Below are 72,089 nucleotides of genomic sequence, written 5' to 3'. Positions count from 1 at the left end.
AAGATTATCACTATATAAAGAGTTTCATGAAGATTTTTCTAGATGATTCCATGTTTTGCCTCTTCATCCTAATTGTTGAATACACAACATAGGGATCTATGACCCAAAATGTGAAATTTTTTTGTAACAACCTCTAAAAGTATTAAATATTTTGTAACAAACCTCTTCAAAAATTAAATATGCCTTCCAAGTCCTCTTGACAATTATTTTGCCTAAAACTTTGTTGCATTCCTGACTTTCACGTAAACTCTATGTAGCTCAACCTTTATTGTTTCTTGATTCTCAATTTTTTTGTTGCTTAGCCTTCATTGTGCTTAGTACATTCTAAGTAACTTAGAACATGTATTCTCAAAAAAAAAATTCGGTTTTCGATTACTTGTTGGGTCATTGATGACTTGCTTGATCATTAATGACTTACTTGGTCGTTGATAAGATTTCATCGTATACAAGAATACTTTGTGACCCAAAAACTTACTCAGCTCCTATAGATCTAGGTACATACTTACTTATGTACATGACTTGGCCTATATAGAGTAGCTCAATCACAATGATGACCATCTGAATCTACCTTGTAAATGATTAAGTGATTGACACTAGTAGACAACAATGGTTAGAGCTACAAACAATCATCCCTTTTAACATTAGTGGGAAAAATACCTTTTTATATTTACATCATTACAATACAATCTGATAACAAGCTTTCCCCCTAAACAATGCAAAAATAATACAAAAATGAATAACAAAACCATTTCACCTTTATTGAAATCTGTACATTGTACATTTGTGCTACTTCTTTTACCTTTCTTTTGAATCTTGTTCACATCACATTACTCTGTCTCTCTCTAATTCTCTTTTCCCATATTCACATCTATTCCTTCTATACACATCTCTTTCCCCCTTGTTTTTGAACACCATATGTCACTTTTATTGGGCTTGAATGAGTGGAAGTAATTCATATGCTTCAATGAATTCCTTGATAACTTTGGTAATTATGGATAGTGCATGATCCCATGTGATTCTTTTTTCCTCTAAAATATTATTCTAGAACTATAATCTTTTAGCTAAATCAATAAAATTGTCAGCCATTGAAAGATTGTGATCTTCTATCATAAGATCGTGGGTTGTTTTCAGTTCTCTCTACATGACATCCAAATGAGCTATCAACATTGTCTAAGTAGAGATCAATTTGGATCTCTTGTTGTTAGCTACCTGAAGCTCAGCCAATGTACATTGAGCATTCATTAGATTATTATAATAACCAATTCTTGGTCCTACTAACTCTAAAATAATGTTGATAGATGCCTTAATCTTAACCTAAGTCTTATTTATTTGTACCTAAATAACATGTGTCAATCTTGGCACATCTGACAAAATTGTGTACAAGTGTTGTACCTTTTATATCAACTCACTCATAATTTGTGCTTTCTCCTATAATTGCACTTTCTATTTAGTAATAGTTATGGAAACTTTGTCCACAACCTTGGTTTCAAATCTTCTTGTTGACCAATTAATTAACTTCACATTTGATTCCATATCTCCAGCATACACTTGATCAATTATATTTACAAGATGGTTTATGATTGGTGTATCTTCTTCAAAATTTTGAATCTCAAAAGCATCAAAAAAATAATTTACATCATATAATACATGTTTCTATTTGTGCTCCCTCTCAAGCTTTTCTTGTCTCTTCTTTTTTTCCAAAACTTCTTGCAGAAAAATAGTTTTCTCCAAGGTGAGATTTTCTAGATCCAACCATTGTATCTAAATTATTTCATCTAGACTAACCTCAATACCTGATTAAACATATTTTATTACTTTCCTCTTTCTAATAGGTGTAGGAGTGGTGCTACTTGACACTATCATGTGAGTCAGTGAACGGGTGTCACCACTTGGTCTTGCATGTACATCTGTGCTTGAGAAAACAATAGTTGCACTATGTTTAGCTTTATTTGATTCTTTGTCTTCCTCAATATGTGGTGCTGAAATAATTTTATCATTTTCATTTGTTTCTCTATCTTCACCATCTTCCTCTTCATTTGTAAACCTTGACTTCTTGACTTGTAGAGTTTAAGGGATGTTGGCATGTATAGGGGACATGTTGCCTTGCAAACTTGGCACACCTAATATTTCTCCACTATTGTATTCATTATCAATGTTTACAGTCTCTACCTTCTTTGTAGTTAGTTCAAAAATGCTCTTCCACAATAACTCTCTTTGTTGTCATACAACTTGCTCCTTATTTATCAATATAAAAAATATTCTATATTTTAGAACAAATTTGTTCCTAAATGTTATTCCAAAAATGTGTCTTGTTGCTCCTAGGATAAGTTAGGCATAACTCTCACTAATGCATTAGTTCTTATCATTTTCTCTACCTTCTCTACATGTTCCCATCTTTCTTTCAGTTTCTCATACATATCATTGGATATCTGCCTCTCTATTTCATTAGAAGCTAACTTCAATTTTGACATCATTTCTATCACAATCTCCTCAATTCTATTCTTATCATCATTATCTTGTGCATTATATTTCACAAATTTAAAACTAGATAATCCTAGGGAACTCTTTATGTTTGAACATACCTCATCAATAGACTTTTGTTTCCTCTATGGTGGTCCTCTAACCAGTCTCTTTTTTTCTATTTTTGGGGGCACTAGGCCCAGTAGACTCTTCTACTCTCTACTTTGCAATCTTCTTGGCATTAGTAGCTTCCCTTGTCCTTGGCTTATTTACTGGTGGAGGTGTCGATGCTTTCTTCTTCTTTGTTCCTAGAGTCTTCATACTCAGTGGTATGACAACAACTATGGTTTTACCCTTGTCACCTTCTTCTACTTCATCTTCCTCATCTTCATCAAGACCTTGTGTCAATTTCAATGTTTCTTTTCCCTTGCCTAGGGTGCCCATCTTAGCTTCTAGGTCTTCAATCATGTTCTTCCTTTTCTTTTCATTGGAAGCTACCTTTATATTCACAATTATCCTTGCTTTGGCTTCCTTGTATCTTCCAAAAGGTTTAGCCTTGACATCCATATCTTCTTTGAGTAGTACATCAATGTTTGCACTTACAACATCACTTTCTATCTCATATTGAAACCCTTTTAACCAAGCCTTCCTTGGCTTAACTACTTGTACAAAAGTATTACCTGTGTCAACAAAAAAACATATGTTAGTATAATACTTTGTGACTAATTCTTCTGGAATTCTCATTCTCCTTTTCATTATTTTCTTAAATTCATAAAAATAATAATTCATTACATTTTCAAAGTTTCCTCCCAAATGAGTAATATACTCATTGATTTTCCTTGTCATTGGTTTGTCTTTCTCCCATAAAACATTTCCAATACCTGGAAAATACTTTTGGATATAAAAGAAAATAAATACAATTAGGGATCTAAACTTACACACTGAATTCTTTGCTTTTCTTATTGATGGAAGAGTCTCTATAATTTATAGCTTATGTAGCTCAGCAATATCATACTCATGATCTTTCATCATAATATTCCATGCTTGATCCATAGCCATACAAGGTACGTTTCTCAACCTACTCGATTGATAGAATTTGTGAGCAATGATTCTCGCTGAAAATTCAATTAGTGGATTATAAATGTTTGTAATGGACAGATCATGTCCTATTCCACTTTGCTCCATTGTTAGTCTCAACATCTTCATGACCCAAAAATCGCATGGTCTTATTCTTGTCTAGAGTTAGATAACCTATAACCTTGTGTATCATTTTCTTTGTGACTTCCATAGGTCCATTTTGTAACCAATACTTCATGTAATGAATTCTACTCAAAAAAAACTTATATCGATTCAATTTTGAAAATTTTTGGGAATTATAGGACACGAGTTAACCCTTTCCTTTCATTCATTACTCATAACCTTCTCTAATTTCATAATCTCCTACATCTCTAATTTTTCACATAGAAAAGCTTCTGACATCATGGATCATAATGACCTTAGGTGGTATGGAAGATAATGCACCCATAGAGTCTCCTTTCATAGAAATCTCTACAATAGCATAAAACTTAGGTGGAGCACAAATGTCACTCTTCACTAATTGAATTTTACTAACCACTTGATGCATTCCAATGGTCAATGAAGATGTGATGATAGTGGATAGGGTTTGAAGTTATTCCTTCTTTAGATAATAGGAACTTGTTTGCTCTCTTTACTCATTCAAACTATTGATTGAATTGCTCTTAAAATATTTGTTGGTTGCTTAAATATTTTAGTCATTTTGTGCTCTCAAAAACATCAATAAAAGGTATGAAATAATGTCTTTAAAATTTTTTATATACCTTCTTCTAGATCAATTAGGGTCTCCATTAATGTTGCATACATAGATGAGTTGATACCATTTGTCTAGGTTGAGATTGATGCCTTTCAACTAGGTCTACAACTTGGTCTCTTCCATGTAACCCAATCTCTATCATTCTTGAAATGCTTAGTCCATGTTACATTGCTCGATCATCATAGACAATTTCTTTACATTCAAAAACCTTTCACAAATTTATTCTTATGCAACTTATATATGTAGATATGAACTTTTAGCACATTGTTCTGTAAGGAACTAATGTATGATATATCAATTAAGTATGTAGTTCCATGCATACCTCACTTTCTTAGTTTGAGATGACACAATCACCTTCTCCATTGGATTGGGTGATTCTAGCTCCATTAGTTCTATTATTTCCATCTTTTGTTTTCTTTTTCCATTTCTGGTTCATCACATTCCTCACTTGCTCAATGTCCACTTTTCCTTTTCCTTTATTCTTTGTCTGATTTTATTAATGTACTTGAGTCTTGCAATTCTTGATTTGATGTCCAAACTTTTGACACTTAGAACATGTATTTTTGGGTTCATAAATATTCTTCCTTTGATTTGGACAATAGGGATTTTGTCTAATCTACAGTCATATGCTCTATGCCCATATTTCTGATAGTTATAGTAGTAACCTTCAAATTTGGGTGTTGTAGGTGTATTCCTTAATCTTAACCTACACTCTTATATTTGATGCCCTTGTTTCTTGTAGTAAAAATAGTAACCAATAAACTTAGTTTTAGAATTTTTCAGACCATGTTAGCTTCTATAGATATTTGCATTATGACCAAGTTTTCCACAGTGATAGCATGTTGACTTGTCCTTTGACTTTGCATTTCTCATTTCTCCATTGCTAGATGATTCTCCTTTCTTAGTGCAAGAATGTCTTGACCCATCAAAATAGCTTGATGACTTCATTAGTTCTTCAAAGTACTTCATTGCTTCCTTTGGTTTGTTGAATCTCTCCATGTATTCTTTTTCATTTCTCAATTCATTCTTTAGTATGTCATTCTATGATTTTAGATTTATAATTTCAAAATCATTGTGATTCAATTCCTAATTTGTAAGCATGAGTTGATTCATCATGTCTAGTTGATTTTTTGTGACATTTTTTTCATTAGATATCCTTTCTTTAAGTCTAATAGCTATTACCTTTTTGTCTTCTTTTTTCATAGTCATGTCTTCTTCAACTTTCTTCTTTTGTTTAGTCACTTCACATAGTTTTTCTAACTAGATTTCATGTTCTCTTTTTAGTGCTCTTATTTCTTCTTTTAGGAGTTTATTCTTGTCAAGTAGATCAACGTATGCTTTGTCATTTTGATTAATTAGCTCAAATAGTCCTTCAATTTCAACTTATTCATAAGATTATTGCTTTATTTGGATGGCAATCTCTATTCTCCTTTCTAGGCAATCCTTCATATCTTATCTTGCCTTCTCAAGTTTCTATAGTGCGAGTCGAATGTCAATCACCTGATTGTCAATAGTCTTATCCATTTTGAAAGCCTCCATCTCCAAGATCTAACCTCCAAGACTTTAAGCTTCTTTTAGAGAACCTAGCTTTGATACTAATTATTGATTGATGGAGGAATAAATAGGATGAACTAGATACTAAGAGGGGGTGTGAATCACAATCTAGAATATATTTTCTTAGATTCATCCACATCTATCAATAATTTGTGCATGTAAAACTAGTAATGTAAATCTTCTATAACATATAAGTCTAATCAATGATATGAATTAAAGTAAAACACATAACATAGTATTTTTTACCTAGAAACCCTCCAAGGTGAAGGTAAAACTAGGGTGGGGATGACACCCATAAATCTTCACTACTGCAATAGTAAATTTAACCAGTTAAGGTTACAATGTTTGACCATAAAATATGATCCAAAGGCTTAAGAGACTACTAGGTCTCACCTTGTTACATTATTTAACACTTAAAACAAAGTAAGGACTCTATTAGGAGATTTACAAAGATCGGTTAAGACCACTCTATTAAGAGATTTATCCTAATTCAAGTCTATTAAAATTGATTTAGTATCTGACTCTCAATTTTATTTTTAATCTAATTTTGAGTCTTCTCCTTGGTAACTAATACTCTCCTCTGATATGATATGCTTGTCTTTCCCTTTCACTTCACTACAATAAATAGGTCACTTAGTCTATTAGATTATAATAAAACCCTTCAGTGACTTCTAATATGATCTCAATCCTTTTATGTCAATAGTTTCATGTTCATACATAAACTCTTTTCATCTCCTTCTCTACTAGCATGCAATCTAGGTTAAGATCATCACTATATAAAGAGTTTTCTAGATGATTCCATGTTTTTCCTCTTCATCCTAAGTGTTGAACACACAACATCGAGATATATTATCCACAATGTGTAAATGCTCTATAACAACCTTTGAAAGTATTAAATATTATATAAAAACCTCTTCAAAAATTAAATATCCCTTCCAATTTGGCTTCACAATTGTTTTGCATAAAACTCTATTCCATTCCTAAATTTCATGTAAACTCTACGTAGCATGGACTTTATTATTTCTTGATGCTCGATATTGTTGTTGCTCAACCTTCATTATTCTTAGTACATGCTAAGTACCTCAGTGTATTCTCAAAAACTTGCTCGATCGCTAATGATCTTAGCTCATATACAAAAATACTTTGTGACCCAAAAACTTACTCGACTCCTATAGAGATGGGTACATACTTACTTATGTACATTACTCATCCTATATATAGTATTTTAGTCACAATGATGACCATCTAACTCTGCTTTTTAAATGACTAAGTGATTGACACTCATAGAAAACAATGGTTAGAGATACCAACACCAATTTGTTCCAATCACATTCGTATCCTTTAGTCTTGCTACCAATGTCCATTTTTTTTCTTCTCTATTTGATCCATCTTCATTATCTAAAGCATCTTTAAGTCTTCTTCTCTCAAAATCACATAGTGGACATGTATTATTCTTCAACTTGTTTCTTGTCATTTCTCCTAAATCTTTTTCTCTAATGATTTGATCTAGTGTATGGTGTCTTCACACATATTTTTATAAGATAGGTTCAATTATTCTTTCTTCTTATTATTGTTCACTTGATTCAACTGTCTTAAATTCTTCATGTATCTCTAGTTGTAACTCGACATTTTCTATCTAGTGTTTTCCCTCCTCTCTATGTGACTTGGCTCCTACAACCTCATGCTTGGTAGCATGCTAAGCCTCGGAAAAAATAAATTTGTTGATGCTTGGTTACCTCCTTCTCTATTTTAGGTAAGTTACTTGTTCCACCTTCATAGATGTAGACAAATTTTCTATAATTTTTAGGTTCCTTCTTAAATTCCTCTTCATTTTTTTTCGCAAATTCATCAAATCTAACATTTGCACTTGCCACAATTTTGTTAGTGGTAGAATTCAAACACTTGTATGCCTTTCTTTTAATGCAATTTACTAAAAGTGTACCTTCATCACTTTTTGCATCAAGTTTTCCTTTCCTTGTATATTTTAGTATGTAACACTTGCTTCCAATGACTTTTAAATAATTGATATTAGATGCATAGCCAAACCAATAAAAGGGGTTTTGTTTGTACCTTTCTTGATTTGAAATTAGTTCAATGTATAGACAATAGTACTTACAACTTCTCTTCAATACTTTTGTAAATCATTCTTTTCCATCATCAATGTTCCTGCATAGTCCATGATTAATATATTTCTTCTTTCAACTATCTCATTATGTTGTAGAGTCCTAGGTTCACTCATTTATTTCTTGATCCCTTTGTCATTGCAAAATATATTGAACTCGTCTGATATAAATTCACCTCCTCTATTTGATCTCAAGCACTTCAGAATCTTATCTCTGGGTAAGTGCACCAAGTTGTGGTGCCAAAAGGGGGGTATAAGTGGACACCATTTTCCTGAAATCAGAAAATTCTGGACTTCAACAACAATTTGAAGATAGTTACGCTCAAAATTTTAAGATATGACAAAAACAAAAGTCGTAGTCCTTTGAATCTAGTTTCTAAACTACTAATTTTTTTTCAAAATGGTTTAGTTTTAGGTCCTCAAAAAAGGGGGCCACAAAAACTGGTACTGTTTATTCCAAAAAAACATAACATAGTACAAAGTGTGGCCCTCCTAAAATTTTAACTTTTTTTTTAAAATTCTTTAATCGCTCTAGTCAAAAGTTACCTAACACTATGTAGTTTATCCCAAATTTTTCGGGTAATTTTATAATGTGTTTTTTTTTTTTAATGAATTTTTTAATTAGACCCATCCCAAAAATGTGAAATATCTGTGTGCTCCCCCTAGAAATGATTGAAAACTAATCTAAAATCAAAACTTCTTTTTTTCAAAGTGTGTAGAATGGAGTCTAGTTTCTAAAAAACTAAGTTGTTACAAAATTTGACGAATGAGCTAAAATCTACAGCCCAATTAGTACATGGTGGTTTTTGAGAAAAAAAGAACATACATTCAAAAGAAATTATAGATGAAAGACTTAAAATAGTTCAAATTAAAAATAAATTATATGGTTAGATAGCTAACACAAAGACCTATAATGTTATGTAACCTGATCTTATCAATACCCAACCACAAGGAATCTTGAAGGGGAGCACACAAGAAAAATCAATCATTTTTTATATGTTTGCTGGAAAACACATCTCAGACCTTTTTATAAACTCCAAACCTTTGGGTTGGATCTCCAAGGAAAAACAAAGCCTTAGGCTTGGTTTTAATGCAAAGCTTTGAATAGTGCGTGCACCCTATAGCGCGCACGTGCTATTAAAATGCTTTTGAATTCGAAGTAGTGCGCATGCGCTATAGTGCGCACGCACTATTGAGACCTAAATTGCAAACCAAAACCAAGAGAGAGCTAGGGGGGTGGAGTGAGGGAATGGCTATTTGTGTGTGTGAGAGAGATAGAGAGAAAGTAGGGGATGGGAGAGGGGAGAGAGGAAGTGAGAAAGAGTAAGGGTGGAAAAGAGAGTATAGGATGGGAGATAGAGGAAATGTGAGAGAGTAGGGGTGGCAAAGAGAATACAGGATGCAAGAGAGAGGAAGTGTGAGAGAGAGTACAGGATGGGGGAGAGAGATTGAAAGTAGGGGATGGGAGAGAGAGGAAGTGTGAGAGAGAGTACAAGTTGGGAGAGAGAGATTGAGAGTAGGGGATGGGGGAGAGAGAGAGTAGGTGGTGGGAGACAGAGTGGGAGAGGAAGAGTGAGAGAGAGGAGGATGGGAGTGCATGTGTGTGAAAGAGAGAGAGTAGGGAATGGGAGAGGGGGAAGATAGAGTAGCTAGAGAGAGAGTAGGGGATGGAAGAGAGAGTAGGCGATGGGAGAGGGAGTGGGAGAGGGAGAGAGAGAGGGGGGATGGAAATGTGTGTAAGAGAGAAAGAGAGAGAGTGTGAAAATGTGAGAGAGGGTAAGGGGTAGCAGAGAGAGAGTAGAGAGGGAGAGAGTGAGAGTGAGAGAGAGAGTGAGAGTGAGAGTAGGCAGTGGGAGAGGGAGAGCGAGTGAGAGAAAAAGTAGAGGATGGGAGAGGAGAGAGGGGAGAGAGAGATAGAGAGAGTAGGGGATGGGATAGAAAGAGAGTAGGCAATGGCAGAGGGAGTGGGAGAGGGAGAGAGAGGGTGGATGGAAGAGAAAGAGATTAGGCAATGGCAGAGGGAGTGGGAGAGGGAGAGAGAGGGGGGATGGAAGTGTGTGTAAGAGAGAAAGTAGGGGATGGGAGAGAGTGTGAGAGTGTGAGAGAGAGTAGGGGTGGTAGAGAGAGAGAGTGAGAGTAGGGGATGGGAGAGAGTGAGAGAGAGAGAGATAGTAGGCGATGGGAGAGGGAGTGGGAGGGAGAGAGAGAGAGAGGGGGAATGGAAGTGTGTAAGAGAGATAGAGTTGGGGATGGGAGAGAGTAGGCAATGGGAGAGGGAGTGTGAGAGAGAGAGGGGGGGGAATGGGAATGTGTATAAGAGAGATAGAGTAGGGGATGGGAGAGAGTGTGAGAGTTTGAGAGAGAGTAGGGGGTGGTAGAGAGAGCTTGTACAGGATGGGGGTGAGAGAGAGAGAGAGAGTAGGGGATGGGAGAGAGTGTGAGAGAGAGTAGGGGATGGAAGAGAGAGAGTGAGAGTAGGGGATGGGAGAGAGAAAGTAAAGAGGGAAAGAGAGTACTTGAGAGAGAGAGATAGTAGGTGGTGCAAGAGGGAGTGGGAGAGGGAGAGAGAGGGGGGATGGGAGTGTGTGTGACAAATCTACAGAGTAGGGGATGGGAGAGGAGAGAGAGAGACGGGGGATGGGAGTGTGTGTCTATGAAAGAGAGAGAGTAGGGGATGGGAGAGGGGAGAGAGAGAATAGGGGATGGGGGAGAGAAAGTAGGCAGTGGGAGAGGGAGTGGGAGAGGGAGAGGGAGAGAGGGGGAATGGGAATGTGTGTAAGAGAGACAGAGTAGGGGATGGGAGAGAGTGTGAGAGTGTGAGAGAGAGTAGGTGGTGGCGGAGAGAGCTCGTACGGGATGGGAGAGAGAGAGAGTGAGATTAGGGGATGGGAGTGTGAGAGAGAGTAGGGGATGGGAGAGAGAGAGAGTGAGAGTAAGGGATGGGATGGGAGAGAGAGAGAGAGAGAGTAGAGAGGGAGAGAGAGAACTTGAGAGAGAGAGATCTAGTAGGCAGTAGGAGAGGGAGAGGGAGAGAGATAGGGGGGATGGGAGTGTGCGTGATAGATGTAGAGAGTAGGGGATGGGAGAGAGTGTGAGAGTGTGAGAGAGAGTAGGCGGTGGCAGAGAGAGAAAGTACGGGATGGGAGAGACAGAGTGAAAGGATGGGAGAGAGTGTGAGAGAGAGTAGGGGATGGGAGAGAGTGTGAGAGAGAGTTGGGAATGGGAGAGAGAGAGTAAGAGTAGGGGATGGGAGAGAGAGAGTAGAGAGGGAGAGAGAGAACTTGAGAGAGAGATATAGTAGGTGACCTGGGAGAGGGAGTGGGAGAGGAGGAGAGAGAGGGATGAGAGTGCGTGTGAGAGATCTAGAGAGTAAGGGATGGGAGAGGGGAGAGAGAAAGGGGGGTGTGAGTGTGTATCTGCAAAAGAGAGAGTTTAGGGGATGGGAGAGGGGAGACAGAGAGAGTAGCCCAAGAGAGAGAGAGAGTAGCAGATGGGAGAGAAGGGAAGATGGGAGTGTGTGTAAGAGAGAGTAGGGGATGGGAGAGAGTGTGAGAGAGAGTAGGAGGTGGCAGAGAGAGAGAATGGGATGGGAGGGAGAGAGAGAGAGAGAGAGAGAGTAGGGGATGGGAGAGAGTGTGAGAGAGAGAGTAGGAGATGGGAGAGAGTGTGAGAGAGTAGGGAGAGGGAGATAGAGAGAGGGGGATGGGAGTGCGTGTGAAAAATATAGAGAGTAGGGAATGGGAGAGAAGAGAGAGGGGGGATGGGAGTGTGTGTGTGTGTGTGTGTGTGTGTGTCTATGAAAGAGAGAGAGTAGGGGATAGGAGAGAGTTTGAGAGTGTGAGAGAGAGTAGGGGGTGGCAAAGAGAGAGTACGAGATGGGAGAGATAGAGTGAAAGGATGGGAAAGAGTGTGAGAGAGAGTAGGAGGTGGCGGAGAGAGAGAGAGTAGGGGATGAGAGAGACAGAGTGAAAGGATGAGAGAGAGTGTCAGAGAGAGTAGGGGATGGGAGAGAGTGTGAGAGAGAGTTGGGGATTGGAGAGAGAGAGATAGAGAGAGAGTAAGAGTAGGGGATGGGAGAGAGAGAGAGAGTAGAGAGGGAGAGAGAGAACTTGAGAGAGAGATAGTAGTTGGTGGGAGAGGGAGTGGGAGAGGAGGAGAGAGAGGGATGGGAGTGCGTGTGAGCGATCTAGAGAGTAAGGGATGGGAGAGGGGAGAGAGAGGGGGATGGGAGTGTGTATCTACAAAAGAGAGAGTTTAGGGGATGGGAGAGGGGAGAGAGAGAGAGTATCCCAAGAGAGAGAGAGAGAGTAGCGGATGGGAGAGAGGGGTGGATGGGAGTGTTTGTAATGGAGAGTAGGGGATGGGAGAGAGTGTGAGAGAGAGTAGGAGGTGGCAGAGAGAGAGAATGGGATGGGGGAGAGAGAGAGAGTGAGAGTAGGGGATGGGAGAGAGTGTGAGAGAGAGAGTAGGGGATGGGAGAGAGTGTGAGAGAGTAGGGAGAGGGAGATAGAGAGAGGGGGATAGGAGTGCGTGTGAAAAATCTAGAGAGTAGGGGATGGGAGAGAAGAGAGAGGGGGGATGGGAGTGTGTGTGTGTGTGTGTGTGTGTGTGTGTGTTTGTGTGTCTATGAAAGAGAGAGAGTAGGGGATGGGTGAGAGTGTGAGAGTGTGAGAGAGAGTAGGGGGTGGCAAAGAGAGAGTACAAGATGGGAGAGACAGAGTGAAAGGATGGGAAAGAGTGTGAGAGAGAGTAGGAGGTGGCAGAGAGAGAGAGTACGAGATGAGAGAGACAGAGTGAAAGGATGAGAGAGAGTGTGAGAGAGAGTTGGGGATGGGAGAGAGTGTGAGAGAGAGTTGGGGATTGGAGAGAGAGAGAGTAAGAGTAGGGGATGGGAGAGAGAGAGTAGAGAGGGAGAGAGAGAACTTGAGAGAGAGAGAGAGATAGTAGGTGGTGGGAGATGGGAGAGAGAGAGAGAGTAGCGGATGGGAGAGAGGGGCGGATGGGAGTGTGTGTAAGAGAGAGTAGGGGATGGGAGAGAGTGTGAGAGAGAGTAGGAGGTGGCAGAGAGAGAGAATGGGATAGGAGAGAGAGAGTGAGAGTAGGGGATGGGAGAGAGTGTGTGAGAGAGTAGGGGATGGGAGAGAGAGAGAGTAGAGAGTAGGGGATGGGAGAGGAGAGAGAGAGGGGGATAGGAGTGTGTATCTGTAAAAGAGAGAGTTTAGGGGATGGGAGAGAGAGAGTAGCAGATGTGAGAGTGTGAGAGAGAGTAGGGGGATGGGGGAGAGAGAGAGAGAGAGAGAGTAAGAAGTGGGAGAGGGAGGATGGGAGTGTGTGTGAGAGATCTAAAGAGTAGGGGATGGGAGAGGAGAGAGGGTGAGAGAGATAGAGAGAGTAGGCGGTGGGAGAGGGAGAGAGAGAGAGAGTAAAGGATGGGAGAGGGGAGAGAGAGAGTGTGTAGGGGATGGGAGAGGGGAGAGAGAGTAGGAAGAGAGAGACAGTAGGGAGAGAGAGAGAGTAGGGAGGGTGGAGAGTGATGTGTTCTCACATAGTGTGTACGCACTATAGTGCGTACGCACTATAGCACGTACGCACTATGTGAAATCACCTAAAAATAGTCAAAAAGAAACTTTGGGGCCCATTTCATTCATTCTCTGCTTTTGGTCTATTCTGCACTCTGTTATCTCGATAAAAATCACGGGTTTCAACACAACAAACAGTCTTTCAAGGTGGCAAACACTATTTCAAGCTAACAAACACTATTTAAAGGTGGCAAACACTTTTGGAAGCTAGCAAACACCAAATTCAATCATTGGATACACGATTTGAAGACTTTTTGAATATTCCTTGTATAGAAAAGGTTAGTGCAATCTATTTTAAATATTGTTTGTTGATATATAGATACAAATTTGATTATAATTTGACATGTTGTTTAATATATAGTGAATTCATTGAAATTTGTATGTTTCAATAAAATGTTATTTCGAAATGGTTAGAAATTTGACAAGTCATTTTATATATATATTGTGTATTCATTCAAATAATTATAATTTTTATATGTATTTGAATAATTTGTAATTTACACATTTTAAGTAATTCAAATGTTTGAATAATTTGACATGTAGAAATCATCATCATGCCAAGGAAGAAACCAAAAAATCAAACAAATGAAGATAGGGAGAGAGATTTGGCAATTAAAAGAGATAAAATGAAATTACTACATGAGCAAAGAAAATTGCAAAGAAATAATGAAGAATTGACTTTCGAAGAGGATCAAGAACCACCGGTACCAAGAAACAAAGAGGAAGAATTGGAAAGACAAAGAGAACGAATGAGACTGTTACGCTCAAGAAGACAATTGAATTGTGAAGCTACACCATCTTCTAATGTTGGAGTCATATCGTCTGCTACACCATCTTCCAATGTTGAAGTCATATCGTCCTCTCATGTTGAAGAGAGACCGATTTGTAGATCCAACGATATACACACTCCATCATGTCATGTTGAAGGCACAACATCAACACATCAAGTAGGTGATATTCCATCTTTTGCATCTTATTGCCAAGGCACGTCATCTTCAATTCAAGGTACGCAATACACTCAACCTTATGTTGATGTTCAAAATGTTGAGAGAATTAAAGAGATTATAGCACCTTCTAGAATTCGTTTTAGAAGACCAAAATATTTGATTGATATTGATAGTAACATTTTGAAATCAATGCCTGACAAGATTAGCAAGCGTACTTGTCAAAGAAAAGTTAATCGTATGTGGAGATTATTTTTTGATGAATTAAATATTACAGGTCAATGCCAATTATTTGTTGAAATGATGAGGAATTTAAAATTTAGGCCTATCATGAAGATTCTTGGGCTAAGAATGATGGATGATTCAAATGAAAAAAACATTGCAAAGAATCTAATGAATGCTTATGAAAAAGTGGGTTCTAAATCACGCACCAAAGATAGTAATATCGCAAGACGAGTACTTACATCGACAATAGTAAGTAGCCAAATGAAGAAAGCTCGACTCATGAGAAAGACAAGAAAAACATTAAAAATTGGTAGAGGTACTCTAAGGAGAGCCATGCTAAGGCATGAGAGATTGGAAGATCCAACAAAAAATGAGTTATGGACATTTAGCGGTAGACTACCGCGAAAGGATAAAGAAATTAGTGAAGCCTTGAAATCATTGATCAAAGATTTTTGGAAAAATAACACATGTGTTTCGCCTAATCAAAGAGATGTTGTAAGAAGGAGGATTGGTAGCCAAAATCGCGAACCACATGCGAAACATTGTTTGGACACAACTCAGACACAATTTTTTGCAAAATTTATTGGTATGTATCCTCAAATTCGAATAAGTCAAAGATTTTTTGAGATGGGTAAACCTTTTTATGTGAAGATAAATCACACTCACACAACTTGTTGTTGTAGGATACATATTGAATTTTCTAACCATTTTGATGTTTTTAGGCATATATGTGTAATTTTGCATTCTCAGTTTGTTTTGCAGGATTGTGACATAAATGAGCCACCAAGATCTTCAAGGGAATTCATATGCAACATTTTATGTGAAATAGGGGACGGCCAAAAATTTTACAAGACATCATGCTTGGATGGTACGTGCTTATTTTGTGGTTCTTTGAAACTTTTATCAACTTGTCAACATATGGATAGTACACATGCAATTGGAAATGAAATAGTAGATTACGGAAAATTTAAGACAGTGACATGCTCTAAAAGATGGGAAACATGGTAAAAGATGTGATTTAGTCATTGAAAAGATTCCAGTGTATGAGTTCATGAAGATTTTTCATGAAAACATTATTTACGAGTATGCAAGGCATACCCATAGAGCTCGATGGCTGGATTTACAATTCAAGTTGTGCAAGGATATGTTTCCACTAGATACCATTGTTTCGGTTGTAGATTTCGCAAAGAACTACACACTACAACCACAAAATGAGGTGCAAGAAAAGTATTATACTTCTCAACATGTTTCCATATTTGTTCACATAACATTCATGCATTCACCTACAAGTACAGAGGATGACAGGAAGATTTTGAGGGAGTACCATTTTTACATCAGCGATGATCGATCACATTCTACGGAGTTCGTACATGGTTGTTTTCAACTATTTTATGGAGATTTGGCTAATAGGGGCATCACGTATCGTCAGCACATTATTTGGTCAGACAATTGTGCATCTCAATTCAAGAATGCACGGATGTTCTATTGGTTGAGCAGGATGCACAAGTTGTGTAGAATTCAATACATGTGGAATTTCACAGAGGCTGGTTATGGAAAGGGAGAGCACGATGGTGCAGGCGCATGCATCAAAAGAGCCTTAGCTCATGAAGAACTAAAGTACAAAGATGGAGCAATATTGACAAATACAAAATCCATCGTCCAGTGGTGTAACGCTACAATGGGTCCAGGTAAGGAAGGTGAGTCTACGGTTCGTAGATTTTTTTGGTTGATAGATAATACTAACATTGCACCATATCAGGATTGTTGCACACTAACAGGATCCAGTGAGTTGCACTCTTTTAGAAGCTCTGATGCAGGTTCATCGAGTATCCACACACAAAAAATGGCATGCTATTGTCCATCATGTGCAGAGGAAAATTGGGATGACTGTGAGTCGACTGAATGGGTGGACAAATGGGATATACGGGTTTTGGATGCAATCGACACCTATCATCCCCCACAAGCACTGGAAATGGTACAGATGGAATCGTCTATTGAATTTGACCGCTTGTCTGATCTAGTGCAACCTGGTAATATATATATTTATATATCTTTGTCATTTCAATATGTAACTTTATAACTTTTACCTAAGTATTTTCTGAATTAATGACCGCATTTTGTACATTTGTCACTACAGGCCACGTTTTTGCTGTTATTGCACCTGAAGACAATGAAGAAGGGAAATAGTATTATTTTTGTCGTTTTGTTCAAGCCAAACAAAAATCGGATCACTCGGTTATAGATGGTGAAGGTTTAGAGTACCATGTCGGTGTGGTGGTTGTAACCGGCACATGGCTTAGACGATATTCTATGAAGAACCCTAACTTGTGGTTATTCAAGGATTGGCAAACAGAGAGGAAGATTCTTCATTATTCAAATCTTGTTGTCACATCAAATGTCCACTTGATAAGATATGGTGGAAAACCACATAATAAGAATCTTTGGAAAGTTCGCGAGTCAAACCATGAGGCAATACTTGAGACATTAAAATGTCGAGCAGATCCAGTTGGCTCATTAGATTGAATACAGAGAGAGGGAGAGAGAGAAAGAGTGATCAATTGGATCCAAATATATTGTTGCAACCTCTTCCCCAAGACTGTCCACATGACTAAGGTGGATCGTATTGTTATGATGCGTAAGTGATGAGATTTAGTTTAAATCATAGATTTTATGTTTTGATTTGTTTAGAATCTAGATTTTATGTTTTGATGTCTCCAATTTTTTTAAAGCTAGAAAAATATTTTTCATATTTTCTTATTGTGACGATATTTTTCTTTCATTGCATGTTCTCTTGGATGACAGGAGGGAGAGAAGAAAAATAAGTAGATTTCCAAACAGCCAGCCACCCTTCTTCATGTAATTTATTCATTTAAGGTAAAAGTCCCATTTCCTTTGTTTGGCTTTGGTATTTGGTTATTTAAAGTCATTATTCTAGTTGGACCTTCGTATGTTTGAATTTGGGATTGTTTAGTGTCTATTTGTTATGATTTTACTGAATTATTATTTCTATGATGTTTCTATTATTTAATTATTTAAAATAAATTAAAACTTTTTGTATAAAATTATTATTTTTTATTTCTATCTATTTGTTATGATTATTTCTATTATTTAAAATAAATTAATTCTATAATATTTATATTTCTAAACTTTACATATTTTAAATTAGATATCTCTCGACTTAATTTACCAAAAAAATTAATTAAAATTTTAGGTATGCTAGTAGTACACCATGACCAACAATCAAACTATTATAACAATACAAATACATTTAAATAGTAATGTAAGAATGGTTTAGTTCACATAAAAAATAAGTCTATCTTAGATATTCTAAATACATCACAAAACTTTATCGCTTCAAAAAAATTGGAATTTCTCCCATCTACTTGAGTTCCCATCAATTGTCCATAAAATTGGGAAAGGGAATAGGTGTTATGCTCCCAATCCCAACATCCTCCTGTCCACTACTAGGAGATGTGTGTAATGTAGGATTCAGCTCCATCAACTTAGTCATTTTTTTCACTAGTTGATTGGGACTCTCACCATTTGTTGCCAACTATGGTGACATAAAATGCAACTCTTGTTTGGAGAAAACACTAAATCCACCTTGGGAGCAATCACATACCCCTTTTTATGCACTCAAATTTTAGGGAAAACTATGCAAATACTTCTTAAATGGTTTCAACACTCGAATTTTCAGATGGAAATGGTTATTATAGACTCAAACCAACAAGAAAAATTCCAAACTTGAGGTTTCTCAACACTCAACAATCAAATTTCAAAACTGTTACCAGCACTTACTACTAGGAAAATTTCTCATTTTAACGGTCAAACTCCCAAACCATACAAAGGACCCCCTGCTATTTTTGCATTTTTAAACACTCTTTTTGGAGACCTACAATAACCTCTCTCGCTTTTTGGAGATCACACTCCGTTTTCATTATACGATGCCATCTCGGGTGATGCTGAAACTTGCAATGTCGGCTAGTACAAAGTTGCCAACTGCCAAATCTCTCTGACCTTTCATCGTGGGATCGAACTGTCTGCTCCGTTAGCTCTGGGTGGCTGGGTAAACCTTATCCCCAACCTCTTCCTATCCCCTTTAGTGCTCGAACGTTCTTAGGCACGCCAATCCAGAATGTCCCTAAGGGTCAGTAAATGCCATAGGGCTGCGATCTTTGATGGAGCATATCTCGGAGCTCGTGCGAGGTATGGATGTGATTCTAGTTCCTATAGGACCATGTTGTGGAGACCTACAATAACCTCTCTCACTTTTTGGAGATCACACTCCATTTTTTTTTACAACGCCATCTCGGGTGATGCTGAAACTTGCAGTGTCAGCTAGTACAAAGTTGCCAACTGCCAAATCTCTCTAACCTTTCGTCGTGGGATCGAACTGTCTACTCTGTTAGCTCCGGGTGGCCGGGTAAACCCTATCCCCAACCTCGTCCTATCCCCTTCAGAGCTGGAACATTCTCAGGCACGCCAATCCGGAATGTCCCTAAGGGTCAGTAAATGCCATAGGGTTGCGATCTTTGACGAGGCATATCTCGGAGCTCGTGCGAGGTATGGATGTGATTCTAGTTCCTACAGGACCATGTTGCGGAGACCTACAATAAAATCTCTCACTTTTTGGAGATCACACTCCATTTTTTTTTTACAATGCCATCTCGGGTGATGCTGAAACTTGCAGTGTCGGCCAGTACAAAGTTGCCAACTGCCAAATCTCTCTCACCTTTCATCATGGGATCAAACTATCTGCTCCGTTAACTCTGAGTGGCCAGGTAAACCCTATCCCCAACCTTTTCCTATCCCCTTCAATGCTCGAACGTTCTCAGGCATGCCAATTCGGAATGTCCCTAAGGGTCACTAAATGCCATAGGGTTGCGATCTTTGACGGGGCATATCTCAGGCACACCAATTCAGAGGGAAGTGACCATCTTACACTTATCCAAATGTTGTGGCTTATTTGTATCCATGAGAGGTTAATGGAGTTAATCTTGTGAGCATTTGTGAAGGAGACAAATATGTTCACTAACAAATTTTTGGTAGCTTTTTTGGGGATTCAAAAACAAAGATCAGTGTAGGATTAGATATCCTTAGCTATCCTTTATTCATGCGAAATTGGTGACTCTGTATTTTATCTTGTATAATATTTGAATAGAGGGTTTCATTATATACAATGGATTTGGTTGCGAGAGAACCATGGGAAGCTCATATTGGGCCCTTTGCTTTGTCTAGTATTCATCTTTACCCAAGGGTCAAGAGAAATCATCCCAACACTTGATGGAGGAAAAATACAAGATCTAGATGACCACATCAAAGAAGTTACAATTGCTTGTGGAATTCTTGGCGTGCAAGAAGAGGATGTCTTCATCAGATTATTTTCTCGTGGCTTTATTGAGAGTGTTGCTAAATGGTTTTAGAATTTGTAGGATGGTTGTGTCACTTGTTGGAATGATCTCAAGGTAAGATTTATTTAGATATTTAAGCCTACAGCTGATGTTGGCAAGTTATTAATAGATTTCTTTCAAATTCAAATGAGGAAGAGTGAAATTATGAGGGATTTTGTATATAGATTCAATAGATGTACTAGAAAAATTCCTCCATCCTATTAACCAACTGAAAATAAGCAATTGTGTATCTTTAGAAATTAAAATTAAATTCTAGTTAAAGCTCCAAGAAATGCATAATTTGGAAGATGCTAAAAAAAAAGTTGCAAAGATAGATGATACTATGCTGATTAGTAGAATGAAATATAAAAATTCAAGCTATGTGAAGGCAACACAATCTGAAAATTATCATAATCTTTATCCCAAAAAGATGCCTTTACAAAATAAGGTTGAAAAGAAAGAAGAAAAACCTTCATCCCCCTTTCTTTTTCATTATAAAAATTTAATTATTTTCAATCAAAGAGACTTTCAAACACCTCATATTGTTGAAGGGAGATTTTCTAATAGTGCAGGAGCTTATCATTTGCATGTTGAATATGACAATGAACACATCTCTTAGCCAACTGATTTGGTGACTTTCTTAGCTGTTCCTCCTATTGAGAAGGAACTTGTTGATAATAAAATTAATGAAAGTTTGTCAATGGATGCCCCTTTTCTAGAATTTGATTCTTTTATATTTGAAGCTTCTAATATCATTCCAACCATTGATGTTAATCCAAGAAACTTGATAGATCAACACAAGCAAGAAGGGATTGATGGAGAGAAGATAAAAGATATTCCTCACCCTAACAGACAGATAGAATATGAGGCTTTCTCATTTGATTATACACCACATCAAGAAGAAAGGTTGCTACTAGAAGCATTGGAAGATCATGAAGACATTCAAAAGAAATATGAAGAAGGTTTATACATTTTTATGCCATCCCATAACAGGATTAATGGAATTATTCCAAGTGGAATACGAGGATGAAGTGCTTAGTACTTATTTGGTGTTGGAGATATTTATCTTTGAAGCAGAACTTGGAAGTGTATTCATTGTAGATGAAATTTTAGTGAGCCTATATTTAGACTACAAAGATAACACTCTAAACACGTCTTTCCCCAACCATTCTCTTGTCAAAGGCGTAACTAATTTTTTTGAGATGGTAGATCTTGGTGTTGGCAATACGAACTAGCTCATTCCAAATGATGCCAAAATGTTGCAACCATAAGTTTATAATGCAAAATGGCTCTTTGGGCTTGGTATATTTTTGAAGAAACTTAAGCAATGTGTTGTTATTGAGTCTTTTCTTATGATTTCCAATAATGATATATCTTGCATATAAAGTTACAGCTCCCTCAAAGGATATTCAATGAATAACATTGATGGTATGCCTTTAATCGGAAGGCACAGAAGGCAAGCTATCATCTATCCATAGACATGAGGTAGATGAGAGAATTTACAAATAAGAAAATAAAAACTAAGAACTCAAATATTCTAAATTAAATATTCACAATCAGCAAATCAAGGGGAAAGATCAAAATGATTTATTTTAGATTGTGTGATACGTGAAACTCAAAGTTTTCCTTATATGCACAAACACAATTTACTCTATAAAGTTTATCAAAGATAACCAAACTGGTAGAAGGAACAACACATCTCAAATGAATATATTTAAATACAAAGATTTGAAATATATTGCATCTCCTCTGTGATAAAAGATAACAATTCACAAACTATCGTTCTTATTCACGCAGAAAGCCCAATCTAAAAATGAAAAAAATGTTTATAATTTTCCCTCTACCATTATTACAAAACTAAAAAAAGAATCCCTCTTCCTCTTTTTTTGTATCTACTGAAGATTTGTGGGTTTGGAAACCTTAGAAACATATTGGTTGAAGTTGTTTAAGGTGTGTAGAGGTGGAAGAAACAATTGGTGAAGGTAAATCCAAGTTTGGAGTCTTTGGTGGCACTGTGTGCATTTGGGAACACCATTTTGGAAAATATCAGAGATCCTTCACGCTGCCCCTGTTTCCAACAATGTAAGAATAATAACAACTATTTATTAAACTTTTATTTTTACCTTAATCTAGTTACTATAGAATAATAACAACACATTCCAATCAACTGGTGATTATGTTACAATCATTAATGTATGAAAACACAGAAAACTATCAGTGATTATGTTACATTTATGATATTTAAAATGACCTTTTTTGCAAATAATCCATCTTTTCTCTACTATCTCTGACATTTTTTAATTGATGATAAAGAATGGTGGTTATGTATTGAAGCTTAACAAATGGAGAGCTTCTCAAGCTACTGATTTCTTTCATGGAGTTCCTAATAAATCTCAAGGTTCTCATTTAGGTGACCAATTGCCTGGAGGTCCACGAATATTGCCTGATAAAGTTTATTGCCAGGAGGTCCTAATCGATCTTGACTGATAAAATTTATTGCTAATCAATATTGTATCAAAAATTCAAACTAATTAGGTATTGAATTGAACTTGATAAACAAATGATAGAGAAGGAAAACTTTAAGCATGAACAAGATCATAAATCATATGACGATGACATATTGCAAATGATTAACTTATGCTTAAACAGTGATAAATTTTATTGTTACTCAATATTCTATCAAATTTTCGAACATATTAGGTATTGCATTTAATGTCATACATAAACATATCTAATTTAATGTCATACATGCACATATCTAATTTAATGTCATACACGAACATATCTTATTTAATGTCATACATGAACAAACATATAATATAAAATGATAACCAATAATTTCATGTACATTAACAAACACATAATATATTATGATAACCAATAATGTCGCATATGAACAAACATATCATATATTAACCAATAATGTCATAAGTCGAATAATGTCATACATCAAATATAAAATGTCATATACATCAAATGTGTATCGAATATGTCCACTGATGCCTATATATATATATGTCTAGATCAACTATATCTTTTCCTTCCCACAAGGGGAAGGAAACAAATCTCTCGATGTCTTCTGTCGTCATGTCGAGGGAGATGGTGGAGATGATAGGGTCCTCCTAACACGCTCGCTCGTCCTCTTGTTGAGGCTCTTCTCCAACTTGAGCTGATACAAACAAAGTAGATATGAATCAGTATTTATTATACATTGAAATCAAATATATGTACACACAAAATCAATTATTTTCTTACCGCCATCAAATAGTCACTCTGTACGTCCACCTCAAAGGCTTGTGGACGATCAGGCATGACGAGACCCTACAACAATTCAATAAATATAATCACTTATAAATAACATTAGAAATTTTGAGACTAACTATTATAAACAACTAAAACGGAGAAAATTCTTTCATACCTCAGTCAATGGCTGTGAGCTAGCCATAACTGTGGCCACTCCATGGCTGTGAGGAGGTGTGTCCGACGTCATGAGCTGCATGTCATACAAAACACGTTACATGTAACATGAAACATGAAACAAATATAATCAAATGAATTAAATTAACATGAAACAACTGTACCTATACGAAGCTCGTACGATGTCTATGCTCTGAGTCCATACTAAAGGTTGAGGGTCCTGTGGAGAACTGATGCATGCATAATTTTTTTTGTCAATCCTTAATATGATAACTTAATAAATATATGTATTAATTTAAATGATTAAATCGATACATACCTCTGGACTCGTGGACGGGACAAAAAATGGGGCCGGAGCATCGCTGCTAGGCTCGGCAACACTCTGACCCTGAATTTTGAACAATGTCAATAGATGCTAATTAATTAATCATTCACTATACATATGAAATGTGATCAAATTAGTAAATTATAATTGTAATTTACCTGTGTGTCAATGCCAAATGTTTCGTTCAAGAACTGATCAGTGACGAGCCCATCATCCGCAGCATCTCCAGCATGAGTGCCAAATGTGCATAGGGATCCGCATGAAGTGCACATGTGACCACAACGCACATAAGGCTCCCCCTCAACTAATGGGCCCGTGGAATGGATGAGGGTCTGTGTCAAAGCATTAATGGTCCCTAGAGTGCTGGCCTCTACATGTTCCTTCACAATTGAAGGAATAGTCACATACTCATGTTGTGGCTTGACCACAGGTGCCCTAACTACATTAGGGTCACGATGTGCTCCCGGCCTCTCGAATGATGACCCCCCACCTCTACCCTGGGAGTCTAATAGATCAAAATAATTGGGGATCTCCCCAAGGACAAACTCACAATACAATTTCTTCAAAAAATACATTGGGACCTCGTGATTGTTGCAAGGAGGGGCATCAAAAACCATCCACCATCTATCCCAAAAATGATTTATCATAGCATCATGTATACACCAATGGATGGGGAACTGTTTAGTACCCTCTCTAACAGTATTTTGCTCACTGGGTTTTCTAAATAATGCACATATTGAACCTTTTGGTATTTCTTTTTTTTTAACATCTTCATATGACAATTTATTTGCATAAAATCTTTTTTGTTCTTCCCTCTTAACCTACCAAACATCTAACTGACCAGTAACTGAGGCTATCTGGGTCTTAATGGATTCGAGGGATGATGCCAATTGAGCCCTCATTGGATTGGTTTGTCCAGCTTGTTTCAACCAACCAATGAGTCCTTCTAATTCAATTTTGCCTATCTCAATTTCATTTAATATATTTTCTTGTGTGCCTGGTGGAGGTCTTGGAATTAGTTTGGGTTGTGGAATTTGTTGTTCTTCAGGAGGGTTTTATGGATTTTGGTTTTGAGGTTCTTCAGGTTCTTGAGGGTTTTGTGGATTTGCCAGTTGATTATGGACATTTCCTGATAAAGAATCAATTGAAATCCAAATGAATAAACAAATCTAAATAAAAATTGTAAAAACCCTATTAAACAATATGAAAAACATATAGAATAATGCAAAGTAAAGTTTAGATTACATATGGCATCGGCGTCGGCATGCTGGTGATCTTGGATTTTGTCAGCGAGGAGGCATATTGGCAAGGGATGTTGAAAATGAATTGTTTTCCAACTCGCGTGCACGCTACCCTTATAAACAGTAAAAATCACTGTTAATATGATGGGCCGCAGGTGTGCAGCCCATCATTTATAAAAAAAATTTCTTTTTAATAGCGCGTACGTGCTATTGTGTGTACGCGCTATTGTGCGTACGCACTATAGCACGTATGCACTATGGTTTGGGTAACTCGAACCATAGTGCGTACACACAATAGTGCATGCACACTATTGAAAAATGAAAAAAAAAAAAGGCTTGTCACCTTTTTGGCACCACAACTCGGTGCATATGCCCCTCTTTCCTTTCAAATCTAGCCAAATACCACTTAAAATTTTGAAAAGCATCATATATTTCTTTTAGAAACATCACAATCATCAATAAATAGAATAAATTACTTGTCACTATAATAACTTTGCACTCTAATAGGACCACATAAATCAGTATGAACCAACTCCAAAATATTATCAAAAGAATAGATCTTGCTCTTGAAACTATAATTTATCATTTTTCCAATTTGACATTGTTTGCACATCACTTTATCAGGTTTTCTCAATCTTGGTAATCCTTTTACTCTTTTCATCTTACTAATGCTTACCAAATTATCAAAGTTTCAATGACATGTCCTCTAATACAATAACCAAACATCTTTAAATTTTACAAATAGACATGTATCATTAGATGGATCTAGATAGAATAGGTTACCTCTTGTTTGCTCTCCATTTCCAATTAGTTCACCAGTACCATCATAGATCTTTGCCTTCTTATTTTGGAATTCAACTCAATAGCCTAAACTATTCAACTATACTAAACACAACCAAGTTATATTTCAATCTATCATCTTAATATACATTTTCACATCTAAAATTATCATTCAATATAATTGATCCTTTACCTTTCACATAACATGGTGCATCATTTCCAAACTTAACACTACTCCCATTATAATGTTCTAGCTTTTTAAACTTATTTGTATTACCAGTCATATAATGTGAGCAACCACTATCAATTATTCATCTATCATTCTTATTCACATGTGGTATCAAAGCAATTTTCTCATCATCATTGGATTCATCTTTCACAATGACATTATTTTCATTAGAATCACTATTAGAAATCTCTTCTTGAATGACGCAGAAAGATTTCTTACCTTTTCCTTTGTAGTATTTTTTACCTCATTTGTCTCTATTGTCTCTCCTTTGTCGATATTGATTTTCTTTACATTCCTCTTTTCCATCTCTTTCAGGAGATTTTACAGCAATATGACAAAATCTATTACATTTAAAATAGATTATAGGAAGTTTACGTAAGTATTTTCCTTTTCCTCTTTGTATCCTTCTTGCCAATAATGATTCAAGGTCATCAAGATCATCATTTGATTCATTGTCACTATCCACTTGCTTAATCTTTGAACTTTTTCTCCTTTTTTATACATCAAGGGTTACTTGAGACTTAAGAGCACATTTAACACTAGAAGGTGTATAGTTATTAAAATTTGACAATTCAAATGCAATAGGTCTATCAATTAGACTATCCATGGTTAGATCATTACTAGGTGTACATCTTAGTTCTTTAATTGCAAATACTCTAATTGCATAGATAAGAAGTAAATTCTTTGATACCTTTCTTATCATAGTCTCATAAAATATGTCTTGTCCAACTCCTCTAATAGAATTTACAACCTCCTTGATTTAGCTACAATGTTGTTCAACAATCTGTCCTTCTTTTATTCTCATGCCATCAAGTTTGCCTCTCAAACTTTTGTCTTTATCCCTTAACACATTTTTCCATCCTCCATGAGTTTGTGCCAACTTGTCCCACATTTTCTTTGTAGTAGTAATATCCTTTACATCGTCAAACTCATCATAACTCAAGGATGATGTCATATCTATCATCATTTGATTATGCTCTAGATTCTCTTTGATTTGCTCAACTATCATGGATCTAGGAACTTCACTATATTCATTATCCAAGTAGTACACTAAAGAATATCCAGCACCACATGCATGTAATCTCATCAATCATTCTCATGTTGGGAAGTTCTCTTTATTCACTTTATGTATCTCTCTTATACATCTTGAGCTTTAGCTTAAGTCCCTTCAAACTTCTCTTACAAGCACCAAAGCTTTGATACATATTGTTAGAATATTTAGAATATTTGGGAGGGGGGTGAATCAGTTATCCTTAGGTCCAGATGTACCAATTCAACATTTAACAAATTCAAAAAACTTAAAGAATCTCATAAAACAACTTAATCAATATAGAAAATCATCAGAAACTTAGCGTATTCATTCATTACTAGCTCTATGTTTATTATATGTTGACTAACAAAAACAAAAAATAGTAAATAACATGCATCATAAAACAAAATTCACACATATATGACACCAAGATTTAACATAGAACCTATAGTGTCTCTTGTGTTTGTAGTATTTACCTCATTTATTTTGATCTGAGAGATACTTGTTACTCATGTTATGTTTTCCTTTTGAGATGACCTAAGGATCAGATGTCATACTTTGATTTTAGTATCATAAATGTTGGATTACTATGATGTTCAATTAATATTTGCATGATGATACTATTTTGATATGATGTATATTTTATGACAATATCTAGTTATCTGGTATTTGGATATATCTTGGATTATGTTATATGTGGATTTAATGTTATTATAACCTACCTCATTCTTGGTTTCTTATATTCTATGTGAATGTGAGTGATGTAAATGGATCATTTTAGTATAATTGAATAAATGGTTGAATTAGGTTATTTAATGCATTTATCACTTCGGCTATATTAGTATATGCAATTGCACTTGATCATGTGTTTTAGTGTGTAAGATTTATATCCCTGGCAATGGCACATGGAGTTAGTGATTTAGCTATTTATATTTTACCAATTTCATCCATGTATGATTGACGTATATTATTAAGTGTTTAATTTAATCCTTTGGGTGATTTGATAAATCTAGATTCATTTGCATTATGTGATTAGACCTGTGAACATGTCTGTGCATTTAGAGGTTCGCTTTGTGACAAAAATTATTAAGGATAGTTCTACAATTTTGAATTTTTGAGTTTTATTATAATTGATTTTAATTTTTGGTAGCTTTTCCATAGAAGAATTTCAATTACTTGGAATAGCCTATTTTCATTTGGGAAGATTCAAGTTTTAACTAGGCTTTCTGATTATTTACCGTAATTGATTATTCACTCAAAAAGTCAATAAGTATCCAAAAAGGAAATTAATTCCTCACTTCTCACTTTTGGAAATTACAAATTTGAGAGCTTTTTCCAAAATCCTCTTTTGGAGGATTGTGTTTCTATTCATTGTAAGAGCCACAAGAATGGGACCTTCGCAAGATCAGTCTTGTTGGATCTAGCTCGAGGAGACCTTGATTTGTCATGACCTTTTAGCAGCATCTGTGAGATATTTATTTTATCCAACTATTTTCTATTTCTACCCCTTTTTTTTAGGTAGAGCTCTCTCATTTTTGTGTTTCAGCTCCATTTATGCTTTTTTTTTCTAGTAGCTATTTTCTAGGAGGCTGAGAACTAGTGTTCCCCATTATTTTATTTATTAGTTCTACCTAGTTGGTTGAGTATGAACATTTTCCCAGATTTCAAGATGAGGGTTTGGGGTTTCACATTCTTATGCTGGTTGTTTTTGCATACAGTGTTTGAACTCAAATTTTATTGGATTTTTGTGGCTTTTGTGCCCCAAGACCAAATGGGTTTTAATTTTGAAGTATTCAAGTTTTGAGTTTCTTACCTCGATTTCTGTGTCACCCAATTTTTTCAAGTTTTCTTGGCATGAGGTGTTAGAGTGATTAGTCGTTTTCATTTATTAATTAAATCACTTTGATTTAATTAATTAAGTTGCCTATTACTCTAGTTTTCTTAAGCTATCTTGTAGGTACATATAATTAATATTTTATTAATTATAATGTGCAACCCTTTTCGAGTTTCGATCTCCTTTATAAAGATTGATCTCTTTGTATTTTTCATTATCAAGAACCCGTTGAATAATATTTTTCTTTTTCATCTGAATTTTTTAGATCAAACCCTTGCCTCTTCTTGTCTTTTTCTTCTCTGTTACAAGTTTTTTGCATGCAGGTTTTTTTGAGCTTCATGGATTTGTTATGCGCTTTTGCTCAAATCCTACACAGTATCAGAGCCAGATCTGCTATAGCTTGTTCAATGTTTCAAGAAAAAGGGAGAACAAGGGTTTGGCAGATTAGATCTTGTGTTTTTTTGAGCTTTTTCTGAGAAAATAAGGGGGCATTGATTTTTGGAGTAGTTTGAGGCCAAACAAAAATCATGGATGGATTCAGAAGCCGTGAAAACCCCCATTTCCATATAAAATTTATCTGATTTGGATAGCGTTGATTTGGGAGGCAAAAAAAAAATTGTCCGACAGGTCCATATTGCCCTTGGCATGCAGATCGAGGCAAAAAATTACAAAAATTACAAAAAAAAAGGATTTCTACATAGTTTTTAGCTGCGGTGGTTAGTTAACCACGGTGGAACTGCTAGCGGTTAACCGCTAGCAGTTACCACTGGCGATCCGCCAGTGGCCCGCCAAGGCTCCGTCAGGAACTCCCACCGCAGCCCCACCATAGCTCTGCCCCATAGAAGACCTCTACCCTCCTGCCACCCCGACCACCACTCCACTGGTGGTGCAAGGGTGGCGCCTTTTTTTTTAATTTTATTTTTCATTAAAAATAATATTTTTCATACATTCTGGAGATCCTGGAGGTTTTTTTCTATAACTCGAGCATACGGACGTATTTTTTTGATTCAAAAAATGTGCTAAAAAGCTGGTTCTGAGACAGAGATGTTGGTATAGGTGTTTTTGGGTTTTGATGTAGTTTGGTTGCCTATTTTGGTAGTCAAAGATAGATGTTCTATTTTGCATTCTGGGAGGAGTATCTTGAGCATCCGATCTCCATTTTTGGACTTCTTTATATTGTTGGAAAGATATTTTTGCACTCTTTTTAGTGATGCTAGTTGTTGTTCCATATTCTATTCTAAGAACATCCTATTTAGTTTTTTTCATTTTAGTATTCTGGTGGATATCCTATTTTTTTTAGGTCTAGGGATTGATTTTGTTGCTTCAGATACTTTGTTTTGGGCTCTTCCTTCTATTGTATCAGCCTTATGCTTTTTCTGATCATTGTTGATATTCATTGTAAGAATCTTTATGCAACACACTGAGATAAAGTGCCAGTCTTGTGTTTTGAGATCATTTTTATCATTGTGATTCATTGTACTCGCACTATTTTATAAAGTGCCATGGGGGGATAGTTGTTTGTCACTTATAGCCCTCTTTCTCTTTTGCCTCTTGCAGTGTCAATGACACGTACCTTTATAGGTTTCTATACCTCACTCCCGATGTGTCTGGTTCCTATGTTGTAGGAGATTTTTTGGCCCACCTTTTTAGTTGCTTGTCACCTCACCTACCTTAAGGGGGAGTTATATTGTTGTTCTATGCTTCTTTGGTTGATGGTTTGTTAGTGTTAGCTATGTATTTAGTACCTAATCCTACATACTAGGTGATTGCAGTGGCTAGCTACCCATGCATTGCGATGAGATGGATCATCTACCATATAGACATGCTCAGTTCGTGCCTTCTATTTTCACGGAGGTTCTACAGATTAGCATTTTGATAGAGTTTTGTGGTTCTTCATGCTTCAGTGATTCTCTTCTAATCTCTTTGTTCCTTCTTTTGGAACATTCTTTGCTATCTCTTTTTGGAGTAGGATTTTTTCCATGTGGTTTTCTCTATTTCTCCTCTTTATAGAGATTTTTTTGATTGGGTACCTAATCAGGCCTTGTTACCGAGATCCATCTCTTTGCTTTCATAGTTGTGCTAGGTTAGCTTACCTCCTGAGCTTTGCTTAAGGGGGGGTGTTAGAGTAATTAGTTGTTTTCACTTATTAATTAAATCACTTTGATTTAATTAATTAAGTTTCCTATTACTCTAGTTTTCTTAAGTTTTCTTTTAGGTACATATAATTAATATTTTATTAATTATAATGTGCAACCCTAGCTTTTTTAGGCTTTAGGTTACCCTTTTCGAGTTTCAATCTCCTTTATAAGGATTGATCTCTTTGTATTTTTCATTATCAAAAATCCGTTGAATAATATTTTTCTTCTTCATCTGAATTTTTTAGATCAAACCCTTGCCTCTTCATGTCTTTTTCTTCTCCATGACAGGTTTTCTGCATGTAGGTTTTCTTGGGCTTCGTGGATTTGTTATGCGCTTTTGCTCAAATCCTACATAAGGTTGGTCATGGACTTGGAGTAATCATAGGATATTAGTCAAACCATTATTTACACTTTAATGTTACATTGGGATGTGTGCTACATCCATCCTCCTAAATTTATTTTTAGTTGAGTGTTAATTGCTTGTGTTCTCATCCAGTCTTTGTGTTGTGATCTTTGTGATGGTGGTGTGATACACACAAGCATGTGCGTGTGCATTTGTCTAGTGACTTATGAGGCTCAATCTCCCATTTATATTTCAATTGAGTTATGATCACTTGAGATTGGGTTGGTAATATACATGCCTATGGGTACTCATCATTGGATGAGCATGTGTAGCGTAGGGTAGCACCATGGAGGGGGCTTCAATCTCACAACCTAGTGATCATCATGCCTTGAGGGTTGGTAGAGGAAATTTTAAATAACTGATAACTAAATAAAATATTGGGTAATAAAACTAAGATAATAAAAGATGTTGGATTTTGCTAGTTCTATTGAGAAGTGTGAGCTACCAATACTAGCTTGGGCTATCTGATGCCAAGTAACTCTCCATATTATGAGCCCCTATATAGTTATCCATTGAGTGTCTGACTAGGACATGTAGTACTTGCATTGTCTCATGTTCTTGGTTTCAGTCATCTTTATTATCTAGCATGAGTGTTAGCCATGGACATTTTCTTTTTGTGTGTTGTGGTTGGATCATTATCTCTATCATCACAATGGGATTGGACCTATGGGTTTCACATGCTTGGGAGGTGTAGCTATCTATACCATTGCTAGGGATCGATGTACAGAGATGGCCTATTATCCTAGTGTGACCGGTGCTTGATGTTCACTCAGTATTTTAATTTATCTAGAGTATGTTTTGTAGTGCCTCTCCCATTTGATTTATGTAAGTCATCTTGATGGATGCAACCTTGTTGATCTCTCCTTGAGATGGGATCATGATTGGGAGCATGAGTGGTGTACACCCTTGAGGTGATTGGATTTTTGTTATTGTATCAGTTGCTTTGATTATGCTTATGGTTGATTTTTGAGATTGTGATGTATTAGATGGTTTCATTGAGGTTTATACCAGTGGTTACTAGGATCCATGCGGTATCATGATGTTGTTCTGGGATTACCCAAAGATGTGTGCAGAGATTGCACTGTGTACTATAATTGTGCTACACTAGACTAGGTTCTTGTAGCAATGGTTAGTCATGTTTATGAATGTGTTTTCTTATACATTTTAAGTGCTTTTTTATGTTGTTTTTACAACCATTATTAAATGCTTAAATAATTAGAAATGGATTTTCCATGTTGGATTCCTTGGTTATGTGCTACGGATATTTACCTTGTTATATTTTGATCCAAGAAATATTTGTTACTCATTTTATGTTTTACATTTGAGATGACTTGAGGGTCAGATGTTATACTTTGATTTCAGTATCATAGATGTTAGACTACTATTTTGTTTAGTTGATCATATTGCATGATGATACCATTTTGATATGACATAATATTTTATGATGATATCTAGTTATCTAGTATTTGGACATATCTCTAATTATGTTATGTGATGGATTTAATGCTATGGTTATTTACTTCATTCCTGCATTGTTATGGTTTATGCGAGTGTGAGTGATGTAAAAAGATTATTTTAGTATAATTAAATAAATAGTTAAATTAGGTGATTTAATGTATTTATTTCTTCGGCTATGTTGTTATATGTAATTGCACTTGACCATGTTGTTTAGTGTGTAGGATTTATATCCCTCGTAGTGGCACATGGAGTTAGTGATTTAGTTATGCATATTTCACCAATGTAGTCTCTGTATGGTTGTCGTATGCTTATTTTAATTGTTTAATGAAACCTCTCAGTGATTTTAAATCTAAACTCATTTGCATCATGTGAATAGATTAGTGAGTGTGTTTGTGCATTTAGAGGTTCACATTGTCGCGAAGGTTATTAAGGAAATTATGTGATTTTGGGGTTTTCAGGCTTTTAGTTTTATTGAATTTAATTTCTCATATTTTTTCCATAGATGAATTCCTATTTCTAAGAATAGCCTATTTTTGTTTGGATTGATTTAGGGTTTAACTAAGTTGGATGTTTATTTGCCCTAATCGATTATTCACTCAAAAAGTGAATAAGTATCCAAAAAGGAATTTAATTCCTCACTTCTCACTTTTGAATAAGAATGTTTGAGAGTAAACCTCAAAATCCTCTTCATGAGGATTTTTTTTTTTTTTTTTTTGTGGGAGCTATGGGCATGGGATCATCAAGAGGTTGGTCTCATTGGATGTAGCTCGGGGAAACCTTGGATTGCCATAGCTTTTGGCTACTTCTGTGCGGTTTTATTTTATGGTTTAGATTCTCATTTTACCCCTTCTGGCTATGAGGCAGGGCTCTCCCATTTTATTGTTTCTACTTCATGTTAGCATTTTTTTTTGTAGTCATTTGTTAGGAGGTTGAGAGCTAGTGTTCCCCTCTATTTTTGTTTACTAGTTCTGCTCAATTGGTTGGGTATGAACATTTTTCTCTATTTTTGGGATGGGGGTTCAGGGTTTCACACCGTTATGTTGGCCATTTTTTCACATAGTGTTTGAACCCAAATTTTATTAGATTTTTGAGTTTTTTGTGCTTAAAGACCAAATGGATTTTAATTTTGAAGTTTTTCAATTTTGGAGTTTTTACCTTGTTTTTCATGCCACCCTATTTTCTTGAGTTTTCTTGGCATGAGTTTGGTTGTAGACCTAGATCATCTATTTGGATGTTAGTCAAACCATTGTTGCACTTTTATGTTTGCATTGAGATGCATGTTGCATTTGTACTCCTAACTTTGTGTTCAGTTGAGTGATGTTATACCTTGTGTTATGGTTTCTCTTGGACACTTATTATTATTTCATAGACACTGGGATTCGTGTAGAATCCATACTCCCAAATTGAGGCCATTTGAGTAAGTCCATGTTGTATGGTTTTATTGTCTTTGGGATTCATGTAGAATCCATCCTCCCAAGTCTATTTTAGTTGAGTGATTTTTTTCATTGTGTTCTCATCTAGTCCTTGTGTTATGATCTTTTTGATGGTGGTGCACCACACACAAGTATGTATGCTTGCATTTGTTAGGTGACTTGTGAGGCCTAATCTTCAATGGTATTTCTAGAAGTTATGATTATTGGGGTTGGGTTAAGAATATACTCTCCTACAGGTACTCATCATGTGACGAGCATGGGTTGTAGGGTGAGGTCAGTGGAGCGGCTTCTCTCACAACCATAGTGTTCTAGCCTAGGTTAGCAGTAAGGAGTTTATAATAAGTGAAAACTTAATAAATTCATAGAAAATTAAATAAGATAAGAAATTTTGGTTAGCTTCCTAAGGACGATGCCAAGGGGTGTGGTTAGTTATTCCTTAGCACATAGCCTCCCAAGGGTGTACCAAGGGGAATGGTTGTTCTTACGTGCACAACTTGGGTGATCCTAAGTTACCAACTCTCCACTAGAGTCCCTACATAGTTGACCCATAGAGTTCTTGACCAAGACCTGTTGTTCTTACATTGTTTCATGATCTTGGTTTCAGTCATTATATTATTTGGCGTGTGTATTAGCCATGGACATTGTATTTTATATGTGTTTTTCGTTGGATCATCATCTCCATTACCATGGTAAGAGTGGGATTATGGGTTCCACGTGGTTGGGAGGTGTAGCTACCTATATTAGTGTCAGGGACCAGTGTACAAAGATGGTCTCTTGTCTTAGTGCGACCATTACTGGATGTTTCCACTTGGTACTTCAAGTTTTGAAGTATGCTTTCATTGGAATGCTTGTATATCATATTTAGATGATGTTAGTTGTTGACGTACTTCCTTATTATGATGATTAGCATATGATGGATGATGTTATCTATTTTACAGGATTATCATATGCTTTACTTCTAGCATGTTAGATTTCTTTATGCTTATGTTGTAGCACATTTTAGTAGTGATGTCTTTTTTAAGATAGTATTGATGATCTAATTAGAAGCTTGGGATGTTATGCATGGAGGATGGCTAGGGCCCATGATGGTCTTATGATGTTATTATCGTTGGGAGGAACCGCGTATTTAGTTTGGTTGTATTGTTCATTGCAATCTTATTTCTATTTATTGCAATGTTGTTTTAGTACATTACATGTTCCTTCTACACTTTCCCTTCACTGCTTGATTAGATGGTTACATGCAGCTTCCATCTTTCAGTATTGTGTTTGAGTGTTTATGCCTTGAATTGTGGATCCAGTAATCCTCTGTTTGGAGGTTCTAAACTCTATTTATCTCTTTAGTTTTTCCTTAAGATTTTTTCTTGTGTTCCTGGGTGACCATGTTTTAGCATGGGGTGATACAATAAAGTGTTGTATGCCCAATATAAATCTGTCATAAATTCCCTAATTGTATCGCACTTCTCTTAGAGAAATGTCATGTGATAATCTTAAGTATCACACCCCCATTGAAGAAGTATTCTATGATACTTGTAAAGTATCACTCACCCTTGAGAGAAGTGTCACCCAAACCCTAAAAGTGTTGTACCCCTTCTTGAGAAAGGTCATACGATACTAGAAAATATCGCCTAGTGTTGATTTAAAGTATCACCTAGTATTTGTAAAAACTTGTCCAAGCCAACAGTGATCACTTTTTGGTTTCAACCAAACTTTACGGGAATTTTTTATGCTACCCTCTTAGGTGCTCTTCAATCCTTTAGCGATGCATTTTGAATTTGGAATGTTTTGATTTGAATTCAGTTGTGTGTCTTCTATAGTTTGTCATTATGTTTGGTTGTAGTGTTTGGAGATTCATTGGTTGCTCTGATTGTTGGTGATGTCTTCCATTGTGATCTTTTTGATCCCTATATGTTGTTGTCATGTGCATCCATACTTGTTCAAAACAAATATATCTTGACTTGAATTAAATCCTTGTTCCAAAGATCTCTAAGAAAGGCATTACATGTTTCCCTGTGATTTATGCTTGTTGGAATTATGATATATTTGTCATTAGTGCAAACACTTATTCTATCCTGAATGCTTATCTTGCTCATCACTTAGTCTCAAGTTTATATCAAGCATTCAGTGGTTACCTTATAAGTTCAATAGGCAAACAGTTCTCACCGAGCATTTCAGAGATACCGAGTGAAAAAGGTAAAGGAAGTTCAGCAGTGTTTACCGAGTGAAAAAGGTAATCAAAGATCAGCAGAGTTTATCGAGTAAAAAAGGTAATCAAATATTAGCAGAGTTTATCGAGTAAAAAAAAGGTAATCAAAGATTAGCAAAATTTATCAAGTGAAAAAGGTAAACAAAGGATTCAGTATTTACCGAGCTAAGCAAGGTAAATGAAGAAGATAGTTTCTACCGAGTAACACTACATCTACCGAGTCACCAATGGCTACCGTGTTCCAAGCAATGTTCTGTGACTAGTATGAACCAAGTCTCTACTTCTACCAAGTGCATGATGATGTCGAGTAACATAGTGGATGCTGAGTATCAGAAGGTCACCAAGTCAGTTTAGTGAACCCGAGTTTGCTAATGGGCTGACTTAGTAATGTTTTGTTCACTTGTGTTTTGGCCGACCTTGTAACTGTAAAATATTGAAATGGTATATATGTAATGTATGATATCATTTTTAATATATAGAGATGGGATATGAATATAATGGCATGAAATAAGAAAGTATTGTTCGCATGAAAAGAAGGTATTGCTATCAGCAGCAGAGCAAAAGGAATACAACAGAGTCAACATAAGAAGCAGAAAAGTTATATCTATCACATTAGGTGATCAATGCAAAAGGATCTTATCAACAAACAAGTTGTAAGTAGATCCATTTTTTCATCCTAATAAGTGAATTAGTTTTTAAATCCTATAACAAGGTAGACTTAACAGTCTTTTGTAAATCTCCTAATAGAGTGCATACTTCATTGTATGTTTGTAAATCCTCTAACAATGTGGATCTAGTAGTCCTACTTCCTCCTAATAGGGTAGATCACTAGAAGTGATCATTGTAAGCTTTAACTGGCCAACTTCATACTCCAGTAACAAATTTTTTTGGGCATCATCCCCACCCCAGTTTTACTTTCTAATTGGAAGGTTTTTGGGTCACCAAATCATTGTGTTCATGTGTTATGAATGATTGATCTTTTATTTATGCAATAGATTAGATGAATGAATGATAAAATGTTAAAATGCATAAGATTTTATATGTTACTGATTCACCCCTCCCCTCTCACTAACACATTTCATCCTGAATATTTCCAACAATTGGTATCAAAGCATTTGGTTCTCAAGACAAAGTTTGGCAGCTTGAGCAAAGATCAAGAGCAATGGAGATATTCAAACTTGACAAAGCTATTGAAAATGAAAAGTTAGATCTGGAAATGATCATGGCTCAACTCAAAGAAACTAAGGAGCATATTTCTCAATCCCTGAATAGAAGGAAGGAACTTGCAAGACAAATTAATGATCCTCAGTATGTTGAAGAAAGAATTAAAGACCTTTTACCTTCAAGTTCAAATGAAGCTAATGAAGCAATCAAGGAACTCCTGGCAAAGAATGGTTCCGTGCAGGAAGAAGTAAGAAAACTCAAAAGAGAACAAGAAATCCGATCAATCTGGCTATGTGAAGTCTTGGAACAAAGAAACAAGGCAAATGAAGACTTAGAGGTAATAAATAGTCAATCCCTTCAGCATCAAGATCTTATAAATCAACTTTCCAATGCAAATGAAGCAATTATGAATTTGAGATCTGAAAATGAAGACCTAAGGAATGATCTGATCACTGAAAGACAAATTAATGAAAGCTTAAAAAGTGACTTGAGATCTAAAAGACAAATCAATGAAAGTTTGGAAAATGACCTAAACACTAAAAAGAAAATCAATGAGAGAATGATGAAATCACAAGAAGACATGACTCAATTAAATCAGCTAAGTGAACAAAATCTTCATCGACAAAAAGGCAAAGCTAGTCTTGGTTACAAGGAAGTAGGTGAAACTTCCAAACAAGGTGCACAAAGAAATCAAAGACCTACTTGTAATCACTATGGTAAGATAGGTCATACATCAAAAAATTATTGGAATAATGGAAAGGAAAAATTCAATGGCAAATGCTTCAACTACAATCAGCATGGTCACAAAGCAAATGAATGCAAAGAAAAACTAAAATTTGAAGGCAAATGTCACAAATGCAAGAAACTAGGTCACAAGGAATCTCAATGCAAATCAAAGGTATTTAATCTAGCAGAAAAAATTATCAAAGCAATATTTGGTTGGGACTACAATACCTGGTGCAGATGTCACTATTGTGGAGAATATGGACACATCAGAATAAACTGTGCAAGACATCACCTAAGAAAGAAGGATACAACCATAAGATGTTACACATGTACTAAACTTGGTCATATAGCGAAGAATTGCATGAATACTGGAAGAATTGAAGATGAAAAGAAAGCAAAAGTTGATAACATTTGGAAGCAAATGAGACAATAGTGGATTCCTAAATCTACCGATCAAGACAGTTCAAATAATGATAATGTCACTCAAGAAGTGGGTGACTCCATCATTTCCAATTGAGACTTAAGAAGACTCAGGAACTGCATCTTCTAGCCACATCTTAAATAGTTCCAGATTATAAAAATGGGTGCAAATGATCAATACAGTATTTTAGATACATGGATCATAGAAATAGTATCAATCAATGAGTTGCATGTACCGAGCAAGGCTGACTAAAGACCTTACTGAGCTAGGTCAGGAATATCAAAGATTCTATTAGTACACTAAGTTGCAAGGTTCTACCGATTATTTCGATGACAGACTGGCACACACTATGTCATCTCATCTACCTTCATACTGAGCCTTAGTGACAGTATTTCATTAAAAGGGTAGAATTCGATTTCATTTTCCACCGCGACTTAAAATTCCCAGAGCCAAAAAGATTTCTAGTTGCATGCCAAGCAATTTGAAGAAAAATTCTTGCCAAGTAATTGTTTGAAAATCTTTTCATCCACCAAGCAACAATGGCATCTATAAGCATTGATAGCAGCAAGGTGAAGAAGGGTTCTAAAATTCTTGTAAAAGGAGTCGAATGGAAAGCCCCAAAATTCAAGGTAGTGCCCACAGTTGCAGAATCACTTGACATTCACAGAGCTCAATCGAAAATCCCTCCTATGGTACTTCTTGTTAATGATATTTGTGCTCATTTAAAAAGTGTTTTTCAAGAAATTGGTACATTAGATATGGATAATGCCCTAGGTCAATTATGTGTTAATGGAGCCCTTAAACCTGAGCACAAACACTTAGAAGAAAAAGGCTTGACCCATATTCCGCACCTACAAAGAAGTTTTCAGGTTAAATGGGTTAGATATGTTCTGAGTTGTGTTCATAATGGTCAGTTGTGGTTGGAACAACCCGTATTAATAACCAAATAGATGATTCATAAAATCACGGGTTTGCCTATGCTAAGCAAAGTTAAAACCACTAAAACCCTAGGTCGGGATGAGTTACAAAAGATAACCCTAGCAGAGTGGGACGGTAGAGGACTAAAGCTTAACAATATATCTGATGTAGAACTCAAATTTGGCATTTATGTGATTGTTTATAAGTTATACAGTTCCAGCAAATTGAATAGTGTGTCGTGTGAAGTTGTGGATTTAGCATTTAAGATTGTAAAGAAAAATCTTGAATTTGATTTGTCAGAATTACTGTTGAGACAACTGAATGAAAATATGGAAAGCTTAAGGACTTCCAAGAATAACACTTGTAAATTTGGTTCTTTGTTAATTTGTTTTTTTTTTTATGTACAAAAGTTTTTTCCATCAAAAGGATCTGTAGTATGGAGGAAAGACACTCCAATTTTATATCAGATTAATGAGTTCATAGCAGAAATGGGTGAAAATTTTGACAAAATCATGGATAACTATTTTGAAGATTTCAAGGAAATGATGAATAATAGGTTCATAATTCCTCCTAAGCTTGTTGAGGATTACAAAGATGATATCTGTTTCATGGTTGACTGTGACCATGTGTACATACAGGCAGTCATACACCGAGTGGCATGGGTAAAACCATTGCCTTATGAATTAAATATTGATGATGCAAGAGATATCATTGAGGCACTGGTCAATGAACCAGTTATCCCTAACATTCCTACCTTTGGAACCTATGATGAAGCAAAGGCCAGAATAGAGCTTGAAATCAAGCTACCTCAAGCAATAAGCAAAGGCAAGTGGAAGATAGCCAAAATGAAAACTACTACTAGTCCTCTTATGCTAACTGAAGGTAAAGACGAGGATGAAGAAGATGATGAAGAAGGAAGAGAAGAACAAGAACAAGAACAAGAATCTCTAGGAGAAGAACCTCTAAAGAAGAAAGGTAAGGTAACCATTACCAAACCTAAGAAGACGCCGACTGTAGTATTCTCAAGGAGGACCAGGAAAGGCAAACAGGAACCTATACTAGTCAAAAATTCACTCACATTTGAGGAAAGGCTCAAAAAATTAGAAGAAGGGGCAGGCATCACAAATTTCAAAGATTTGAAATTTGAAACAAGAACAAATGCTGAGAAAATGCAGATAGAGGAACTAGTACTCTCCAAGATGGGAAAATGGAAACACTCCTTGGACCAGCTTGCCTCTCAAATCTCCAAGGAACTTCTGGAGAGATTGCAACCAATATGGGAAACAGCCCCCAAAACGGTGAAAGATATCTATGAGAAATCTCTAAAAAACCTTCAACCAAATCTCACTGGAGCAGAAATAAAGGATGCAATGAAAAATCATGAAGGAAAAATGATGATCAGATTCCACACTTGTTTGATTTTAATCAAAGACATTGAGCATGTTGTAAATGATGCAACAAACATGTGGAAAAATATCTATCATCTACATAAGCCCAGTAGAAATCTAGGATGATGACAATAGTAACAGTGATGATACCACTGCCTCTCCATCCATCACAGTCTCACCAGAAGAGTTGCATGCATTAATGGAGGAAGACAACAAAGAAAAGGAGGAAGAAGCTGAAGAGGAAAATAAGGATGAAGATGATCTAGTAGAAATTGCAGCAGCAATCATTGCATCTCTTCCTCACTCTCCACCTAAAACTATCACATCATCAAGGTTGGAGTCAGCTGCCACAGGTTTGATAGCATCTTCATCAGATTTATCATCTGCACCTGCCACTTCACAGCTCCAGGTATCATCAATAGAAGTGTCTACCACTTCATCTACTGAGCTGCAACCCTCTTCTTCAATCATCGAGCCAGCCTCCTCTGTCCCAACATCATCAAGCGACACATCAATAAGTTCTACAATTTTGTCAGTTCCAGCAACTTTGACAACATTATCTACATCTACTTCAAGTATAACTAGTTTAGATACTGCTATAACGAGTATATCATCATTTTTGGGAAGTACTCCAATTTTTGATCTAGTAAATACTTCTATTGGCATTCATTTTTCAAGTCCTATCCCAATTTTTCCTGCTAGCCCTTCCATATCTACTATTGTGTCTATTCCTAAGATTAAACCAATGGCCACAGAAGTCAAACAAAAGCAACCATTAAGACTTATGATAACTAGAAAAGAAATAACAGAAGAAATTTATTTAGAAACAGATATAGTTATTCCAAAAATTGACTATGAAAATGCTACCATTGAAGAAATGAGGTATGCTAGTCAATTAATAGAGATGAAGGCTACGCAGAAGCAGTTAAGATCTGAAAGGGATAAGGAATACAAAATAATAGAAGACACCAAGAACATTATTACAGAGGCTATAGGTGTTGAAGTAGATTCTACTCAACACATTTTTATTCAATTAGAAGAGGCTATAAATAAATTCAATGAGGACACCTCTAGTCAAGAAAAATTGATTGAAAAGGCTGAAAGAAAATTTGATAATAAGGTGCTTGAGCACATTGCTCAGCACATTGCAATAAAATAGGTGGAATTGTCTACAATTTTGGCCAATTTTGAAAATTCTTTTAATAATGTAACTTTACTTTTTGCGAAACTTTGTGATGTTACTAAGTACACAAAGGAGATCAAAGAAAAATTGAATAAAATTGATGAGGATATGAAGGGCAGTGCCCAAATATTGCAACTTGATCCCAATTCAAGTTCATCCCATCATCTCCGAATCAGATTTTTGTCAGAAAAGTAGGCAGAATTGCTGAGAGAGGAAGCAAGGATCAGGTCTACCTTAATAGACATCCAGAACACGATCCTTCCTATCATGGACACAATGCAAAAATACATTGTCCACTCCAAAGCATTGATTCATGACAACAATTTCTCAATTGCAGATCATATGATTGAACTTTCAGCAGAAGTTCAAATAGCACTCTCCTCCTGCAAAATTTTGCAAGAAAACTGGGATAAGACTATGGCTCTTATTCTCAAGGTACATTCTGAATTCATCTCCCATTTTTGTATCTCTTTGTAAATATATATTGCTTAATTTGGCATTATTTTCAAAAAGGGGGAGAGAGTTTAGAGGGGGAGATAGAGATATTTTTAAATACTTCGAGCATATTATATGGGGGAGATATATATGGGGAGATAGAGATATTTGTAGATACTTCGAGCATATTGTATGGGGGATATATATATATAAATCAGTACATCAAATCTTGTACATAAGTGTTTTTGTCACTAATGCCAAAGGGGGAGATTGTTGGAATTATGATATATTTGTCATTAGTGCAAACACTTATTCTATCCTGAATGCTTATCTTGCTCATCACTTAGTCTCAAGTATATACCGAGCATTTAGTGGTTATTTTATAAGTTCAACAGGCAAACAGTTCTCACCAAGCATTTCAAAGATACTGAGTGAAAAAGATAAAGGAAGTTCAGCAGTGTTTACCAAGTGAAAAAGGTAATCAAAGATCAGCAGATTTTATCGAGTAAAAAAGGTAATCAAAGATCAGCAGAGTTTACCGAGTAAAAAAAAGGTAATCAAAGATCAGCAGAATTTACTGATTGAAAAAGGTAAACTATTCTTATTCTAGAGGTGGATTTCATGGCAATTGTTTCAGATGTGGTAAAGAGGTACATAGATCTTTTGAATGTAAATCCTCTAAAAGTAGGCAAGGTAACAAAAATGTTGTGATTCAAGGAGATAATGAAGGTTTACCAAGTGGATCTCAAGTTGGTGAAAATATGATAATATGAAGAACCTTATGTAATAAGGGAAGTGATGAAAAACCTATTTTAAGAAGAAGTCTTTCCAAGACCAAATGTAAGATGGCTAGAAAATGTTGTAAAGTGATCATTTATAGTGGAAGTTCTACAAATTTGGCATTAGAACTAGAGTTGGTTACAAAGTTGCAATTAAAAAGGGTGAAGCATCCTAAACCCTATCATGTTTCATGTATCAAACATGAGCATAAGATATTGGTAAGTGAACAATGTATTTTGAAGTTCAAGATTGGGCATTACTTTGATGAAGTTTTGTGTGATATTATGCCTATGGATTGTTGTCATATTTTTTTGGGTAGACCTTAGTAATATGATAGATATGCTATACATGATGGAAGATTGAATCAATATACTCTTTAGGTGAATGGGAAGAAGCAAATATTGCTACTTTTGATTAAAAGTCCAGATGAGGTTAATTGTACTACAATAAAAGCTTGCATGGTTAATGGGAAACAATTTGAGAAAGAAATGAAGAAGAACAAAGCTTGTTTTTCTATAATCCCTAGAGGACCAAGTTTGGGTAGTAATGACCAAGTTACAAATGGTAGTATTGACCAAGTACCTAAAGAAATTATACAACTACTATATGAGTATAAAGAGATTGTTGTTGACGATAATCCTAATTGTTTACTACCAGTGAGAATCATAAGTCATTGTATGGATTTGATTCTTGGAGTTAGTTTTCCAAACAAAGCACTATATAGATTGACACCTATAGAGAATTAAGAACTTAAGAGACAAGTACATGAGTTTTTGGAGAAAGGTTTGATCAAAGAAAGTTTGAGTCCATGTGTTGTACCTATTGTATTAGCACCTAAGAAGAATGGAGAATGGAGAATGTGTACTAATTCCAAAGCTATTAACAAGATCATAGTGAAATATAGGTTTACTATGCCAAGGATGGATGACATAATGGATTGTTTGAGTGGAGTAAAGTATTTTACCAAGATTAATTTGAATAGTGGTTATCATCATATTAGAATCAGAGAAGGTGATAAATGGAAAACTTCTTTTAAGACAAAAGATGGTTTGTATGAATGGTTGTTTATGCCTTTTGGTTAACCAATGCACCTAGTACTTTCATGAGGTTGATGAATGAAGTTCTAAAAAGATGTTTCCGTAAGTTTGTGATTGTTTATTTGGATGACATTATGATATTCAGTAAGACTAAGGAATAACATCTTAAGCATATTAGATAAGTATTGTAGAGATTGAAGGAGGAGAAGTTGATGATTAATTTGAAAAATGGTTCTTTTATGCAAGAAGAGATTGTGTATTTAGGAATTGCGATTTCATCTCATGGTTTGAAGATGGATGCTAAGAAGGTTAAAGCTATTTTGGAATGGCCTACTCCTAAGAATGTGGGTGAGGTAAGATCATTTCATGGTTTGTCTAGTTTTTATAGGAAGTTCATAAGGAATTTCAGTTCTATTTGTAAAGCTATGATTGAGACAATGAGAGGAGATAAAAAGGAATTAAAGTGGACACATGGAGCTGATAAGAGTTTTGAGACTTTGAAAAAAAAGGTTGTTGATTTTCCTATACTGGTTTGGCTTGATTTCAATAAAGTATTTCAAGTTGAATGTGATGCTAGTGGTAGTGCAATAGGAGTTGTGCTGAGTCAAGAAGGAAAACCTGTTGCTTTCTTTAGTGAAAAGTTGAATGATACTAAAAAGAAGTATTATGTGCATGATCAAGAGTTTTATGTTTTTGTTTGAGCCTTGAAGAAGTGGAGACGTTATTTGATTCCTAAGGAGTTTGTGTTGTATACTGATAGTTTTACAATACTTGCAAAGTCAACATAAATTGAATTGGAGACATATGAAGTGGGTTGAGTATTTGCAAAGTTTTAAATTTTTGATTAATCATAAGAGTGAAGTTACTAATAGAGTTTCACATGCATTGAGTGGAAGACATTCTTTATTGACTAAGATGAAGGTTGAAGTTCTTGGTTTTGATGAAATGAAAGAGTTGTATGATGTTGACCCTAATTTTTTTGAGGTGTGGAGAGAGCGCAAAGCACCAAATCTACAGGATCACATAAGTAAGTATGATGAATATTTCATTCAAGAAGGTATGTTGTTTAAAGGTATTCAGTTGTGTATTCCTAGAAGTTCTATGAGGTTGAATTTGATCAAGGAAAAGCATAGTGGTGGATTGGCTGGACATTTTGGAATTGATAAAACATTGAATCTGCTAAAAGAGAAGTATTATTGGCCTCAGATGTATAAGGATGCTCAAAAATTTGTGAAGAGTTGTGGAGTTTGTCAAGTTGCAAAAGGAGTAAGTCAGAATACTAGTTTATATACACCTATTGTTATTCCTGAGAAACTTTGGAGTGACATCAGTATGGATTTTGTTCTTGGATTGCCTAAAACAATGAAGGGGTATGATTCTATATTTGTTCTTGTGGATATATTTTCTAAGATGGAACATTTCATGCCATGATGCTGAGCATGTTGCTAAAATTTTCTTTAAAGTGATTGTGAGATTGCATGGACTACCAAGAAGTATTATTTCTAACAGAGACAGTAAGTTTTTTAGTTATTTTTGGAAGACTTTGTGGAAGAAGATGGGTACTAAGTTGAAGTTTAGTTCCACATTCTATCCACAGATAGATGGATAGACAAAGGTTGTGAATAGAAGCTTGGGTAATTTTTTGAGATGTTTAGTAGGAGATAAGCCAAGTAATTGGGAGATGGTATTGGCACAAGATGAATTTTCATATAACAATTTTGTGAATAGGAGTGCAGGGAAGACACCTTTTGAGATTGTTATAGGAATGCAGTCTAGAGGAGTATCAAATTTGAGGGATGTTTCCAGTGAAGAGAAGAAAAGTGTTGTAGGGGAAGAATTTGCTGATTTTATGGAGTCTTTGCATAAATAAGTGATTTTAAGGTTGGAACAAAGTAATCGGAAGTACAAGGAGAATGCTGATAAGTCTAGAAGACATCATGTTTTTGAAGTTGGTGATGAGGTGATGTTTCATTTGAAGAAAGGAATATTTCCAATTGGAACATACAGTAAGCCAAAGATGAAGAAGTTTGGACCTTGTAAGATCTTGAAGAATTTTGATAGTGGAAATTCTTATGAAGTTGAGCTACCTAATGACATGGATATATCTCCTATATTGAATGTTGCTGATTTGTATAAGTATCATCAGTTAGATGATGAAGTTGTTGTATTAGGTGATTATCCTAAGAGAAAAATTGAAGAAGTTGAATAGATCTTGGATCAGAGAGTTACTAAGAGCACATGAGGAAAATATTACTATAAATATTTGTTGAAGTGGAAGAATAGACCTATTGAAGATGGCTCATGGATTTTTCAATCTTAGTTGGATTCAACTCAGGTTGTGACATCTCAATGATTTAGGAGAATCATTTCTTCCAACCTAGTCGTCTAATGTAGGAGTATCCTAGGTTGCCTTTTAATCCAGCACTTCTGTTCATTCTTCCAGTTGCTATCAAGTTCTAGTTATTGCCAAGTGCTAATTTTCAATTGTTGTCGAGTTCTTAGTTGCTGCCAAGTGTATAGTTGTTACCAAGTTCTTAGTTGTTGTCGAGTGGTTCCTTTGGTTGTCGAGTTCTCCATTGTTGTCAAGTTCTCTATGGTTGTTGAGTTCTCCAAGATTATCGAGTTCTCTTTGGATGCAGAGCTCATATGAGTGCTAGGTGATTGTTTGGGTATTGAGTACCAGTGTTTTGTGAAGTCTTTGTTTGCTGAATAATCTATGTCTAGTTCTACTTTGGGCTGACCTTACTCACATTTAATTTTGGTATAGGTAGTTAATTTTGGATGTGAGCCGACTTGTGGCTATGCATACATTTAATGTAAGGTTTATTTTTTATGATATGCCAATCTATGGCTGCACAAGTATTTAAGAAGGGCTAGGATTGAGTTTTAGGAATGAAGAATGTTAAGAAGAAAGAATGTGCAGGAGGATCATTGTGTATTTTAATTGAGTTATTTTTTTTTGCAACCTAGAAGGCCTTATAGTTGAGTATGTATGTTGATTATCTGATGAATATATAAACATCTTGTTCTCTCTCTCCTTTGTGTTGCTATTGTTTTGTTTTTTCTACTATGTTAACTCTTGCAGGGTGGTTTGGATAGTTGGGTGTGCCTTTGGCCCTATTTATTTTGTCCCTCCTTCCGTTAATAGGTAGCTTTGATCTTTTTCCACTTAAACATCATCATATATCTCAGGGTTTGATTAGATTCATTGAATTTATCCATCATTTTGTATCTCTAATCCTTTCTTAAAACTTCTAGAAACTTATCCTTGAATCCTTACCATAGATCACTTAAAAAGATCAATTTGTGTATTAAATAAACCATCTCATTAATCCTTAGCATTCATGCATTTTGAACAATCTAAAAATTCATCTATGTAGGTCTCAAAACTTGATTCTTTCACAAATTGTTATTTTTCTCACACTCGCTCATCATTGTGCTCTTTGGCTCAATCATCACTAGGTAGCTCAATCTCTATTGTCCTATCTTTCTCAACATACATTTGCTAATATTATTTTCTTAGCTATCTCTTAAGCTTCTTAATCTTTGGCTTCATTGAACTAGTGAAACCATCACTCGATCAATCTTATTATTTTACTCGCCTTCTTGTCTACTCTTCTATACATCAACTCAACTATTTTTTCCTCTTCATATACTGATCAAACAACACATTATCTTGTCAAAGACTAACTAATCAAGTGCCCATTATATTTCCAATATACTTAATGCCTCTTTACTCAACAACTTGACTAGCTCACCTCGTCATCTCTTCTTTTGAAATCTTCTTAATCAATCAATTGATACAATACTCTACACTGTTGGTAAATTTCTTACTGGTAAGATTTGACATCAATTACAACATAACAATTTTTTAAATTATAGTTTCTAATATTGTTGTATTCAAACCTAGGTCGATATTTGAGGTGATTGAGACACTAGTACATTTTGACTCATTTTTCAATGAAAATTGGTTGAATTTTTGACTCACGTTGGTCAAATTTTCAACAAACTATTTAATCATTATTTTTTTCACTGAAACTTCAACCAATTCTTGTTAGTATCACAATTTTAATGATGCATTTGGTCAAAAATGACCTCCCTTGTTAATGAGATCATTGGTCAAAATTTTGACCAAGTTTCATCAAAAGTTTGACCAAAGCATTGACCAAGATGCCAAACCAATGACGGCATCTTGGTCAATGCTTTGGTCAAAATTTTGACCAAAATTTAGGGATCTCTTTATGTCATAGAGATATACTTTCCTCATCACTCATTTCTATGTCAAGATTAGGCCTTCTCCGTATAGCAATAGAAGAGTTCACTATATTCTATAGCGATATGGTACCCAAAATCTCTTTTGACCATACTATGATCACTATAGTGTATCCTAACTCATGAAGTGTAATCATTGTAATTATAGCAGTATATGAAACGTCGAACCAAGAAATAACATCTCTATCACTCATCGCCATGACTCATAGTGATGCAAAATCTCTATTGCTCATCGTTGTAATGATTATATTTGTTTTTCATTTCTTGGTGATCACTATATGTTATAGAAATAAACCTCCTTTATCACTCATCACTATATTGCTTTTGTTGTTTCTCTGCATACTGATAAAAGAGATCTCTATATGTCATACTAATATACTTTCCTCATCTCTCATCACTATGTCAAGATTAGGCCTTCTCTATATAGTGATAGAAGAGTTATCTATATTCTATAGCAATATAGTACCCAAAATCTCTTTTGACTATACTACATTTCTATAGTGCATCCTAACTCATGAAGCCTAATTGTTATATCTATAGCGGTATATGAAACATCAAATGAAGAAATAAAATTTATATCATTGAGGTTTTTGACATGCTTGTACAAAATAAATCTCATTAATGGCTAAATGAAATGTTGAATGACGAATTCCAATGCTTATTTGATGATTCAATTGAGGCAGGGTGTTGAAGGAATATACAGAGAAGTCAAGGCAGGGTTTAGATGAAACTATTTTGTGTATAAATGTGTCAAATTACATAATTAAATTATGGATGAAATAGTTATGTATTTTCAATAATATGACTTATTAACAATATTGAAATATGGATGAAACTATAAAATGGTTTTGATAATACTCATAATGACCAAAAACACTTATCAAGATACTAACCCTAACCTAACTTCTTGGTAGCAATATCCAATTATGGATGAAACTATAATGCATTTTCGATAAAACTGAAGTTGCTCAAAAACATTCAACACATATCATATAAATGTGTCAAATTTAATAATGAAAATATGGATGAAACTATTATGCATTTTTTATACCTCCTCCTTTTTTATCATCAAAAACACTCATCATCGTGACTTATAGTGATACAACATCTCTATCACTATAGAGAGCCATGCATGTAGTTTTATCTTTTAACTAGACATTGAATTCCCAATAGACTGAATGCATGTAGTACTCTTGAGAATAATAAGATAACTACATTTTATATTAGGTAGTTATCTCAAGAGTTCAAGTATATTTGTATTGCATCAAAAATCATTAATAAAAAGATATTTTCTTACAAACATTGGGCTCCATGGGTATCTTTATATACCCAAAAGAGATATTAGAAAAGTTTAATAGACTTCTAAGTAAAGTTTTTATAGTTATCGCATGTACATGCACTTCATAGAATAGGGCACTCAAACTTGAAGTCATAGGAGTATTATCTTTGTATTCAACATCCCTGCAAGCATGCTAGTCTAGAATAAGGAAAGGGGAAGGTTTTAGGATTTAGATCATATTGTACATTACAGGGAGTATGTTTTAACATGAGATTTAAGAGATACACCAACTATTAAGTAATCAAATAATAGTAAAGTGTAAGTGTTTACCATCTCTCTTTAAGAATTCACCTCCCTGTAATCAAATAGAAAAATTAAGATGGTTAGTTAGTTATAAAAAAAAAAATCTTAAAAGTTATATGACATTACTTCACAATTAACAAAATACTCAAAGAAAATAACTTATCATATCAAATTTATATTTTAAATTGTTGACATTTCATATATTGAAACTAGTTAAATATTTTAGCATGGATACAAATACAGAAGAGAAAATATTTATATTTTTAAATGAAAAATCATGTCAATCATATCAAGAAATTCCCACAAGAGACCTACACAAGTAACACAGAAAACAATATTACATGTCTACTATTGAGAAAGGAACTACATAAATGTTCATAAGGGGGAAATGAAAATCAATTGTAATTTTCACACACAACATACTTATTAAGTACCTCAAACTTCTCCAACTTAAATTTGAATTATAAAGATTGTCATTTTCTATTTTTTCTTATTCAAAGAATTCAATGGACCACAAACATATTCAAAAATAGTACAAAACTATAGATATATTTTTAATGGAAGAAGAGTTCCTCACTAGAAATGATCAAAGATAAATCATTCCATGATAGAAGGATATTTCTAGGAAAATTAATACAATTTAAATAAGTGAGATTGGTAGATAAGAAAAACACTTGTGACTAAATTAAGCCAAGCTAGTGTAGCATATATGAAATAGCCAAAGCACAAGATTTCATGATAATACTCCAAGGAATGCCTCTCTTTCCCTTTCTAACCAATCCTTTCACAAACAGCCAAAGATTTATGACTACCCAAACACTACACAAATACTCTACAAATAGCCTCTCTTTGATCTCACCGACACTTCCCACAAATGAAACAGTGTTCCAAGCAAGGACTCCTAAGTTTAATAATAATATTGTAGTTGGTATGATTAATAATGCAAAGGAATCAAATGTAAACTCAGCCTCATCATCATTCTCTTCTTCCTCTGATCCCTTTGGAGTCACAAAAAAAACTATATCTGACAATACCAATAACTTCACTACAACATCAAATAGTGCAACGAACCATGAAGATGTGCACACAATGAACCACATGAATTGGATATTCCACCTCTCTCTTGCTAAACATCCAAGAAGAATGTACTACACAAGTTGATATCCATAGACTGAAAGGAAGAGTGCTAGTGCAATTAGAAAAGAAACCTTTATAATCTACATTAGGAGTAAAGCTAGTGTTAAAAAATGAAAACAATGGTATAAAAATCTATTAATAAAAATGAGTTCATCTTTTTGATATAGTATAAACAACACATTCTAAGATTTGACTTGTTCAAGTGGTTCATCACCCATCTTTATGATATAGTTTCAGCAGCGCGTTCTATGATCTAACTTGTTTGGGTGGTTCATTTGAAATCACATAGACTCATTTACTAATATGATTAAAGATGCACCAACTCAATGAATCAAATGGGTGGTTTAAAAATCACGCGCTAAGGTCTAATTGTTAAATAGTCAAAATTGACTTCCTTTTTCAAAACTTATCTTGTCCTAAAGATCATCTAAATCAAAACACATAATATGTTGTTCACACCACAACCATATGATGAGACCAGTGACTAATAAGTTAATAGTGTGTTTCAATTTAGACAAAGAAGGTGTTATTAATATAAAATTAAATTTAACTAACCTTGGGCAAGAATGATTTATGATATAGCACACTCATGGTAGGAACGAAGGCATAGAAGATAACTAGTACTGACCAAACAACCCATAGGCAAAAATAAGCATAAATTATCCTCTGCCTCAAGCTAATGCCTCTTATGAGTCCAATAAAAGGATAGATTTTTCTTAAAAATATTTCAATCAATCCTCTTTTCCATCTCTTGTTTTGAATAGGGGAATCTGGACTAGTGGTGGTTGGACGTCCCATGAAAATTGGTTTGTCTAGTTGGACACTAATGGAATGCCAACCTAGAGTATGAATCTCTATTCCTATCATAACATCCTCAACTATAGATCCATACATCCATCCCACCTAAAACTATTTAAAAGTGAGTTAGTATCTATGCCATGGAATATTTTTGTGAGTTGCATCAAATATCTAACATATAAGGTGATATGTAAATTCTTTTGTTTGGATTTGATTGTGTATGTCTTTTTAGCATGAATATTTTGAATCGCACTTCATGATTCATCATCAAGATGAGAGAATGCACTAAAAAGTGAAATATATAGACCAAGCCCAACCAAAGGTAAATAAGAAGAAAAAGAGGATTGGTATGCATATTTCACTTTTCCATTCTCGCTTTCTCTTATCATGATGATGGATTATGGAGTGTGATCCAAAAAATTGATAAACATGCACAATAAAATCCAAAAACAAAAATTTACATTTCAAATGGATAGTGGACATTTGATAAGATTAATATAAGATAATGGGAAATCTTTCAATATGAATTGTTTTTAAGAAAAAAAACAAGGTTGTGCACCTTCTACCACTTTGCCCCAAGTAGTTTTGGTTTCATAGCTGCAACTAGCAACATTCAAAGTGGGAAGGAAGGGTATGGCTACTGTATGAAATGTCACTTAGTATATCCCGAGCTACTTCAACTAGGGCATGGGATTCTCCAAATTTTTTCCTCAATGTCTCAGATGAACAATATGATGCAAAGTCTAGAGTCTCTACTAGGCAACATCATACATGTTATTGATTGAATATTTAAAGGGTCTATAAAACAAATTTTATAAGGCTTTTATGAATGACTATTCCAACCACATGTCAACATGACTGTTCCTCATATTTCATTTTCTATAAATAGATTTTATTTAATAAAAGATAATAATGCATTATTAGATGAAGCTTCTTAAAAAACAATGAATTAAAATAGGATTGAGTGCAATAAATATTAGTATATAAAATAAAGTAAAAAAGAGGAGTCCTTAGCATAATTGCCTCAAACATCTACTAGACACTATATTTTTTGTATACCTAAAAATAAATTGGTGTACAATTATAACAAGATCTTCTACAAATCTTGCTTCAAGTAAGATTGAAATTATAATTTATTATTTTTTAATTAGGTCCAAAGATTTTTCCAAAGGACTCCCACAATTTTACAATGTTGTCATTACACAACAAATAGTCAATAACAAAAAAATAAAATAAGCAAAGATATCAAGATTATACCTAAATATAAAAACAATTAAACATTTACTATTAACATACAATACTATTATGAACATTAAGATATTAAAAGATATTTATTAATATATATATCATTATTTCATGTAAAATATTTTAATTTGGTAAAACAACATGCCATATATTGAACTTCAATTTCTAAACTAATTTAATGCCAAAGATTTTATATTACCTTATCTTTGCTTTTCACTTCCTTTCTTGTGGTGTTGATCAATCTCAGGTGGCAACCCATACAAGCCTTTTCTTCTATGAAAGTAGTTGGTTCCTCCATAAATATGGCCTTGGAGTGCATTTGATCCCTTCCCAATAGTCTGCATACACCCAACATCTCCATTGTTACATCTATAATCATGTAATAACTCAGCCAAAAATGCTATAGAGATCTTGAATAATCATTATTTCTTACTTCTGTGAGCATTTTCAACTAGTTTCCAAAGGGATCATCCTTGATACTTCCATGGAACACTTGATGAAATTGAATAAAGATGATTTCTTTCTCTAATTTACATTCAAGAAAAAAACATAGCATGTTGTGCAATCACTGACATGCATATCACTATATAGATTTAGTATGAAAGGAGAATTTGTCATCACCACTAAGGCTCTTTCTCGAAAACCCAACACCACATCAGATTAGTAAAAAATCATGTTAAGAAATAATATATATTTTCAATACCTATCATATTTAACAGTACAATATTAAATATTTCATGTTATTCTTCATAGTTGACATTACTATTAAAATTTCCAAACAATTATTCAAAAATAATAATCAATCACAATTTATACCAGAAACTTTGTAAATAAGTTCTAGAAAGATAAATTTAAAAAATCTACTAACCATGACATTCATGGTGTTGGCCTTATAGTGATGGCTAACCTTGGGATGTTTCTCTCTAGCAACATATATCAGGTTGGATAGAGCATCAGCTTTCTTGTCATGAACCATTTTGTTTTCATGAATAACCTATACATATAAAGAGTTAATAGTGTGAGATATTCATCCTCTAGAGAAGCTCTTACTATCTTGATTAAAATTTATACTGTAAAAGCATAATAAACAATCATTTCAACTTCATACTCTCCCTATTACAAATATTATACTTGTGTGGTTTCTAACATCCAAGCTTCTATACACAAAACCATCAACACTATGATGAGAAGTAAAATCAAGTGGAACTTGTTTTTCTTCCAATGTTCTGCTTATCCTTTTCTTGAAACATTCGTGCTCATCCTACAAAATATCATTTAACAATGTTAAGGATGCATGATGATTTAATAACGCAAGAACTATTGATTTCTATATATTAATCACATCATCAGCACCTTCATATCTTTCCATTCTCGAACAAAATCAAAATCAGATGACTCATTTTAACTCATTTTATTTTTTTTAAAGGCGTAAAGAGTTTCATACTCTTTATTTTGAACTTTCTACAAAATGGCATCCATTTTTTGGAAAAGCTCAAAGTTTCTAAAAGAGAGTAGAAAGTGATGGGAGATGCACCATCATATGAGATATAAGAAGAAATAATTTCTACTAGATAATCAAGTGCAAGAATAGAAAGAACTGTATTGATAGTTATCAATGTGGGCTTCTTGAACAGATCTGTTGTAGTAATGATAACATCCACAGTAGAAATCTTGGAAATAGATTCTCTACTATATCTACAAGATAAAAACATAACACAACACCCAATTTTTTTGTAGTGTTTCAAAGAGGAATAAATATATAAGACCTTCACTCATAGAAATAAGCATATAAGACCTCTACTTTTTATAATAATAAAACAAATGTGTAAATGAACAACATTTATTTCTACCTCTCTGCAAGCCTCTCTAGGTATGTATTATACCCATCAAACTTCCATTCCATGTTAGGATAGAGCATCCACATGAAAAAAAACCAAAGCTCATACGCAAAAGCTATCATCCAAAAATTCTAAGAAAATGTAGAAAATGTGTTGGCTCTCAAAGTCACAAGGAAAGGGAAGGAGATAATCAATTATCTCATAATTCACATACAACAATGAGGAAGATGAAAAACATTTTAAGAATGGAATTGAAGTTTAGAGACAAATCAAGATAATTCCTTGAGGGATGGTAGGATGAATCAATCCTTCCTTGTGCTCAAATTCCACCAAATGAAGAAGAGGACCCAGGAAGAAAAGGGAGATGCTTCAAGAGATCAAAAGATAAAAACATGCCTTTAGTTCACTGTAAAACAAGTTGATCTTGTTGTAAGAGGAATAAAATGATTAAATAAAATTGGTTTACTATCTTAAATAGATCAATTCATCCTTCATAGGGACACACATCATCAAGGTATTCATTTCTTATATTAAGGACACATGAATTCATTTTAACATAAAAAAGATGTTTTAACTCTATTAATTAGCAATGACTTCTCTTGTTAGTAGTGATTTCTCTTCATCTAAGGTGAAAGAAAAACAACAACAACAAGGTCTCTTCAAAAATCAAAGATGAGGGAAAGAAAATGAAAATTTGGATACGTTATATTGTAGAATGCATTGGTTTTCCAGATTTAGCAAAGCTTCATTTCAAATTTTGAAAGAGGTAAAATATGGGATCAGTAGAATAGGTTTCCTTTTGAGTTCTAGTTTTCTTTTGGGAACTACTTAGTTTGTCTTAAAGAAGGAAAGCTAGGAAGTTATAGATAGAATTCTAATCCACTTAAGTATTTGGAAAGAGAGTAGTAGACCTATGGTCAAGGAAAAGTTTTGGATGCTACAAATATAAAGTTAAATGTGGAGTTTGAGAAGGCTGAAATGGAACAACTGGTAGGGATAAGGTTGTGGTGCTCCCATCTAGATCTAGAAAGACCCAAAATGAGGCAAATGGTAAAGTTGTTGAAGCTGGAAGATTGAGTATCTAATCTTCCTCTAGAGATTCATACCTATACCATAGAGTATCATCCCATCATTCTAGACCTACAATGAATGAAATTGATTAAATAGTGAAGGTATGTTAGTTTGAGCTTCACTTGGTTTCGAGAATACTTTAATATTCTCTACTTAACAAGGCCAACTGCGTGAAGGTGGAAGCTCATTTTCCCTCACCTCCCTCCCCCTAATGTCAATCTAAATTCCCCATTAACATCTAATTATATACTTCATTCATTCATTCATCCTTTTATGAACTATAATATTCAATCAATACAATCGCATAACATTCAAATGATATAAAATTCATTAATATGCAATACTAATCAAGAATTCATTAACACATTACAATATTAATTAAAATGACATAAAAATCAATATTAATATGCAAAATTCATAGATAATTGCTTAAAATGATGTTCTTTCATTATCCAACAAAGTTTATCAAGCAACATGATCATCCAACAATTATTATCACTGAGGAGATAACCAAATGAAGCATCAATTATCAAACCAATCTGCAATAAATGGTAATGTTAACCATGAAATATCAGTTAGCAAGCATGTCAAGATTATCACCTTATTTATTGCTCAAATGATCATCATAATCACCCGTCAATTATAACCATTACAAGAGGTATTGATTAGGAAGATTGAACATCAAAGAACAAATTTAGATATTTGAATTATAACTATATCCATTGCACAAGTAATATTGAGATATTTGTGTACTTATAAGATAGATTAGGAACACCAAGATACATCATTGTTGTAAGCGATAAAAGTAAACTTAAACATATTAGTGTCATGTCAAAGTTGGCTATGAGCACATTGAGAAGACTAGTAATATATCTTATATTGATATATTAGAAAAAAAATAGCATCAATTAGAAGGAGACTTCACACAATTCATATTGTTATAATAGAAGTGCAGATCTGATATATAGTAGAGATCATCTTGGCATAAGTCTCATAAATATATTTTAGATAGTTGTGATACTCTATTTTATTGATAATTAATATATCTTATAGCATCATATTATAAGAAGTATCAATTGTAAATCATTATCTTTCATTCTTATATTAATTGGTGTCAACTACCGTTATTACAAGTCTTGTAAGATACTTTTAGAGTCTTCTTGGAAGGAAATTTATCATCAATTTTTGTGAGCTAATTTTCCCTAATTCCTAAGAATTAATATAAGGGGATATTACAATATTGATTTCCTTATTACTAGGTTGTCTCTCAATCATCAGGCAAAAGATGTAAATGTAATCCATTGGTTGGTGGTCATATATTCAATCTAAGATTGGTGTCTCTTGTTGGTTGTTGTCTACTTATCATAAGTGATTCATTATTATTGTGAGCTTGATTGTCCCATGATTTTTCCCATCTTAGGTTTTCACATAATTTTACCACTCTTGTGTACTTGTGAAAGATTTCATATTGTGTATTTGTTATAGTTTATGAATAATAGCTATATTAAATTTAAATTAAGTTTAAAATTGCATATATTGTTTCACACCCATGTCTCCTTTATACTTGGTATCGATGTAGGTCCCTTTGAAAAGGTTTAGAAACTTAAGTTAGATCCATGATACCATAGGATTTTCTTATTTGGTGATGTTGATTTCCTATTTTCCAATGTGCTCTTGCTCTAGACATGTCAAGTAGCTAAAATATTCCATGAGTTGGTAGAACCAAGAATATTAGAAGTGTATGGGATGTTAATCTCATATTTTTTTTATTATAATTTTACTCCTTGCCCATGGAAACTATTCCACTCTTCTTTCCTTGACCAATCTCAAGGACACTATATATAATATCTCTGTGTACTTTTTGTGTGTATCTATATGGTAGGGGAATTTGTCTGAATAATTTTATTTAGTATAAAATATTAATCTATCCATTACTCGATGTTAAGGGGAAGAATTTTGGTGAATCTATAGAGAGGAGATAAGTAGGCATTGCCTTGTCATCTTTAGGGAAGGGTTAATTTCCTTATACTATGAAGTGTCCATTGATTGCAAGCAAAAAGTACTTTAATTCTCATACATCTATATGCACCATTCTGGTGTGGTAGGAAAACTCTTTTCTTTTGTTATGGTTGGCTAATTCCTTTTTTGATATTTCACTCTACTTAATGTACCAAGTGCACAAGAGCTTGCAAAACAAATTGCTTAGATAAGTTTGAGATTTTCTTATTGTTGTTTTGTTTTGATACCATAGTGTTGAGCAAGTTTTTTTTCTTGAGCCAATAGATTGGCAACTTGCTCCATCCTAACTTTAGTCATATTCTTTGTAAGCCAAAATATTGTGATCAAGTCTTCCCTCTATTGTTGTTGAGGTAGAAACTCAATCTATAGCTCACTGACTCTTTTTCTATGCGCACCATTCAAATCCTTGATAATTCTATAGTTTTTATTGATATCACTAAGATCATTCTTGATCTACTCATAGTGAATTTAAAAATTGGCTACTACATGGCATACCACTATAGACAATATTTGTAGAAGATATTAATTTCCTCCATACATGTTTTGATCTAACTGATAGCCAGGGACCATATCTATAATGCAATGTTATAATTCTTATCCATTTCCTTCTCAACACACTGATAATAAATGCCATATTATAACAACTATTTCTCAATATCTAAAACCAAATCACTACACTACACTCCACAAATATGAGATAACACCACATCATTGTCAATCATATGATCAACAACCAATAACAATGGGTTAGGGGGGCATTTTATACTTCTTCTTATTTTAACCATGATTTTTTTGTAATTATTATGACACTCCACAAGGTTCCATTTTTTAGTGATATCCCAATCTAAGGACTTGAGAGGAAAACCATGACTAAAAGGATGAAAAATCATCATATTTTTCTTGATTTTATGGATAAGGGCCTGAAAAACACCATTGGCATCTTTCTCTATTTCAAAATCATATTGTTTCTCTCTTTCTAGATAGATCAACTACCAATCCAACTCAAAATAAATGAAATAAATTATTCATAATGATGTAAAAATAAACTCATGGAAAACTTTTAATAACCTACCTATGTAAAATATTGTTAAAATTTTGCAATAACTTCTAATTATAGAAATAATAAACAAACCTCCTGTAACCTGCAGAGTGAAAAAATTGTATTTTGCAATCCACATGACTCAAATTTTAATGTATGAATATGATATAAGATTCTAGGAAAGAACATTATATAAGAAAATAAAAATACCACAAGGAATGTCTTAACGTCTTTCCCTACTATAACATCTTGTAGAAAGATTAAGAACCAATTAATTTCATTTTTTATAGTAACAACAGCATCAATAAAGATATAATCCAAAATAGAAATTTGAGGAACACTTAGATAAGACATGAAAATAAATAAATATGAAGCTTGAATATTTTTCAAAGCACAAAACCCATTAAAAATAGACTACATTGTGAACCACTACATAGAAAAATCAGCCTAACCTATAATACAGTATGAAAACAAGTCTAACCTGTTAAAGGAAAATGCAGTATTTGGCTGGAGAAATAAGATCATCACACAAAATACAAGGCTGATGCAAATCAGCATCAACAAGTGGTACTCCAGCCACTCTAAAAGTAGCCATATGAATGTGGTACTAGAAAAAATGTTTAAAGAAATTCACTTTTTTTCTCCATAATAAGGCATCGGCATCTATATACAAAACCAAACATTAAGGAAAAATACCTTAATGAAAATTTTACTTTTATTGTTTGGGACAACAAATGACCCTATCCCTACCCCTATTTCAAATGAGAAATTATTTACAACTATACAATAACCCTTATTTTGCATTATTGTAAAGAAAATTTTAGTTTAAAGTTCTTAGGTATCTAAAAATTTATGATTTACGAAAAAACAATGGAATTCCAAAAATGTAGATTATCTCAAGTGCTTTGTTTCTAAATTTCAAAATAATAAAACTTCCCCTTGTAAAAATACACCATTGTTCAAAATTTTAACAATAGGGCTTCAGAAAAATATTTCTTCTTACATTTTCCTCCACCGAGTTGATGATGAATGAGTTTCTGGCATCCAAAGAGCCAATTAAATGACTTGAAAACTTATGATTTTTCACTCCTTTCGAATAATGTCTCTAAGCTTTGTTTGGGAACACTCCTCCCAAACAAATGAGTTACCATAAAAATGAGCTTTGTTTGTTAGGTTCATATAACAAAGTTCTAAAAATAGTTGGAACATTCATAGCCATGAACTCACATGCTTTCACATTGACTAAACCTTCATTAATGTCCTCCAGCTTTGAAATCTTTATTGGTTGTACCAAAATGGGACTTCTAGAGATTTAGAAAACTCTATAAGTCTTCTTTTTTTGTCTTATAGGTTATCAAAATTCACACTAGTGGTTATGATCTAGAGATGCTTAACTACAAAAGAAGATCTCACATAGAGGGATTGAATCAATGCTGCCCATTGACACCCAGATCAAATTCCTAGATCAATCACATGAATTTTCTTACCATGCTTCACAGCATCAATGATACCTTAGACAACCATAAATTGCATCACTTTGAAAAATGGAAGTACAGTAGTATAGAGACTAAGTAAAGAATGGAGCTCAACTTTTGTGTTATCAGTGCATTAGTTCTTAGTGAAACCATTCTTGTAGTAATTGGTGAAATTAGGAATTTTTTCTTTCACCTCATTATCTTTTGTGTTATCCCTCCTCCCATGCACTTTTATCTTCTTCTTCTTCTTTTTAATAATCCATGTTGGTCAAAACTTTGACCAAAGAAACTCATGTTGATCAAATTTACAACCAACTCAATATCTTAACAAACAAATAAAAATCAAATGGAAAATGGCATAAGGTCAAAAATCAACAAAAAATCTACTAGTGAGAAAGTTACCCACTCTTGTAGAATAGTAGCCTAATGTCCATGTTAACCATTTCCATCACTTTTGAAAAAAATACATATTCCCAAAGGAGACTATTGATATTTTCTTCTTCCTTATTGCATAGTGGACACCTTGAAGGTTCTTCAACCCAATTTTTTGAAATTAGATTGTTGTTAAGATACTCTCCTACATAGCTACTTAGACGAATATGCCATCTTTATGAAGGAAATTCTTATTCCATCTGAGATGAAAAGGGAGATCTAGGGGTTGAGTTATCTTTCTTTAATCTACACTTTTATGCCCATATTTAACTATGTATTCTCTAGAAAGTTGATTTGTCCCAAATTAACTTGTCTTGCTTATCTTTAGGATTTACTCTTCTAGTTGTTAAGATATTTATTAATTCTTATTTTTTCCAAGTTATTTAATGGTGTAGATAGTCACTTACCTTTGACCCCTAATGTTCCTTCAATATCTCAATACATCTTTTATTTGTGACAACTTGTTCCAAACTAGTGTATCCTCCCCATCAATCTTCCTAGAAGGTAACATCATCCCATCTCCCAATACCCCACATAATATTTTTTGAAATATACTCTCTTTTTTTAAAATTAAAATTTCATACTTTGGATCCCTTTGGTGGAGTATTGGTTCTAAAAAAAATTGTTTTGTCCTCATACTCTTGGTATTTATGAAACAAAATTCTTGCCTACTTGTTATTACTTTCCTTATATAGTTTCCAAATGTGTTTATCTACTAAAGCTATGTTCTAAATTTGTAAATTTTTAATTCCTACTCCTCCCTTATTTAGGTGTTAACAAATGTCATTCCATTTTATAAGGTTTATTTTCTTTCTATCTTCCAACCCTTTCCAAAACAAATCCCTAAATTTATTTTCTATCAAAGATTTTACTTTACTTGATAATGGGAGACATGACATCTAGTAAGAAGGAAGAGTAGAGAGGAATTATTTAATTATGGTTTTTATTCCCATCTTTGTTAGCCATTTTCCTTTCCAATAATCCATTTTTTGACCAGTTTTGTGTAGAACCTGATTCCAAGCATTAGTAACTTGTATACCTTTCTCTATTGGAATACCCAAGCATCTACAAGAAAAGGTCCCAATTTTAAATCCCAAAACTTGATTGATTATTTTTGCTATGTCTTCCTCAGTGTTTATAAAAAATATCTCTAATTAATTTTCATTCACACTCTAACCTAAGGTGTACAGATAATCCAGTAAAACATGTTAAAAGTTTATAGCTTTTGAAATACTACTCTTACTAGGAAGAATTATGTCATCCACAAACTACTAATGATTTATATTTTCAACACCCTTAATAACCTTTATTCCCAATGTTGGAAAATATGATTGAAAAGATCATTGTAAGAAGGAGATTGTTGTAAAGAGGGAGATTGTTGTTAAAGAATGTTTTCAATCATTGTTTTGTCATTGATGTCAAACCTGCTATTTTTTGGAATGACAAATGCTTATAAGATCCAAGCACTATCACTTAGTTGATTGATGAAGAGGATTTAATCAACAAGATGTAACAAAAGAACCTAAGGGAAAAGTTGAGTTATAGTTTTACAATGACGTGCAAGGATCAATTAAGACAATGGCAAAGTGATGTATTGACAATATACTTGAAGGTACAGAGGTTGGCCACACTTAGAAACACTAGAAGAATAAGTTGAAATAAGGTTGACTGCAAAGCTTAACTAAGTTCATTAGTGAGTGTTGAGCAAGCTAGTTCAAGCTGAGCATATTTTAGTTAGTGCCAAGAAAATGAAAAATCTAGTGTGTGCCAAGTGATATAGAAGGAGTCGAGCGTGTTCAGGTGCCGAGCAAAGTAATAGGTGTTGAGTATTAGAAAAACTTAGTGGATGCCAAGTGAATCCACAATACGTGTCAAGCATCAGTAAAATGTAGTTGATGTCGAGTAATATAGTATGAGCTAAGCATAAAAATTTCAATAGTGCCAAGCCATTGCATTATTTGAAAAATCAAAGATTCGTCAAATCTGAGCTGACAAGTTTGCTACCTTGAATTTTGTGAACCAGTTGGAGGATAACGATGATGAGCTAGAAGCATAGAATTTTATGTAAACTATTTTTGAGAGAATTCAAGAGGATTCTTCATGATGTTTCTAGAAGAAACAAGATGTGGGTTAGATTCAATGAATCCTACCTAATCCATTCAAACTAGAATTAAAGAAGGGAAGAATCGAGCAGGAAAAGCAATTCTAGACTTCTATTTAAGGAGTCACAGGCCAAGAAGCAAGATTTTTTGGTGTGCCAAAATTGTGAAGTGCTTGAAAGGTGTCAAGGAGAAGACATCAAGAGGAGAAGAAAGAATAGAGCACGGAGACTTTGCTTCGATTAGTGGTCATAGAGGAGATTGTACTGGTACATTGAGCATGAAGACTCAAGGAGACAAAGCTTGAGAAGGGGAACAAGCTGTCAGAGTTGCAGAGACTAAAAGCCAAGCAAGTTGTGAAGAGCTGAACTATGATCTAAAATCTACAAGTTAAGTTGTGAGTTGTATCAGGTCAAAAGCCCTTGTTGTTACTCTCTAATAATTATATCAGTTAGGGTAGAAATCCTATGGACTTACGCTGGTTTAACAACCATTTGTAAATCCTTTAACAAGGTGGCATTCCAAGTGAATTTTCTAAAGTCCACTAACCAGGCCAACTTCTAACAGGGTGGATAAATCCTTTAACTAGGTCACATTTAATAGTGTGTTGTAGCCTTTAACAGGGTAGGCCTTTCATAGGGCATCACTTCAAAAGAGTGATAATTGAATAGAATGTTACTGGTGGTTTTTCCCAAATTGGATTTCCACATAAATCACTATGTTATGTGTTGATTTTTCATGTGTTATACTTGCATGTTGATTTACAGTAACTTGCTAAGTAGGAAAGTTTAAGCTTGGATGAATGAACAGTTTTAAAAACTCACTTTACTTGATGAAAAAGTTTTAATTGGACATTTGGAACTTGAATAACTAATTCAACCCCCCTCTCAGCTATTTTAAAGTATTTCTAACACCCAAAATTTTACTTGTTTTACTTGTCTCTTTTATGCTTCTTGCAAAGTCTTTTTCCATTATCACAAATAGTAAGGGTAAGAGGGGGTCTCCTTGTCTCCATCCATGAGATGTCTCAAAGAAACCTTTAGGAGCGTCATTGATGAGAACATGAATCTTGGGGTAGAGATGCGTTTGACAATGAAATTAATCTAGCATTTGGAAAATCCAAAGGCTTTTAGGAATTTAAAAAGAAACCTCCAATTGACATTTTCATAGGATTTTTGTATGTACAATTTGATTAGCATGCTTGGCTCTTTATTTTACTGAATCAAGTGAATAAGTTCTTGGACTATGATGATTCCATCAAAGATTGATCTACCTCATACAAAACCCATTTTTTCATCGAAATTAATTTTACCTAGAAGAATTTTAAGCCTATTTTCCATGGATTTGGAGAACACTTTATAGATTGTATTGCAAAGAGCTATTGGCCTAAAGTCACTTGGATCCTCTTCTTTGTTTCTTTTAGGAATTAAGCTATGTAGGTGTTGTTGATCTCAGTTAGAATATGATCTAATTTTATAGCATTATCAATAGCTTCCCATAGTTTAAATCCCAAAAAATGCCAATATTTCTAGAAAATCAATGGTTGAAATTCATCAAGGCCTAGGGACTTATCTAAATGTAGATCAAATAGAGCTTTCTTGACTTTTTGAGTTAATCCTTGGTTTACGATCTTATTATCTAAATCAAAAATGACTCTAGTAATGTGATTGAGCATTTTTTCTTAGGTAGAAAAATCTAATCTTTTAGCCTGATTGTAAGACTTTTTAAATAACTTACCTATGATTTTCCTTATTGTCTTTGGATATGATGTTGAGGTGTTATTACTATATTTGATTTGAGTTATCATATTAATCTCTCTTCTAACTCCAGTACTATTGTGGAAATGTTTTGAATTAATTATGTCACCTTTTGAAATCCATATCTATCTTGATCTTTGTCTCCAATAAATCTCTTCTTTTGACTTTAATTCTTCATGGTTTTGGAGCAATAATTTTTCTCTGGAATAATATCATAGTTCATACCTTCTTTCATTATATTTTCTTTCAACTCTACTAAATCATTTTCAACTACTTCTTTTTCTTCAAATATGTTTTTAGAACTTTTCTTGTTCCATTCCAATAGTCTTCACTTAATATGCTTTAGTTTTGGCACAAAATAGTATAATTTGGAACCTTCAAATGTTCTTTCCTTCTATGATTCTCAAATAAGAGATCAAATATTTTTATCTTTAAAATACAGCTTTCAAATTTGAACGAACAATAAGGAGGTTTAGATTTTTCTATTATTTCTAATTTGATTGGAAGATTATCTAAACCACTCAAATTTAAAATTGATGCTTTTAATATGAAATTAAACTTGATTATATCCCACTTAAAATAAAATATATATCTAACTTTTCAACTATAAAATATGAACCATTCCTTTTATTACACCATGTGAAGATACCATTTTGAAACTAAATATCGTTATATTTTTAGATTGCACTCATTATCTAACATCCAAAAGAGATTATGGTTCATAAGTGACTCCTCCTTTCTTATCTTCAATATATATTCTAGCATTAAAGTCCCCTCCTATAACGAAGGTACCATTTCCAATCTGTCTAAAATTGTTCCCTATTTCTTGCCATACTTTTTTTTACCAATTGTTTGTATTAGACCATATATGTTGATTAGGAAGATTCTCAAATTATAGTTTATACTTCTCATCCATCCTCCCATCTAACTATTGGGCTTGACAAATACTTCATAGTTGACTTTCCTAGGGTCCCATAATATTAATAGCCCTCTCGAAGCACCTCTTGCTTGTATATCCTCAAATTTCCATAAACCTATCTTTTTCTTAAATTTTAAAATTTCATCTATTGACAATTTAGATTCTTGAATAAGAGTTATTTCTAATTCCATAAGTTTTAAGTAGCACTTTAATAAGCATTTTTTGTTAGGGGTGTTCAAGCCCCTATCATTCCATGATGTGATCTTCATATTGCCAAGGGAAGGATCTTCCCCTTCCATTCTTATTAAAGACCAAATTTGTCTAGTTTTTGGCCAATCCATGTTTTATTCTTTGTTCTTCCACTGATTTCCTTCCCTTTTTTTAAAGACACTCTCCAAATTTAGGGACAATTTTTCCCTCATATATTTTAGTTAACCCTAGGGATTTTGGAAGAGTATTATCATTGGTATTTTCTTGATCCTTAGTTTTTTCCTCTTCCTCATGGGATAAAATATTTTATATCATATGAGTTTGACTATCCTAGGGGGGATTCTCTAATTCTAATATATCCATCCCTGCATTTAAATTTTCCTAGATTGGGTTAGAGATATCCACCATATTGTAAATTTATTCCAACTCCATTCGAAATTTATGGCTTATCCTCCATTTTATTGACATTTTGGGGTTCTTTCTTTTATGACTTTTATTTCCTCTACTAGTAACATCTCATCACTTCTAAGTGGGTTAATAGACTATTTTTTGGGGATTCCTCATCCTTAGTGAGTTCCATAGAATAAGATCTTCGCTTAGTTCATCCTAGACTTCCATTACTTCTTTAAGTAGATCTAATAAAACTTTCATGTTATATTAGATCCTTTTAATATATTCATCTCTTTTATTAACAAGGTTTATTGAGGTCTTATTTTGTTGCTCTGTTATTCTTCCCAAATTGGTCTCGATATTATCCATTACTATTGTAGGAGAATTATTAGCAATTATAATGTTTGTGATTTTTTGATTTTGAATATTAACTAAATTACTTATATGAACTTTTGTTGGGCTATCATTTCCTCCTGTTGGAAGTACAAAGCTACACAGTTCAAGTATACTAGTAGGAGTGGAAAAGGTCTCTATCAACTTGACCCTCTCAAATTTCACTTCTCCCTTGTAAGGTTTAGGTCCAATTTCATAGTTACAAAAGTTGGTTGTAAATTTTATCATTTTACTATGATGTATAGGGTTAATATTTACTGAGATTTTGACCCCCCTGAATCAAAAATAAGATGCTCGTAACCTAGGAAAGATCATACACAATCACCTAACTATTTAAGAGTATCTTATTGGGAAAATTATGATGCTAGATTGCCCAAGTTTAATAAGTAGGGAACCATAGTAGGGGGAAATTGCATTAAAATTAGGAGACCATTAAAAAAATAAGAAAGGACAACCTTTAAAGATTAAATTAGAATTGTTTAGAAGAGTGTCTCTTAAACTTAAAGTTATACACTAAAGAAAAATAAAATAAACTAAAATGAGGAGTGAGTTATACTTACTTGGTCATGGAAGATTCTTTCCACCAATTTTCTAACCCAACCATTTATGAGATTGGTCCATCCCACCTGGCCATCAAACCTTTTTATTTTTATTTTTTATAATGGAGTTCAATTTTCTCTAAACATTCTTCAAAATCCCTAGCCTCTTTTTTTGTATCTGAGGTAATGCCAATGGGTCCAAAAAATCATTTATTTTAATATGGGTTGTCCTAGCACCATAATTGGAATTGGGGAATTTATTTGATCCTCTAGAAGTCTTGGATCATTGTTTACTATAGACTTCATATTTGCATTTCTTTATTCCACTCTAATGTTTTTCATTTCTTTCTGAGGATCCTTTTGATTCTTAAATATATGTTAGGCATCATGTATCTTCTTCTTGTCATGATCAATTTTTATTAGAATTTTTAGAGTCACTTCATGATGTCAAGTTCTAAAAAAATTATCCCTATTGGAAAACTAGGGATTGAAGTCGACAATGGGATGATCCACATTCCACTTGATCTTTTGATTTTTGCATACATAGACATCATAGGGTAGTCTCAAGCCCTAATTTTATTAACTAAGGGGAATCCATTGGTTTGAGGGGGAAGAAAGGGACTATGCTTATGGATAAATTTCATTTTTTTGGTTAATTCCAAGTTCAGAGCACTAAGATCTTTTTCTTTTTCTTTCTTCCTCCATTGTCATTTATTGATGATAAAATTCTAACCTTCTTCCTCTACTAGGGTTCAATGGTTGTGAAAAGCATAAGGGTTTAAAGAAGGTCCCATTTTATTCTACATTGTAGTTTAATCACTAGTTTTTGATATATATTTTTTTAAAGAAAGAGCTTGAGGCCATTGATTAATTTGAAAAATAATACAACCAAACTCAAGGGGCACTGAAAGCATAGATTTGGGTAATAGTCCTTCAATTTAGCCTCAATAGATGCATTACAATCATTACAAAGTTTATTTGAAATCCTCTAAGGTTAATAGAAAACCTTAGCCTCTTCATCTCATAATATCTTGTTCCCTTTGTTCTACCTTGACACCAATTTAGTATGAAACAAAAATACCTTAGCTATTAGAATAATATATGCTAATTTTTAGGAGGTTAGTGAAAAAAAATTCAAAGAAACTTATTAAAAATGAAGAGCTTATTTAGTGATATTGAAAAAATTCTAAATTATGAAAAGTAAGAAAAGAAAATCAAAATCATATAACTAGTAAAGTAGATAAAAAATGAAAATGGAATTTATAATTTAAGGTAATTCTTTCTATTACATCACATGAAAAAATCCTTCAAATAGAGTGAGAGTTACAATTAGATGACCAAAGTTTATAAGTCATCAGGGATGGATTATCAATCTCCTTATTTGCAAGCTCAACCTCTCTCTTGTTACCATCATGGTATATGTGATTAAATAAAAGCCTATCAAATTATTTGTAAAGTTTCATAGCTTCTACAAGATTTTCATTTAAATTCCAATTCATAATGGATCATTTTCTTAGAGAATTAATTATGACAGTCGAATCACCTTCTATTTTGAGCTTCTTAAGTCCTAGCTCATTACATAAAGAAAGTCCTTCTACCAAAGTTGAAACTTCTACCCAATTGTTAGTAGATTCACCGATATCTTTCACTATTTTTGTAAGCCCCTTCCCTGCATCATCATGTATACTACACCTGATTCTTGATTTACCTAGATTCCCTCTCAAGGCACCATCAAAATTTTAACTTATACCATCCCTATCTTTCCATATACAATCTTTTCTTTTATCTGGTCCATGAGCATTCTCCTTACTAGTAATGGGAGGAATTTTGAGGCTAGTCCATCGACCTCATATCTTTTCATCCCAATGAGACATAACTGGTAGTGTCATATTCAAATTTGATATTCTATTATTGGTCAATTCAATAATGTAGGCCTCTAATTTGTTGACAATTTGTTTGACCTCCATCTTCCTATCATGGAAGATTCTTCCATTCCTCTCTTTCCATAGTTCCCATAGAACTATGGAGGGGGAGGAGATTCATATGCATTTGAAGATACTATCAGATCATAAGAAGGGCTAAGTCATGAGAAAACTAAGAATAGAATTTGGGAGACCTAAGCTCCAACCTAACTAGGAACACAACCATTTACAGTAATGGTTGAAATATAGAAAACTAAGGAAGAGATGATCAATTGTTTCCTCCTTTGACTCACATAGAGGAAATCTAATTGGTCCCTAGAAGCCCATTTTTCTAAGTCTTCATATTGTACGGGTGCTCTTATGGAGGAAAACCCAAGAAAACACACCAACTTTGGGTAGGAAAAACTTGTCCTAACAAAATTTTAATGGAAGAGGGATCTTCACATGACTTGAGAGAACTCTAACTAATTGTAACCTTTCTTGGAACTATATTCCCCCACTATTATTTCCATGCCATATAAGAACATCCTTAATGCCCTTCAATGAATTAATTTCTACATAAGTTCCCTACCTCTTGAGGGTATATCCTCTCTGTCTAAATCCTACCAATGCCATTTAAGTCTATCAACATCAAAAACCACATAATATTTATCCTTTGATCCGCATATTTCTTCTTAATATTCCATAGAATTGGTGAGAGAACAGAATTTATCTAGGGCCTTATACACCCTACCCCCCCCCCCCCCCCCCCCCAAAACAAAGAATCATGTCAAAAGGAGGCATTCTCCCCATTTGTCAAGTTTCAAGTGAGTTAATCTTAGATGATAGATCTACATTTGATCATAAAATTCTAGAATCTTCAACCCCTTAATAAAGGATTAAAATCCTGACCCACTTTAGATGAGGACATTTCAGCATTCTCCAAACTAAATAGGCTCCTAAATCTAACCCTTGTAGTTTAATATTCCTTATAGCTTGCCCCCCCCAACCCCCACCTCCATCTCCCTCCTAAATACTTAGATCTATAGACCTGGTCTCAAGCTAAAAGGGGGAATTTTCTTTTCTCAACACTTTATTGCCAAAAGAACATCCTCAAGTGTCCATTAATCTTATTAACTTTACAACTTGGAAGGTCAATGCAAGAAATTTTATAGATAGGTTGGGAAGATAGAATTGATTGAACCAAGGTCTTTCTCCAGTTATAGAGATCCATTTTCCTTTCCAACCTACAGTTTGTTTCTCCAATTTATCTATAATCGCAACCTAGTGCTTCGTAGTTCATTGCCTTGCATCTAAAGGTAAGCCCAAATATTTATAAGAAAGAGATCCTTTATTTAAACTAAAAATTACACATATTCTCTCTTCCATGATAGGTTGAGTATTAAATAAGATATTTGATTTCTTTATCAATTTATTGACCTAAACCAGGGAGTATTGTTTCTGAATGTTACATAGAGCAATGGCCTCCTTAATTATACTATGTCCATAAAACATGGTATCATCTACAAAAAAATTGTGTGTAGCCAAATCAAGAGAGCTAGTGATAGAAATACCCTTAACAAACCCTAAGGATCTAGTCCTGGAGATAGATCTCCCTAGAGAATATTTCATATAGATAAAGAGGAAGGGGTAGATTGGATCTCCATGTCTTATCCTCTTGAGATATTAAAAAATCCTACCATAGCATTATTGACTAAGACAGAGAGTTTCAAAGTTGAGATAAATTCAAAGATTAGATTAATCCATTGCTTCAAAAATCCATAGGATTCTAAACATTTGCATAAAAAAATCCAGTCTACTCAATCATAAGCTTTCTTAATATCTAATTTGATGAGCATGCTTGGTGTCTTATTATTATGGACTGAATGTATGGCCTCCTAAGTTATGGTAGTCTCGTCATATTTATAACGTGTTGTGACAAAGCCTATATGTTCCTTACTAATAAGGTTTAGTAGGATCGATTGAAGTCTAATAGCCAGGATCTTTGTAAAAATCTTATACAGGGTATTGCAAAGAGCTATAGGTCTAAATTCATTAAAGGTTGTTCATTTATCTATGTTAGGAATTAGAGAAATAAAAGTATTATTAACTTCCTCGCAAGTTTTTCCCGAATTCCTAACACCTTTTAGGGCTCCAGTGATGTCATCTCTTATGAAATCCTAACACTTTTGAAAAAACATTGTAGGAAAACTATCTGAGCATAGGGATTTATCTGAATTCATTTGGAATAGAGCTACTTCAACCTCTTGCTTATAATTTTTTCCAAAAAGTAACTTGTTTTGATCAAGGAAAATAATTTTTGGG

General features: G+C 34.3%; 1 pseudogene; it reads right to left on the bottom strand.

Annotated features, from left to right (window-relative positions):
• Window positions 1-23,686: 23,686 nt before the first annotated feature.
• Window positions 23,687-55,642, bottom strand: LOC149550073 (cellulose synthase-like protein H1; annotated as a pseudogene).
• Window positions 55,643-72,089: the final 16,447 nt, after the last annotated feature.

Source organism: Cupressus sempervirens, chromosome 7 (genome assembly GCF_028749045.1).
Source record: "Cupressus sempervirens isolate cs-2001-9-10 chromosome 7, ASM2874904v1, whole genome shotgun sequence".
Lineage (NCBI taxonomy): Eukaryota > Viridiplantae > Streptophyta > Pinopsida > Cupressales > Cupressaceae > Cupressus > Cupressus sempervirens.
The sequence above is the reverse complement of the archived record's forward strand: the minus strand, read 5'-3'. Positions and strand labels throughout refer to the sequence as shown.